This window comes from Hemiscyllium ocellatum, unplaced genomic scaffold, assembly GCF_020745735.1.
Source record: "Hemiscyllium ocellatum isolate sHemOce1 unplaced genomic scaffold, sHemOce1.pat.X.cur. scaffold_734_pat_ctg1, whole genome shotgun sequence".
Taxonomy (NCBI): Eukaryota; Metazoa; Chordata; class Chondrichthyes; order Orectolobiformes; family Hemiscylliidae; genus Hemiscyllium; species Hemiscyllium ocellatum.
In genome coordinates, this window is record NW_026869204.1 from 1 (window position 1) to 71,961 (window position 71,961).

The 71,961-nt window shown below is 51.1% G+C and overlaps 1 protein-coding gene across 3 annotated transcripts; it reads right to left on the minus strand.

Annotated features, from left to right (window-relative positions):
- Positions 1–12,126: 12,126 nt before the first annotated feature.
- On the minus strand, positions 12,127–44,222 carry LOC132814199 (eukaryotic translation initiation factor 4H-like). 3 transcript variants are annotated; one of them, XM_060823411.1, is made up of 7 exons: positions 44,116–44,222; positions 37,286–37,476; positions 33,664–33,728; positions 16,076–16,160; positions 14,341–14,394; positions 12,906–13,073; positions 12,127–12,340 (listed from the first exon to the last, which is right to left on the minus strand). In XM_060823411.1, exons 1-7 carry the CDS (start codon positions 44,169–44,171, stop codon positions 12,192–12,194), a joined length of 768 nt encoding a protein of 255 aa, XP_060679394.1. In that variant the 5' UTR covers positions 44,172–44,222; the 3' UTR covers positions 12,127–12,191. The 3 variants fall into 3 exon arrangements, with proteins under 3 accessions (XP_060679394.1, XP_060679395.1, XP_060679397.1); XM_060823412.1 differs by lacking the exon at positions 14,341–14,394; XM_060823414.1 differs by lacking the exon at positions 12,906–13,073.
- Between the last annotated feature and the right edge of the window lie 27,739 nt (positions 44,223–71,961).

The window sequence follows — 71,961 nt, forward strand, 5'->3', positions numbered from 1 at the left end:
GGTTAGAGAGAGAGATACACCATGGGGTTGGAAAGAGAGGTACACCATGGGGTTAGAGAGAGATTCACCATGGGGTTAGAGGGAGATACACCATGGGGTTAGAGTGAGATAAACGATGGGGTTAGAGAGAGATAAACCGTGGGGTTAGAGAGAGAGGTACACCGTGGGTTAGAGAGAGATAAAACGTGGGGTTAGATCGTGATACACCATGGGGTTGGAGAGAGATACACCGTTGGGTTAGAGAGAGATACACCATGGGGTTAGGGAGAGATACACCCTGGGGTTAGAGAGAGATACACCATGCAGTTAGAGTGAGATACACCATGGGGTTAGGGAGAGATACACCATGGGGTTAGAGAGAGATACACCGTGGGGTTGGAGAGAGATACACTATGGGGTTGGAGAGAGATACACCATGGGGTTAGAGAGAGATACACCATGGGGTTAGGGAGAGAAACACCGTGGGGTTAGAGAGAGATACGCAGTGGGGTTAGAGAGAGATACACCATGGGGTGAAAGAGAGATATATGATGGGGATAGAGAGAGACATACCATAGGGTTAGAGAAAGATACAGCTTGGGGTTAGGGAGAGATACACCGTGGTGTTAGAGAGAGAGATACACCATGTGGTTAGAGAGAGATATACCGTGGTGTTAGAGAGAGAGATACACCGTGTGGTTAGAGAGATATACATCATGGGGTTAGAGGGAGATACACCGTGGGGTTAGAGAGAGATGCACCGTGGGGTTAGAGAGAGATACACCATGGGGTTAGAGAGAGATACACCACGGGGTTAGAGAGAGATACACCATGGGGTTAGAAAGAGATACACCATGGGGTTAGAGAGAGATACACCATGGGATTAGAGAGAGATACACCATGGGGTTAGGGAGAGATACACCATGGGGTTAGAGAGAGATACACCATGGGTTTAGGGAGAGATACACCATGGGGTTAGAGAGAGATACACCGTGGGGTTAGAGAGATATACACCATGGGGTTAGAGAGAGATACACCACGGGGTTAGAGAGAGATACACCATGGGGTTAGAGAGAGATACACCATGGGGTTAGAGAGAGATACACCATGGGGTTAGAGAGAGATAAACCATGGGGTTAGAGAGAGATACACCATGGGGTTAGAGTGAGATAAACCGTGGGGTTAGAGAGAGATACATCGTGGGGTTAGTGTGAGATACACCATGGGGTTAGAGAGAGATACACCACGGGGTTAGAGTGAGATAAACCGTGGGGTTAGAGAGAGAGATACACCATGGGGATAGAGAGAGACACACCATAGGTTTAGAGAGAGATACACCGTGGAGTTAGAGAGAGATACACCGTGGGGTCAGAGAGAGGTACACTGTGGGGTTAGAGAGAGATACACCATGGGGTTAGAGTGAGATACACCGTGGGGTTGGTGAGAGATACACCATAGAGTTAGAGAGAGATACACCATGGGGTTAGAGAGAGATACACCGTGGGGTGAGAGAGAGATACACCATGGGGTTAGAGAGAGATACGCCATGGGTTTAGAGAGAGATACACCATGGGGTTAGAGAGAGATACACTGTGGGGTTAGAGAGAGAGATACACCATGGGGTTAGAGAGAGATACACCACGGGGTTAGAGAGAGATACACCGTGGGGTTAGAGAGAGAGATACACCATGGGGTTAGAGAGAGATACACCGTGGGGTTAGAGAGAGATACACCATGGGGTTAGAGAGAGATACACCATGGGGTAGAGAGAGATACACCATGGGGTTAGAGAGAGATACACCGTGGGGTTAGAGAGAGATGCACCGTGTGGTGAGAGAGAGATACACCATGGGGTAAGAGAGAGATACACCATGGTGTTAGAGAGAGATATACCATGGGGTTAGAGATAGATACACCGTGGGGTTAGAGTGATACACCATGGGGTTAGAGAGAGACACACATCCTGGGGCTAGAGAGAGATACACCGTGGGGTTAGAGAGAGATACACCATGGTGTTACAAAGAGAGTTACACCGTGGGGTGAGAGAGAGATATACGATGGGGATAGAGAGAGACACACCATAGGTTTAGAGAGAGATACACTGTGGGGTTAGAGAGAGATACACTGTGGGGTTAGAGAGAGATACACCGTGGGGTTAGAGAGAGAGATACACCATGGGGTTAGAGTGAGATACTCCATGGGGTTACAAAGAGAGTTACACCATGGGGTTAGAGAGAGATACACCATGGGGTGAGAGAGAGATATACGATGGGGATAGAGAGAGACACACCATAGGTTTAGAGAGAGATACACTGTGGGGTTAGAGAGAGATACACTGTGGGTTTAGAGAGAGATACACCGTGGGGTTAGAGAGAGAGATACACCATGGGGTTAGAGTGAGATACACCATGGGGTTACAAAGAGAGTTACACCATGGGGTTAGAGAGAGATACACCATGGGGTGAGAGAGATATATACGATGGGGATAGAGAGAGACACACCATAGGTTTAGAGAGAGATACACTGTAGGGTTAGAGAGAGATACACCGTGGGGTTAGAGAGAGATACACCATGGGGTTAGAGAGAGATACACCATGGGGTTGGAGAGAGATACACCGTGGGGTTAGAGAGAGATACACCGTGGGGTTAGAGAGAGATATACCATGGGGTTAGAGAGAGATACACCGTGGGGTTAGAGAGAGATATACCATGGGTTTAGAGAGAGATACACCATGGGGTTAGAGAGAGATACACCATGGGGTTAGAGAGAGATACACCGTGGGGTTAGAGAGAGATACACCGTGGGGTTAGAGAGAGATACACCATGGGGTTAGAGAGAGATACACCATGGAGTTAGAGAGAGATACACCGTGGGGTTAGTGAGAGATATACCATGGGGTTAGAGAGAGATACACCATGGTGTTAGAGAGAGATACACCATGGAGTTAGAGAGAGATACACCGTGGGGTCAGAGAGAGATACACTGTGGGGTTAGAGAGAGATACACGGTGGGGTGAGAGAGAGATACACCATGGGGTTAGAGAGAGATACACCATGGGTTTAGAGAGAGATACACCATGGGGTTAGAGAGAGATACACCGTGGGGTTAGAGAGAGATACACCATGGGGTTAGAGAGAGATACACCATGTGGTTAGAGAGAGATACACCGTGGGGTTAGAGAGAGATACACCATGGGGTTAGAGAGAGATACACCATGGGTTTAGAGAGAGATACACCATGGGGTTAGAGAGAGATACACCGTGGGGTTAGAGAGAGATACACCATGGGGTTAGAGAGAGATACACCATGTGGTTAGAGAGAGATACACCATGGGGTTAGAGAGAGACACACCATGGGGTTAGAGAGAGATACACCATGGGGTTAGAGAGAGATGCACCGTGTGGTTAGAGAGAGATACACCATGGGGTTAGAGAGAGATACACCGTTGGGTTAGAGAGAGATACACCGTTGGGTTAGAGAGAGAGATATACCCTGGCGTTAGAGAGATATATACCGTGGTGTTTGAGAGAGATACATGGTGGGGTTAGAGAGAGATACACCATGGGGTTGGAGAGAGATACACCATGGGGTTAGAGAGAGATACACCATGGGGTTAGAGAGAGATACACCACGGGGTTAGAGAGAGATACACCACGGGGTTAGAGAGAGTGACACCGTGGGGTTAGAGAGAGATATACCATGGGTTCCGAGAGAGATACACCGTGGGGTTAGAGAGAGATACACCATGGGGTTAGAGAGAGATACACCATGGGGTTAGAGAGAGATACACCATGGGGTTAGAGAGAGATACACCATGGGGTTAGAGAGAGATACACCATGGGGTTAGAGTGAGATAAACCGTGGGGTTTGAGAGAGATACACCATGGGGTTAGAGAGAGATACACCATGGGGTTAGAGAGAGATACACCATGGGGTTAGAGAGAGATGCACCATGGGGTTAGAGAGAGATACACCGTGGGGTTAGAGTGAGATAAACCATGGGGTTAGAGAGAGATACACCATGGGGTTAGAGAGAGATACACCATGGGGTTAGGGAGAGATACACCATGGGGTTAGAGAGAGATACACCATGAGGTTAGAGTGAGATAAACCATGGGGTTAGAGAGAGATACACCATGGGGTTAGAGAGAGATACACCATGGGGTTAGAGAGAGATAAACCATGGGGTTAGAGTGAGATAAACCATGGGGTTAGAGAGAGATACACCATGGGGTTAGAGTGAGATAAACCGTGGGGATAGAGAGGTACATCGTGGGGTTAGTGTGAGATACACCATGGGGTTAGAGAGAGATACACCATGGGGTTAGAGTGAGATACACCATGGGGTTAGAGAGAGATACATCGTGGGGTTAGAGAGAGATACACCATGGGGTTAGAGAGAGATACACCATGGGGTTAGAGAGAGATACACCATGGGTTTAGAGAGAGATACACCATGGGGTTAGAGAGAGATACACCGTGGGGTTAGAGAGAGATACACCGTGGGGTTAGAGAGAGATACACCGTGGGTTAGAGAGAGATACACCATGGGGTTAGAGAGAGATACACCATGGGGTTAGAGAGAGATACACAGTGGGGTTAGAGAGAGATACACCATGGGGTTAGAGAGAGATACACCATGGGGTTAGAGAGAGATACACCATGGGTTAGAGAGAGATACACCATGGGGTTAGAGAGAGATACACCATGGGGTTAGAGAGAGATACACCATGGGGTTAGAGTGAGATACACCATGGGGTTAGAGAGAGATACATCGTGGGGTTAGAGAGAGATACACCATGGGGTTAGAGAGAGATACACCATGGGGTTAGAGAGAGATACACCATGGGTTTAGAGAGAGATACACCATGGGGTTAGAGAGAGATACACCGTGGGGTTAGAGAGAGATACACCGTGGGGTTAGAGAGAGATACACCGTGGGGTTAGAGAGAGATACACCATGGGGTTAGAGAGAGATACACCATGGGGTAAGAGAGAGATACACAGTGGGGTTAGAGAGAGATGCACCATGGGGTTAGAGAGAGATACACCATGGGGTTAGAGAGAGATGCACCATGAGTTTAGAGAGAGATGCACCATGGGGTTAGAGAGAGATACACCATGGGGTTAGAGAGAGATACACAGTGGGGTTAGAGAGAGATGCACCATGGGGTTAGAGAGAGATACACCATGGGGTTAGAGAGAGATACACAGTGGGGTTAGAGAGAGATACACCGCGGGGTTAGAGAGAGATACACTGAGGGGTTAGAGAGAGATACACCATGGGGTTAGAGAGAGATACACCGTGGGGTTAGAGAGAGAGAAATACCGTGCGGTTATAGAGAGATACACCGTGGGGTTAGAGGGAGAGATACACAGTGCGGTTATAGAGAGATACACCGTGGGGTTAGATAGAGATGCACCATGGGGTTAGAGAGAGTTACACCATGGGGTTAGAGAGAGAGAAACACCATGGTGTTAGAGAGAGATACTCCATTGGGTTAGAGAGAGAGATACACGATGGAGTTAGAGAGAGATACACCACGGGGTTAGAGAGTGATACACCGTGGGGTTACGGATAGATACACCGTGGGGTTAAAGAGAGATGTATCATGGGGTGAGAGATATATACACCAAAGGTTTTAGAGAGGGATATACCATGGGGTTAGAGTGAGATACAGCGTGGGGTTAGAGTGAGATACATCATGGGGTTAGAGAGAGATACTCCACGGGGTTAGAGCGAGGTACACCATGGGGTTAGAGAGAGATACACCATGGGGTGACAGCGAGATACACCATGGGGTTAGAACAAGATACATCATGGGGTTAGAGAGAGATACACCGTGGGGTTAGAGCGAGATACACCATGGGGTTAGAGAGAGATACACCATGGAGTTAGAGAGAGATACATCATGGGGTTAGAGAGAGATACACCATGGGGTTGGAGAGAGATACACCGTGGGGTTAGAGAGAGATACACTGTGCGGTTCAAGAGAGATACACTGCGGGGTTAGAGAGAGATACATGATGGGGTTCATTGCGATCTCTCTCTCTCCACCAATCTGTAGTGGATACATTATGATCTCTCTCCCTCTCTCTGTGGTCAGTACATTGCGATCTCTCTCTCTCTCTCTCTCTTTCTCTCCCTCTCTCTGAGCTGGGTTCATTGTAATCTCTCTCTCTCTCTCTTTCTCTCTGAGGTGTGTTCACTGTGATCTCTCTCTCTCTATCTCTCTCTCTGCGGTGGGTTCATTGTGATCTCTCTATCTCTCTCTCTCTCTCTCTCTCTGAGGTGGGTTCACTGTGATCTCTCTCTCTCCCTCTCTCTGCGGTGGGTTCACTGTGATCTCTCTCTCTTTCTCTCTCTGCTGAGGGTTCATTGTGATCTCTCTCTCTCTCTCTTTCTCTCTGAGGTGGATTCATTGCGATCTCTCTCTCTCTCTCTGCAGTGAGTTCATTGCGATCTCTCTTTCCCTCCCTCTCTCTGCAGTAGGTTCATTACGATCTCTCTCTCTCTCCCTCTCTCTGCAAAGAGTTCATTGCAATCTCTATCTCCCCCTCTCTGCAAACGGATCATTGCGATCTCTCTCTCTCTCCCTCTCTCTGCAGTGGGTTCACTGTGATCTCTCTCTCTCTCTCTGTGGTGTGTTCACTGTGATCTCTCTCTCTCCCTCTCTCTGTGGTGTGTTCACTGTGATCTCTCTCTCTCTCTGCGGTGGGTTCGCTGTGATATCTCTCTCTCCCTCTCTCTCTGCGATGGCTTCATTTCGATCTCTCTTCCTCTCTCTGCGATGGCTTCAATGCGATCTCTCTCTGCGGTGGGTTCACTGTGCTCTCTCTCTCTCTCAGCGGTGTGGTCATTGTGATCTCTCTCTCTCTCCCTCTCTCTGCGGTGGGTTCACTGTGATCTGTCTCTCTCCCTCTCTCTGTGGTGTGTTCACTACGATCTCTTTCTCTCTCTCTCTCTGTCTCTCTCTGTGGTGAGTTCATTGCCATCTCTCTCTCTCTGTCTCTCTCTGCAGTGGGTTCATTGTGATCTCTCTCTCTCTCTCCCCCTCTCTGTGGTGTGTTCACTACGATCTCTTTCTCTCTCTCTCTCTCAGCGGTGTGTTCATTGTGATCTCTCTCTCTCTCTCTCTCCCTCTCTCTCTGTGGTGTGTTCACTACGATCTCTCTCTCTCTCTCTCTCTCTGTGTGGTGTGTTCACTGTGATCTCTCTCTCTGCGATGGCTTCATTGCGATCTCTCTCTTCCTCTTTCTGCGATGGCTTCATTGCGATCTTTGTCTCCCTCTCTCTGCGGTGGGTTCATTGCGATCTCTCTCTCGCTCTCTCTCTCTCTGTGCGATGGGTTCATTATGTTCTTTCTTTCCTTCCCTGTCTCTGCGGTGGGTTCATTGCGATCTCTCTCTCGCTCTCCCTCTCTGCAGTGGGTTAATTGTGATCTCTCTCTCTCTCTCCCTCTCTCTGTGGTGTGTTCACTGTGATCTCTCCCTCTCTCTGCAGTGGGTTCATTGTGATCTCTCTCTCTCTCTGTGGTGTGTTCACTACGATCTCTTTCTCTCTCTCCCTCTCTCTGTGGTGTGTTCACTGTGATCTCTCTCTCATTCTCCCTCTCTCTGCGGTGTGTTCACTGTGATCTCTCTCTCTCTCTCTCTGGTGTGTTCACTGTGATCTCTCTCTCTCTCTCTGTGGTGTGTTCACCGTGATCTCTCTCTCTCCCTCTCTCTGCGGTGAGTTCATTGCGGTCTCCCTCTCCCTCTCTCTGTGGTGTGTTCACTGTGATCTCTCTCTCTCTCTCTCTGGTGTGTTCACTGTGATCTCTCTCTCATTCTCCCTCTCTCTGCGGTGTGTTCACTGTGATCTCTCTCTCTCTCTCTCTGGTGTGTTCACTGTGATCTCTCTCTCTCTCTCTGTGGTGTGTTCACTGTGATCTCTCTCTCTCCCTCTCTCTGCAGTGAGTTCATTGCGGTCTCCCTCTCCCTGCGGTGGGTTCATTGTGATTGTGCCCTCCTTCTCTCTGTGGTGTGTTCATTGCAATCTCTTGCTCCCTCTCCCTGCAGTGGACTCATTGCGATCTCTCTTTCTCTCTCTGTCTGTCTCTCTCTCTGTGATGGCTTCATTATGATCTCTCCATCCTTCCCACTCTCTGTGGTGTGTTCATTGTGATCTCTCTCTCTCTCTGCAGTGGGTTCATTGTGATCTCTCTCTCTCTATGGTGTGTTCACTACGATCTCTTTCTCTCTCTCTGTGGTGTGTTCACTGTGATCTCTCTCTCTCTCTCTCCCTGCAGTGAGTTCATTGCGGTCTCTCTCTCTCTCTCCCCCTCTCTCTGTAAAGGTTTTATTGTGACCTCTCTCTGCAAAGGGGTCATTACAATCTCTATCTCCCCCTCTCTGCAAATGGATCATTGTGATCTCTCTCTTTCTCCCTCTCTCTCTCAGCGGTGGCTTCACTGTGCTCTCTCTCTCTCTGCGGTGGGTTCACTGTGATCTCTCTCTCTCTGAGGTGGGTTCACTGTGATCGCTCTCCCTCTCTCTTTCTGTGGTGTGTTCACTATGATCTCTCTCTCTGTGGTGTGTTCACTACGATCTCTCTCTCTGTGGTCTGTTCACTGTGATCTCTCTCTCCCTCTCCCTGCGGTGGGTTCACTGTGATCTCCTTCTCTCTCCCTGCGGTGGGTTCACTGTGATCTCCTTCTCTCTCTCTGCGGTGGGTCCACTGTGATCTCTCTCTCTATGCGGTGGGTTCACTGTGATCTCCCTCTCTCTGCAGTGGATTTATTGTGATCTCCCTTTCTCTGCGCTGGGTTTGCTGATGAAGAGCTTTTGCCCAAAACGTGGATTTCTCTGCACTTTGGATGCTGCCTGAACTGCTGTGCTCTTCCAGCACTACTGATCCAGAATCATTGTGATTGCTCTCTCTCTCTCTCTCTGTGGTGGGTTCATTGAGATTTCTCTCTGCGGAGGGTTCATTGCAAACTCTATCTCTCCCTCCCACTCTCGGCAGTGAGTCCAATGCGATATCTGTAACACTGACTGGTGTCTCTCAGTCCCCTCTCTCTCTCTCAAGGAGATATCTGTACACTGACAGGTGTGTCTCATTCTCCCTGCTCTCTCAGGGGTGACACAGAGACACCAGTCAGTGTACAGATATCTCCCTGAGAGAGAGAGAGGACTGGGAGACACCAGTCAGTGCACAGATACCTCCCTGAGAGTGGGGACTGAGAAACACCAGTCAGTGTACAGATATCTCCCTGAGAGAGAGAGAGGACTGGGAGACACCAGTCAGTGCACAGATATCTCCCTGATAGAGATGGGACTGATAGACACTAGTGTACAGATATCTCCCTGAGAGAGAGTGGGGACTGAGAGACACCAGTCAGTGTACAGATATCTCCCTGATAGAGATGGGACTGATAGACACCAGTGTACAGATATCTCCCTGAGAGAGAGTGGGGACTGAGAGACACCAGTGTACAGATATCTGCCTGAGAGAGATGGGACTGAGACACCAGCGTACAGATATCTCACTGAGAGAGTGAGGACTGAGAGACACAAGTCAGTGTACAGATATCACCCTGAGAGAGGGGACTGAGAGACACCAGTCAGTGTACAGATATCTCCCTGAGAGAGAGAGAGAGACGGGACTGAGAGACACTAGTCAGTGTACAGATATCTCCCTGAGAGAGAGGGGAATGAGAGACAGCAGCCAGTGTACAGATACCTTCCTGAGAGAGAGAGAGAGAGACGGGACTGAGAGACACCAGAGTGTACAGATATCTCCCTGAGAGAGAGGGGACTGAAACACCAGTCAGTGTACAGGTATCTCCCTGAGAGAGAGAGGGGGGACTGAGACACACCAGTCAGCGCACAGATATCTCCCTGACAGAGAGAGGGGACTGAGAGACACCTATCAGTGTACAGATATCTCCCTGAGAGAGAGGGGACAGAGAGACACCAGTCAGTGTACAGATATCTCCCTGAGAGAGAGAGGGGACAGAGAGAGACCAGTCAGTGTACAGATATCTCCCTGAGAGAGAGAGGGGACTTGGACACACCAGTCAGTGTACAGATATCTCCCTGAGAGAGATGGGACAGAGAGAGACCAGTCAGTGTACAGATATCTCCCTGAGAGAGATGGGACTGATAGACACCAGTGTACAGATATCTCCCTGAGAGAGAGAGAGGGGACTGAGAGACACCAGTCAGTGTACAGATATCTCCCTGAGATGGGGCCTGAGACACACCAGTCAGTGTACAGATATCTTGCTGAGAGGAGTGAGAGACACCAGTCAGTGTACAGATATCTCCCTGAGAGAGAGAGGGGGGACTGAGGGACACCAGTCTGTGTACAGATATCTCCCTGAGAGAGAGAGAGGACTGAGAAATATCAGTCAGTGTACAGATATGTCCCTGAGAGAGAGGGGACTGAGAGACACCAGTGTACAGATATCTGAGAATCGTGTGTGTGTGTGAGAGAGAGAAGGAAGGTGCAAGTAACATTTTACTTGTTATATCTTTATTGAAATACCAATACACAATGCAGATATTACCCACTGCCCCCTTTCCCCCCCCCCCCAATCTCTGGGACCCTGTGCACACCAGACTCACCAGAAACCTCCCCTCCCCACCCCCTATCCCCACTGTCACTCCGAAAGCAAAGACCCCCCCTTCTCACTCAGAGGAGCATCACACACGTAACCCAGACCCTCGCTGGCACACCTCAAACCCACGGCTACCCACTCCCGAACACCAGGACACTACCGCCTCCGCGTTTAAAGTAACCAACATTCCCCGACCCACCCACCCACCCATAAAAATCCCCGCTTTCACCCAGGTCAGCTCACTCCTCCCCCTCTCGGGGAGCAGATCGACCCAGGAAGCCATCACGTGGCACTGCAGCAGGGTGTGGAACAGGGACTGAGGACAGAGAGAGAGAGAGAGAGAGAGAGAGAGAGGGGAAGAGAGAGATTTGGTGGGGAGTTATTACGTGTGGGGTGGGGGCGACAGTTGAGGGGGAGAGGGGAGGGAGTCACTTAACACAGCAATGGGGCAAGGCGTGTGCCAGAACACACACAAACACACACACTCTGTCTCTCTCTCTGTCTCTGAGGAACAGAGCCTCAGACACACATGACCATCCGCACTCAAGCACACTCCAACCTCACAAAGCAAGCGGCTCACTCAGCGTAAAAACGGTGACCCCACGCAGGGAAACACAGGGGAGAGAGAGAGAGAGAGAGAGAGAGACACCAGTCAGTGTACAGATATCTCCCTGAGAGACACCAGTCAGTGTACAGATATCTCCCTGAGAGACATCAGTCAGTGTACAGATATCTCCCTGAGAGAGAGAGAGGACTGAGAGACATCAGTCAGTGTACAGATATCTCCCTGAGAGAGGGGACTGAGAGACACCAGTCAGTGTACAGATATCTCCCTGAGAGAGAGAGAGGGGACTGAGAGACACCAGTCAGAGTACAGATATCTCCCTGAGAGAGAGGGGACTGAGACACACCAGTCAGTGTAGATATCTCCCTGAGAGACACCAGTCAGTGTACAGATATCTCCCTGAGAGAGAGAGGGGACTGAGAGACATCAGTCAGTGTACAGATATCTCCGAGAGACACCTGTCAGTGTACAGATATCTCCGAGAGACAGGGAGAGAGAGAGAAGTGGGGGTGAAGCTGAGCTGTCTCTTCAGGTCAATCCTGCAGTGGGTCATCCGTTGCAGAGTGCGACACTCGCTCGATCGCTCCTGTCGGCAGGCTGGCGGTGGGGAGGGGTGATGGGGAAATAGGGCACGTCCGAGACAGAAGCGAGTGGGAGGAGGAGGGGCGAGCGGCCAAGGGACCCACCCTCCCGAACGGCTCTCCCATCGCCCAGCGGCGTGAGGGAACGGGCTGGCGTGGACGAGAGCAGGGGGCGAGGATGGGGAACGGCCCCGACCTCGACGCCACCCACCCTCCAATCCTCCACCCCCACCCCCCACACACACAGCCCCACCTCCATCGTCAGCCAGTGTGCAGCGAGTCCCGGATAAAACCTCCCACCCTCTTCCCCATTCCCAGACGCCTCCTCCTCCTCCTCCCCCATCCAACCCCAGCGTTTCCCGAAGACGTTACCCTCCCCTCCCCCCCCCCACCCACCCCCATCGGTCTCCGTCTCCCCCCAGGCGGTTCCCGAGGGGAGAGAGAACCGTCCGAACGCAGCACTAGGAGTTGTCGTGGCTATCGGGTTTGTCCCGCTCCTGACGCGGCCGGGCGCCGCCAAAGATGGCCGAGTTGGGGTTGGCGACTTGGTTCAGGGGCGCCGAGACTGTGCGGGGCTTCAGCTGCAGACGGGGTCGCTGGGCGCGCTCCTCTGTGAATGGAGAGGAGGAGGGAGGGGGGTGGGGGGAGAGACACAAGGAGAGAGACAGTCGGCAACAACACATGGCGAGACACAGTTCCTTCAATCCCCACCACGCACCCGCTCAGCGCTGACCCTCCCACAGTGCGGGGCTCCCTCGGCGCTGACCCTCCCACAGCGCGGGGCTCCCTCGGCGCTGACCCTCCCACAGCGCGGGGCTCCCTCGGCGCTGACCCTCCCACAGCGCGGGGCTCCCTCGGCGCTGACCCTCCCACAGCGCGGGGCTCCCTCGGCGCTGACCCTCCCACAGCGCGGGGCTCCCTCGGCGCTGACCCTCCCACAGCGCGGGGCTCCCTCGGCGCTGACCCTCCCTCAGTGCGGGGCTCCCTCGGCGCTGACCCTCCCACAGTGTGGGGCTCCCTCGGCGCTGACCCTCCCACAGTGCGGGGCTCCCTCGGCGCTGACCCTCCCACAGTGCGGGGCTCCCTCGGCGCTGACCCTCCCACAGTGCGGGGCCCCCTCAGTGCCCACTCCCTAAGCGCTGACCCTCCCTCGGCGCCTGTTCACAGACACTCACCGTCGGACGGTTCCCGGAAATCGAAGGAGGGTCCCGAACGCGGGGGTCCGTCCCTGAAACGCCCACTGCCCCCGCTCATCATGCCTCGCCTGTCCCCCATCAACCGTCCCTCTGAATAACCCCGGCTCCCGAACCCACTCGAACGTCCGTAATCGGAATCACGGAAACCTGACAGGGTGGATGGGGGGGTGGAAGAGAGGGAGGGGGAGGGAGGGGAAGGGTGGGGGGGGGTGGGAGAAGGAGGAGAGTGGGTGGGGGAGGGAGGAAAGAGAGGGGGTGAGGCAGGAAAGGGGGGAGGGAGGAGAGGCGGGAGGGAGGAAAGAGAGGGAGGGAGGAGGGGGTGAGGGAGGAGAGGGGGAGATGGGAAGGAGGAAAGGGGGGAGGGAAGGGGGGGAGGGAGGAGAAGGGAGGGAGGAGAGGGAGGGGAGGGAGGGAGGAGAGGGAGGACGGAGGGGTGGAGGCAAAGGGTGAGGAAAGAGAGAGAGAGAGAGAGAGAGTGAGTGAAAGACGAAGTGAGAAGCTATAGCCGTGATGTTGGTGAGGGAGTGGGGGAGTGTTGTGGGAGATCCTGCTGATGGCTGCCTTGGTGTTTTCCACAATCCGGCACGGTCTCCTGACAGCCAGGGCTCACCGTCTCAGCGTGTTAGGGAGGGACACTCTCTCCCCCAGTCTCTCCCTCTCTCTCTCCCCCCCAAGTCTCTCCCTCTCTCTACCCCCTCTCTCTACCCCCTCAGTCTCTCCCTCTCTCTCTCTCCCCCTCCCCAGTCTCTCCCTCTCTCTCTCCCCCTCCTAGTCTCTCCCCCTCCTAGTCTCTCCCCCTCCTAGTCTCTCCCCCTCCTAGTCTCTCTCTCTCTCCCTCCTAGTCTCTCCCCCTCTCTCTCTCTCCTCCCTAGTCTCTCCCCTCTCTCTCTCTCCCCCTAACTCTCCCCTCTCTCTCTCCCCCCTAGTCTCTCGCCCTCTCTCTCTCCCCCCTAGTCTCTCGCCCTCTCTCTCTCCCCCCTAGTCTCTCCCCTCTCTCTTCCCTCCCAGTCTCTCCCCCTCTCTCTTCCCCCTCCCAGTCTCTCCCTCTCTCTCTCTCCCTCCCCCCATTCTCTCCCCCCTCTCTCTCCACTCCAGGTCTGTCTCTATACCTCCGCTCATTCGCTTTCTCCCTCCCTATCTCACTCTCTCTCAAATCACACTCACACGCTTTGCCCCCTCCTCTGCACGGCTCTCCCCGCCTTACCCCCACCCCTCCCCTCCCCTCCATTCCTCTCTGCAAGAGCCCTCACCCTAAACAGCACTGTCCTGCTTACTTCCTCTCTCTCTCTCTCTCTCTGAGAGCGATGCACGCGAGCGCGCGCGCACACACCCACACACACACCCACAGGCACATCGCCTGCGGCCCCTGGGGAAACTCCTGGATGGAACGGAGGGCATCAGTCAGGCCCCTCACCTCCTTGAAAGTCATCCTCACGACCACCACGTAACGGCCCTCGCGTACCACGGCCTAGACGGAGAGGGTGGGGGGGGGAGAGAGAGAGAGAGAGAGAGAGCGAGAGAGAGAGAGAGAGCGCGAGCGCGAGCGAGAAAGAGAAGGAACACCCAGACCACACGAGAGACCGTCACCATAGGCAAGAAGAGAGTGCGATCGGAGGCAAGAAGAGAGAGAGAGAGAGAGAGCGCGCGCGCGATTGGAAGCAGGGAGAGAGAAGGGGAGGGCGCGCGATCAGAGACGGGGGGGAAGAGAGAGAGAGAGAGAGGCGGGGGATAGCATGGGATCGATTGGAGGCAGGGAGAGAGAGAGAGGGAGGGGGCACGATCGGAGACGGGGGGGGGGGGGGGAGAGGGAGAGAGAGAGAGAGAGGGCGCGCGATTGGAGGCAGGGAGAGAGAGAGAGGGAGGGTGCACGATCGGATACGGGGGGAAAGAGAGAGAGAGGGAGAGAGAGAGGGAGGACCCGAGGCCGGGAGGGGGCCACCCGAGAGGGAGTAAACAATAGATAGAAAGAGAGAAAGAGAGAGACAAAATCAATTAAGACACTCTGGGAAAGGGGATGGACAATGACAATCCCTCGGGAATGACACTTCCAACACCTGTTCCTTGCACTGTCCAAATGTTGAACAATATTTGGCATGACCAAACACGAGGGAAAAACTACTAATTCCAATACTCCCATCCGCACTCAGACAACATATCACATGGCAAACCACAGACGATGTTCCCTCAGTCAGACCCACACCGGGAGCACCGTGCACAGTTCCTGCCCCTGTATCCCTCAGTCAGACCCACACCGGGAGCACCGTGCACAGTTCCCGTCTCTGTATCCCTCAGTCAGACCCACACCGGGAGCACCGTGCACAGTTCCCCGTCTCTGTATCCCTCAGTCAGACCCACACCGGGAGCACCGTGCACAGTTCCCCGTCTCTGTATCCCTCAGTCAGACCCACACCGGGAGCACCGTGCACAGTTCCCCGTCTCTGTATCCCTCAGTCAGACCCACACCGGGAGCACCGTGCACAGTTCCCCGTCTCTGTATCCCTCAGTCAGACCCACACCGGGAGCACCGTGCACAGTTCCCCGTCTCTGTATCCCTCAGTCAGACCCACACCGGGAGCACCGTGCATAGTTCCCGTCTCTGTATCCCTCAGTCAGACCCACACCGGGAGCACCGTGCACAGTTCCCGTCTCTGTATCCCTCAGTCAGACCCACACCGGGAGCACCGTGCACAGTACCCCGTCTCTGTATCCCTCAGTCAGACCCACACCGGGAACACCGTGCACAGTTCCCCGTCTCTGTATCCCTCAGTCAGACCCACACCGGGAGCAACCTGCACAGTTCCCCGTCTCTGTATCCCTCAGTCAGACCCACACCGGGAGCACCGTGCACAGTTCCCCGTCTCTGTATCCCTCAGTCAGACCCACACCGGGAGCACCGTGCACAGTTCCCGTCTCTGTATCCCTCAGTCAGACCCACACCGGGAGCACCGTGCACAGTTCCCGTCTCTGTATCCCTCAGCCAGACCCACACCGGGAGCACCGTGCACAGTTCCCCGTCTCTGTATCCCTCAGTCAGACCCACACCGGGAGCACCGTGCACAGTTCCCCGTCTCTGTATCCCTCAGTCAGACACACACCGGGAGCACCGTGCACAGTTCCCATCTCTGTGAAGCTACAATTGTCTGACTCACCTCGATCGCCTCCTCGGCCAAAGCCACCTCGTTCTTGTCTCCGCCCTTCTGCGATGTCAACGCGTAGTGTCCTGTCCCCGTAGAGCTGCGGGATAAGGAGTAGGATGAGGCACAGAGAGAAAGGTGGGGCGGGGTAGGGGGGGGGGGGGGGGGGGGGGGGAGAAGAGAGAGAGAGAGAGAGAGAGAGAGGGAGAGAGAGAGAAAGGAAGGAACACACCAACATGATTACGGAGGGAGTGAGATACAGAGATGGGGGCAGGATGGAGAAATACAGAGCGGGTGTGGGGGGTGTTACAGAGTGAAAGAGAGAGAGAGAGAGAGAGAGAGAGAGAGAGAGGGAGAGAAAGACATACAGCAAGAGTGGGAGGGGGGCGACAGAGAGAGTGAAAGTGAAGAGAGCCACAGAGTGAGGGGAGGAGAGAGACAGAATGAAGGACATGTGGATCAAAGGGACAGAGAATGAGGTTGCCGCAGGAAGACAGTCGGATGGGGAAGTGTGAGATACAGGGCGACAGAACGAAGAAACGAGAGAGAGAAATGAAAGTGCAAAACCATCAGGTGACACAAACCCACAACTTCATGTCGAATCATCCACAAATTACAGCGACAACCAAACATCATTCCGCACTTGGACTCCAGTCTGTAACTCCCTCCCGGGTATCTGTTATTCTGTATATAAACCCCCCTGAACCCCTCGATTACATTCCAGTCAGTAACTCCCTGCCGGGATCTATTATTGTGTACATAAACCACCCCGAACCCCTCGATTAGATTCCTGTTTGTAACGCCCTCCTGGGTATCTGTTATTCTGTATATAAACCACCCTGAACCCATCGATTATTTTCAAGTCTGTAACTCCCTCCCGGGTATCTGTTATTCTGTATATAAACCCCCCTGAACCCCTCGATTACATTCCAGTCAGTAACTCCCTGCCGGGATCTATTATTGTGTACATAAACCACCCGAACCCCTCGATTAGATTCCTGTTTGTAACGCCCTCCTGGGTATCTGTTATTCTGTATATAAACCACCCTGAACCCATCGATTATTTTCAAGTCTGTAACTCCCTCCCGGGTATCTGTTATTCTGTATATAAACAACCCCAAAATCCTCGATTAGATTCCAGTCCGTCACTCCCTCCCGGGGAGCTGTTATTCTGTACATAAACCACCCCGAAACCCTCGGTTAGATTCCAGCCTGTAACTCCCTCCCGGGAATCTGTTATTCTGTATATAAACCTCCCTGTACCCCTCGATTAGATTCCAGTCTGTAACTCCCTCCCGGGTACATGTTATTCTGTATATAAACCACCCTGAACCCTCGATTAGATTCCAGTCTGTAACTCCCTCCCGGGTATCTGTTATTCTGTATATTAACCACCCTGAACCCCTCGATTAGATTCCGGTCTGTCACTCCCTCCTGCGTATCTGTTATTCTGTACATAAACCTCCCTGTATCCTTCGATTAGATTCCAGTCTGTAACTCCACCACGGGTATCTGTTATTCTGTATATAAAACACCCTGAACCCCTCATTTAGATTCCAGTCTGTAACTCTCTCGCGGGTATCTGTTATTCTGTGTATAAACCTCCCTGTACCCTTCGATTAGACTCGAGTCAGTAACTCTCTACCGGGTATCTGTTATTCTGTATATAAACCACCCTGAACCCCTCGATTAGCTTCCAGACAATAACTCATTCCTGGGATTCCGTTATTCTGTATAAAAACCACCCTGAACCCCTCGATTAGATTCTAGTCTGTAACTCCCTCCCGGGTATCTGTTATTCTGTATATAAACCTCCCTGTACCATTCGATTAGATTCCAGTCTGTAACTCCCTCCCGGGTATATGTTATTCTGTATATAAACCTCCCTGTACCCCTCGATTAGATTCCAGTCTGTAACTCCCTCCTGGGTAATCTTATATTCTGTATATAAACCACCCTGAACCCCTCGATTAGATTCCAGTCTGTAATTCCCTACCGGGTATCTGTTATTCTGTATATAAACCTCCCTGTACCCTGCAATTAGATTCCAGTCGGTAACTCCCTCCCGGGTATATGTTAGTCTGTATATAAACCTCCCTGCACCCCTCGATTAGATTCCAGACTGTAACCCCCTCCCGGGTATCTGTTATTTTGAATATAAACCACCCTGAACCCCTCGATTATTTTCAAGTCTGTAACTCCCTCCGGGTATCTGTTATTCTGTATATAAACCTCCCTGTACCATTCGATTAGATTCCAGTCTGTAACTCCCTCCCGGGTATATGTTATTCTGTATAAAAACCTCCCTGTACCCCTCGATTAGATTCCAGTCTGTAACTCCCTCCCGGGTATCTGTTATTCTGTATATAAACCACCCGAAACCCTCGATTAGATTCCAGTCTGTAATTCCCTCCCGGATAATCTTATATTCTGTACATAAACCACCCCGAACCTCGATTAGATTCCAGTCTGTAACTCCCTCCTGGATATCTGTTATTCTGTATATATACCACCCCAAACCCCATGATTAGATTCCAGTCTGTAACACCCTCCCGGGATCTATTATTGTGTACATAAACTACCCCGAACCCCTCGATTAGATTCCAGTTTGTAACTCCCTCCCGGGAATCTGTTATTCTGCATATAAACCACCCTGAAACCCTCGATTAGATTCTCGTCTGTAACTCCATTCAGGGTATCTGTTATTCTGTATATAAACCTCCCTGTACCCCTCGATTAGATTCTAGCCTGTAACTCCCTCCCGGGTATCTGTTATTCTGTATATAAACAACCCCAAAATCCTCGATTAGATTCCAGTCTGTCACTCCCTCCCGGGTACATGTTATTCTGTATATAAACCACCCTGAACCCCTCATTTAGATTCCAGTCTGTAACTCCATCCCGGGTATCTGTTATTCTGTGTATTAACGACCCTGAACCCCTCGATTAGATTCCTGTCTGTAACTCCGTCCCGGGTATCTGTTATTCAGCACATAAACCACCCTGAAACCGTGATTAGATTCCAGTCTGTGCCTCCCACTCGGGAAACTGTTATTCTGCATATAAACCACCCTGAACCCCTCGATTAGATTCCAGTCTGTAACTCCCTCCCGGGTATGTGTTATTCTGTATATAAACCAGCCTGAACCCCGCGATTAGATTCCAGTCTGTAATTCTCTCCTGGGTATCTGTTATTCTGTATATAAACCACCCTGAACCCCTCATTCAGATTCCAGTCTGTAACTCCATCCCGGGTATCTGTTATTCTGTATATAAACCACCCTGAACCCCTCGATTAGATTCCAGTCTGTAACTCCCTCCGGGTATCTGTTATTCTGCACATAAACCACCCTGAAACTGTGATTAGATTCCAGTCTGTGACTCCCACTCGGGTATCTGTTATCCTGCGTATAAACCAGCCTGAACCCCTCGATGAGATTCCAGTCTGTAACTCCATTCAGGGTATGTGTTATTCTGTACATAAACCACCCTGAACCCCTCGAATAGATTCCAGTCTGTAACTCAATCCCGGATATCTGTTATTCTGCATATAAACCACCCTGAACCCCTCGATTAGATTCCAGTCTGTAACTCCATTCAAGGTATCTGTTATTCTGTATATAAACCAGCCTGAACCCCGCGATTAGATTCCAGTCTGTAATTCTCTCCTGGGCATCTGTTATTCTGTATATAAACCACCCTGAACCCCTCGAACAGATTCCAGTCTGTAACTCAATCCCGGATATCTTTTATTTTGTATATAAACCACCCCGAAACCCTCGATTAGATTCCAGTCTGTCACTCCCTCCCGGGTATCTGTTATTCAGTATATAAACCACCCTGAACGCCACATTTAGATTCCAGCCTGTAACTCCGTCCCGGGTATCTGTTATTCTGTGTACAAACGACACCGAACCTCATGATTAGATTCCAGTCTGTAACTCCCTACCGGGTATCTGTTATTCTGTATATAAACCATCCCGAACCCCTCGATTAGATTCCAGTCTGTAACTCCTTCCCGGATAATCTTATATTCTGTATATAAACCACCCCGAACCCCTTGATTAGATTCCAGTCTGTAACTCCCTCCCGGATCTTATATTCTGTATATAAACCACCCTGAACCCCTCGAATAGATTCCAGTCTGTAACTCAATCCCGGATATCTTTTATTTTGTATATAAACCACCCCGAAATCCTTGATTAGATTCCAGTCTGTAACTCCCTCCCGGATCTTATATTCTGTATATAAACCACCACGACCCCTCGATTAGATTCCAGTCTGTAACTCCATTCCGGGTATCTGTTATTCTGTATATAAACCTCCCTGTACCCCTCGATTAGATTCCAGACTGTAAACCCCTCCTGGGTATCTGTTATTTTGTATATAAACCACCCTGAACCCCTCGATTATTTTCAAGTCTGTAACTCCCTCCAGGGTATCTGTTATTCTGTATATAAACCACCCCAAAATCCTCGATTAGATTCCAGTCTGTCACTCCCTCCCGGGTATCTGTTATTCTGTATATAAACCTCCCTGTACCATTCGATTCGATTCCAGTCTGTAACTCCCACTCGGGAATCTGTTATTCTGCATATAAACCACCCCGAACCCTCGATTAGATTCCAGTCTGTAACTCCCTCCCGGGTACCTGTTATTCTGTATTTAAACCACCCTGAATCCCTCATTCAGATTCCAGTCTGTAACTCCATCCCGGGTATCTGTTATTCTGTGTATTAACGACCCTGAACCCCTCGATTAGATTCCAGTCTGTAACTCCGTCCCGGGTGTCTGTTATTCTGCACATAAACCACCCTGAAACCGTGATTAGATTCCAGTCTGTGACTCCCACTCGGGAATCTGTTATCCTGCATATAAACCAGCCTGAACCCCTCGATGAGATTCCAGTCTGTAACTCCATTCAGGGTATGTGTTATTCTGTATATAAACCATCCCGAAACCCTCGATTAGATTCCAGTCTGTAACTCCCTCCCGGGTATCTGTTATTCTCTATATAAACCACCCCGAAATCCTCGATTAGATTCCAGTCTGTAACTCCCTCCCGGGTATCTGTTATTCTGTATATAAACCTCCCTGTACCCTTCGATTAGATTCGAATCAGTAACTCTCTACCGGGTATCTGTTATTCTGTATATAAACCACCCCGAAACCCTCGATGAGATTCCAGTCTGTCACTCCCTCCCGGGTATATGTTATTCCGTATATAAACCACCCTGAACCCCTCGATTAGCTTCCAGTCAATAACTCACTCCCGGGGATCTGTTATTCTGTATATAAACCACCCGAACCCCTCGATTAGATTCCAGTCTGTAACTCCCTCCCAGGTATCTCATATTCTGCATATAAACCACCCTGAAACCCTCGATTAGATTCTGTAACTCCATTCAGGGTATCTGTTATTCTGTATAAAAACCACCCAGAACCACTGGATTCGATTCCAGTCTGTACCTCCCTCCCGGGTATCTGTTATTCTGTATATAAACCACTCTGAAACCCTCGATTAGATTCCAGTCTGTAACTCAATCCCGGATATCTGTTATTCTGTATATAAACCATCCCGAACCCTCGATTAGATTCCAATCTGTAATTCCCTACCGGGTATCTGTTATTCTGTATATAATACACCCTGAACCCATCGATTAGATTCCAGTCTGTAACTCCATTCCGGGTATCTGTTATTCTGTATATAAACCTCCCTGTACCCCGTAATTAGATTCCAGTCTGTAACCCCCTCCTGGGTATCTGTTATTCTGTATATAAACCTCCCTGAACCCCTCATTTAGATTCCAGTCTGTAACTCCATCCCGGGTATCTGTTATTCTGTATATAAACCACCCTGAACCCCTCGATTAGATTCCAGTCTGTAACTCCCTCCCGGGTATCTGTTATTCTGCACATAAACCACCCTGAAACTGTGATTAGATTCCAGTCTGTGACTCCCACTCGGGAATCTGTTATCCTGCGTATAAACCAGCCTGAACCCCTCGATGAGATTCCAGTCTGTAACTCCATTCAGGGTATGTGTTATTCTGTATATAAACCACCCTGAACCCCTCGAATAGATTCCAGTCTGTAACTCAATCCCGGATATCTGTTATTTTGTATATAAACCACACTGACTCCCTCGATGAGATTCCAGTCGGTAACTCCCTCCCGGATATCTGTTACTCTGTATATAAACCACCCCGAAATCCTCGATTAGATTCTAGTCTGTCACTCCCTCCCGGGTATCTGTTATTCTGTATATAAACCACCCTGAACCCCTCATTCAGATTCCAGTCTCTAACTCCCTCCCGGGGTTCTGTTATTCTGTGTATTAACGACCCTGAACCCCTCGATTAGATTCCAGTCTGTAACTCCGTCCCGGGTATCTGTTATTCTGCACATAAACCACCATGAAACCGTGATAAGATTCCAGTCTGTGACTCCCACTCGGGAATCTGTTATCCTGCATATAAACCACCCTGAACCCCTCGATGAGATTCCAGTCTGTAACTCCATTCAGGGTATCTGTTATTCTGTATATAAACCACCCCGAACCCCTTGATTAGATTCCAGTCTGTAACCCCCTACCGGGTATCTGTTATTCTGTATATCATACACCCTGAACCCCTCGATTAGATTCCGGTCTGTAACTCCATTCCGGGTATCTGTTATTCTGTATATAAATCGAGGGGTTCAGGGAGGTTTATATACAGAATAACAGATACCTGGGAGGGAGTGACAGACTGGAATCTATTCGAGGGGTTCTGGGTGGTTTATATACAAAATAACAGATACCCGGGAGGGGGTTACAGACTGGAATCCAAACGAGGGGTACAGGGAGGTTTATATACAGAATAACAGATACCCGGGAGGGAGTTACAGGCTGGAATCTAATCGAGGGGTTCAGGGTAGTTTTTATACAGAATAACAGATACCCGGGAGGGAGTTACAGACTGGAATCTAATCGAATGGTACAGGGAGGTTTATATACAGAATAACAGCTCCCCGGGAGGGAGTGACAGACTGGAATCTAATCGAGGGTTTCGGGGTGGTTTATGTACAGAATAACAGATACCTGGGAGGGAGTTACAGACTTGAATCTAATCGATGGGTTCAGGGTGGTTTATATACAAAATAACAGATACCCGGGTGGGAGTTAGAGACTGGAATCTAATCGAGGGGTTCGGGGTGGTTTATATACAGAATAACAGATACCTGGGAGGGAGTTACAGACTAGAATCTAAATGAGGGCTTCAGGGTGGTTTATATACAGAATAACATACCCGGGAGGGAGTTACAGGCTGGAATCTAATCGAGGGGTTCAGGGTGGTTTATATACAGAATAACAGCTCCCCGGGAGGGAGTTACAGACTGGAATCTAATCCAGTGGTTCGGGGTGGTTTATATGCAGAATATCAGATACCTGGGAGGGAGTTACAGACTGGAATCTAATCGAGGGGTTCAGTGTGGTTTTTATACAGAATAACAGATCCCCAGGAATGAGTTATTGACTGGAAGCTAATCGAAGGGTTCAGGGTGGTTTATATACGGAATAACATATACCCAGGAGGGAGTGACAGACTGGAATCTAATCGAGGGTTTCGGGGTGGTTTATATACAGAATAACAGATACCCGGTAGAGAGTTACTGACTCGAATCTAATCGAAGGGTACAGGGAGGTTTATATACAGAATAACAGATACCCGGGAGGGAGTGACAGACCGGAATCTAATCGAGGATTTCGGGGTGGTTTATATACAGAATAACAGATACCCGGGATGGAGTTACAGACTGGAATCTAAATGAGCGGTTCAGGGTGGTTTATATACAGAATACCACCCTGAACCCCTCGATTAGATTCCAGTCAGTAACTCATTCCTGGGGATCTGTTATTCTGTATATAAACCACCCTGAACCCCTCGATTAGATTCCAGTCTGTAACTCCCTCCCAGGTATCTGTTATTCTGTACATAAACCACCCTGAAAACCTCGAATACATTCCAGTCTGTAACCCTGTCCCAGGGTATCTGTTATTGTGCATGTAAACTTCCCTGTACCCCTCGATTAGATTCCAGACTGTAACTCCCTCCTGGGTATCTGTTATTCTGTACATAAACCACCCCAAAACCCTCGATTATATTCCAGTCTGTAACTCCCTCCCAGGTATCTGTTATTCTGCATATAAACCTCCCTGTACCCCTCGATTAGATTCTAGTCTGTAACTCCATTCAGGGTATCTGTTATTCTGTATATCAACCACCCTGAACCCCTCGATTAGATTCCAGTCTGTAACTCCATCCCGGGTATCTGTTTTTCTGTATATAAACCACCCCGATCTCTTCGATTAGATTCCCGTCTGTCACTCCCTCCCGGGGAGCTGTTATTCTGTATATAAACCTCCCTGTACCCTTCAATTAGATTCGAGTCAGTAACTCTCTACCGGGTATCTGTTATTCTGTATATAAACCACCCCGAAACCCTCGATTAGATTCCAGTCTGTCACTCCCTCCTGGGTATATGTTATTCCGTATATAAACCACCCTGAACCCTTCGATTAGCTTCCAGTCAATAACTCATTCCTGGGGATCTGTTATTCTGTATAAAAACCACACTGAACCCCTCGATTAGATTCCAGTCTGTAACTCCCTCCCAGGTATCTGATATTCTGCATATAAACCACCCCGAACCACTGGATTAGATTCCAGTCTGTAACTCCCTCCCGGGGAGCTGTTATTCTGTATATAAACCACCCTGAACCCCTCGATTAGATTCCAGCCTGTAACTCCCTCCCGGGTATCTGTTATTCTGTATAAAAACCACCCCGAACCCCTGGATTAGATTCCAGTCTGTACCTCCCTCCCGGGTATCTGTTATTCTGTATATAAACCACCCGAACCCCTCGATTAGATTCCAGTCTCTAACTCCCACCCGGGTATCTGTTATTTTGTATATAAACCACCCTGAACCCATCGATTAGATTCAAGTCTGTAACTCCCTCCCAGGTATCTGTTATTCTGTACATAAACCACCCCGAAACCCTCGATTAGATTCCAGTCTGTCACTCCCTCCCGGGGAGCTGTTATTCTGTATATAAACCTGCCCGAGCCCCTCGATTAGATTCCAGTCTGTAACATCCTCCTGGGCAATCTGATATTCTGCATATAAACCACCCTGAAAACCTCGATTAGATTCTGTAACTCCATTCAGGGTATCTGTTATTCTGTATAAAAACCACCCAGAACCACTGGATTAGATTCCAGTCTGTACCTCCCTCCCGGGTATCTGTTATTCTGTATATAAACCTCCCTGTACCATTCGATTCGATTCCAGTCTGTAACTCCCTCCTGGGTATCTGTTATTCTGTATATAAACCACTCTGAAACCCTCGATTAGATTCCAGTCTGTAACTCAATCCCGGATATCTGTTATTCTGTATATAAACCATCCCGAACCCCTCGATTAGATTCCAGTCTGTAACTCCCTCCCGGATAATCTTATATTCTGTATATAAACCACCCCGAACCCTCGATTAGATTCCAATCTGAAATTCCCTACCGGGTATCTGTTATTCTGTATATAATACACCCTGAACCCATCGATTACATTCCAGTCTGTAACTCCATTCCGGGTATCTGTTATTCTGTATATAAACCTCCCTGTACCCCGTAATTAGATTCCAGTCTGTAACCCCCTCCTGGGTATCTGTTATTTTGTATATAAACCACCCTGAACCCCTCGATTATTTTCAAGTCTGTAACTCCCTCCCGGGTATCTGTTATTCTGTTATATAAACCTCCCTGAACCCCTCATTTAGATTCCAGTCTGTAACTCCCTCCCGGATCTTATATTCTGTATATAAACCACCCCGAACCCCTCGATTAGATTCCAGCCTGTAACTCAATCCCGGATATCTGATTTTTTGTATATAAACCACCCTGAATCCTTCGATTACATTCCAGTCGGTAACTCCCTCCCGGATATCTGTTACTCTGTATATAAACCACCCCGAAATCCTCGATTAGATTCCAGCCTGTAACTCCCTCCCGGGTATCTGTTATTCTGTATATAAACCTCCCTGTACCATTCGATTAGATTCCAATCTGTAACTCCCTCCCGGGTACCTGTTATTCTGTATATAAACCACCCTGAACCCCTCATTCAGATTCCAGTCTCTAACTCCCTCCCGGGGTTCTGTTATTCTGTGTATTAACGACCCTGAACCCCTCGATTAGATTCCAGTATGTAACTCCGTCCCGGGTATCTGTTATTCTGCACATAAACCACCATGAAACCGTGATAAGATTCCAGTCTGTGACTCCCACTCGGGAATCTGTTATCCTGCATATAAACCACCCTGAACCCCTCGATGAGATTCCAGTCTGTAACTCCCTCCTGGGTAATCTGATATTCTGTATATAAACCACCCTGAACCCCTCGATTAGATTCCAGTCTGTAACGTCCTCCTGGGTAATCTGATATTCTGTATATAAACCACCCTGAACCCCTCGATTAGATTCCAGTCTGTAACTCCCTCCTGGGTAATCTGATATTCTGTATATAAACCACCCTGAACCCCTCGATTAGATTCCAGTCTGTAACTCCCTCCTGGGTAATCTGATATTCTGTATATAAACCACCCCGAAACCCTCGATTAGATTGCAGTCTGTAACTCCCTCCCGGGGAGCAGATATTCTGTATATAAACCTGCCCAAGCCCCTCGATTAGATTCCAGTCTGTAACGTCCTCCTGGGTAATCTGATATTCTGTATATAAACCACCCTGAACCCCTCGATTAGATTCCAGTCTGTAACTCCCTCCTGGGTAATCTGATATTCTGTATATAAACCACCCTGAACCCCTCGATTAGATTCCAGTCTGTAACTCCCTCCTGGGTATCTGTTATTCTGTACATAAACCAACCCAAAACCCTCGATTATATTCCAGTCTGTAACTCCCTCCCAGGTATCTGTTATTCTGCATATAAATCTCCCTGTACCCCTCGATTAGATTCTAGTCTGTAACTCCATTCAGGGTATCTGTTATTCTGTATAAAAACCACCCAGAACCACTGGATTAGATTCCAGTCTGTAACTCCCTCCCGTGTATCTGTTATTCTGTATATAAACCACCCTGAACCCCTCGATTAGATTCCAGTCTGTAACTCCATCCCGGGTATCTGTTTTTCTGTATATAAACCACCCCGATCTCTTCGATTAGATTCCCGTCTGTCACTCCCTCCCGGGGAGCTGTTATTCTGTATATAAACCTCCCTGTACCCTTCAATTAGATTCGAGTCAGTAACTCTCTACCGGGTATCTGTTATTCTGTATATAAACCACCCCGAAACCCTCGATTAGATTCCAGTCTGTCACTCCCTCCTGGGTATATGTTATTCCGTATATAAACCACCCTGAACCCTTCGATTAGCTTCCAGTCAATAACTCATTCCTGGGGATCTGTTATTCTGTATAAAAACCACACTGAACCCCTCGATTAGATTCCAGTCTGTAACTCCCTCCCAGGTATCTGATATTCTGCATATAAACCACCCCGAACCACTGGATTAGATTCCAGTCTGTAACTCCCTCCCGGGGAGCTGTTATTCTGTATATAAACCACCCTGAACCCCTCGATTAGATTCCAGCCTGTAACTCCCTCCCGGGTATGTTATTCTGTATATAAACCACCCTGAACCCCTCGATTAGATTCCAGTCTGTAACTCCATCCCGGGTATCTGTTTTTCTGTATATAAACCACCCCGATCTCTTCGATTAGATTCCCGTCTGTCACTCCCTCCCGGGGAGCTGTTATTCTGTATATTAACCTCCCTGTACCCTTCAATTAGATTCGAGTCAGTAACTCTCTACCGGGTATCTGTTATTCTGTATATAAACCACCCCGAACCCCTCGATTAGATTCCAGTCTCTAACTCCCACCCGGGTATCTGTTATTTTGTATATAAACCACCCTGAACCCATCGATTAGATTCAAGTCTGTAACTCCCTCCCAGGTATCTGTTATTCTGTACATAAACCACCCCGAAACCCTCGATTAGATTCCAGTCTGTCACTCCCTCCCGGGGAGCTGTTATTCTGTATATAAACCTGCCCGAGCCCCTCGATTAGATTCCAGTCTGTAACATCCTCCTGGGTAATCTGATATTCTGCATATAAACCACCCTGAAACCCTCGATTAGATTCCAGTCTGTAACTCCCTTCCGGGTATCTGTTATACTGTATATAAACCACACTGAAACCCACGATTAGATTCCAGCCTGTAACTCCCTCCCGGGTATCTGTGATTCTGTGTATAAACCTCCCTGTACCATTCGATTAGATTCCAGTCTGTAACTCCATCCCGGGTATCTGTTATTCTGTATAAAAACTACCCTGAACCCCTCGATTAGATTCCAGCCTGTAACTCCCTCCCGGGTATCTGTTATTCTGTATATAAACCTCCCTGTACCCCTCGTTTGGATTCCAGTCTGTAACCCCCTCCCGGGTATCTGTTATTTTGTATATAAACCACCCAGAACCCCTCGAATAGATTCAAGTCTGTAACTCCCTCCCGGGTATCTGTTATTCTGTATATAAACCACCCCGAAACCCTCGGTTAGATTCCAGTCTGTCACTCCCTCCCAGGTATCTGTTATTCTGTATATAAACCTCCCTGAACCCCTCGATTTATATACAGAATAACAGCTCCCCGGTAGAGAGTTACTGACTCAAATCTAATCGAAGGGTACAGGGAGGTTTATATACAGAATAACAGATACCCGGGAGGGAGTGACAGACCGGAATCTAATCGAGGATTTCGGGGTGGTTTATATACAGAATAACAGATACCCGGGATGGAGTTACAGACTGGAATCTAAATGAGCGGTTCAGGGTGGTTTATATACAGAATACCACCCTGAACCCCTCGATTAGATTCCAGTCAGTAACTCATTCCTGGGGATCTGTTATTCTGTATATAAACCACCCTGAACCCCTCGATTAGATTCCAGTCTGTAACTCCCTCCTGGGTATCTGTTATTCTGTACATAAACCACCCCAAAACCCTCGATTATATTCCAGTCTGTAACTCCCTCCCAGGTATCTGTTATTCTGCATATAAACCACCCTGAACCCCTCGATTAGATTCCAGTCTGTAACTCCCTCCTGGGTAATCTGATATTCTGTATATAAACCACCCTAAACCCCTCGATTAGATTCCAGTCTGTAACTCCCTCCCGGGGAGCAGTTATTTTGTATATAAACCACCCCGAAACCCTCGATTAGATTCCAGTCTGTAACTCCCTCCCAGGTATCTGTTATTCTGTACATAAACCACCCTGAAAACCTCGAATACATTCCAGTCTGTAACCCTGTCCCAGGGTATCTGTTATTGTGCATGTAAACTTCCCTGTACCCCTCGATTAGATTCCAGACTGTAACTCCCTCCTGGGTATCTGTTATTCTGTACATAAACCACCCCAAAACCCTCGATTATATTCCAGTCTGTAACTCCCTCCCAGGTATCTGTTATTCTGCATATAAACCTCCCTGTACCCCTCGATTAGATTCTAGTCTGTAACTCCATTCAGGGTATCTGTTATTCTGTATAAAAACCACCCAGAACCACTGGATTAGATTCCAGTCTGTAACTCCATCCCGGGTATCTGTTTTTCTGTATATAAACCACCCCGATCTCTTCGATTAGATTCCCGTCTGTCACTCCCTCCCGGGGAGCTGTTATTCTGTATATTAACCTCCCTGTACCCTTCAATTAGATTCGAGTCAGTAACTCTCTACCGGGTATCTGTTATTCTGTATATAAACCACCCGAAACCCTCGATTAGATTCCAGTCTGTCACTCCCTCCCGGGGAGCTGTTATTCTGTATATAAACCTGCCCGAGCCCCTCGATTAGATTCCAGTCTGTAACATCCTCCTGGGTAATCTGATATTCTGCATATAAACCACCCTGAAACCCTCGATTAGATTCCAGTCTGTAACTCCCTTCCGGGTATCTGTTATACTGTATATAAACCACACTGAAACCCACGATTAGATTCCAGCCTGTAACTCCCTCCCGGGTATCTGTGATTCTGTGTATAAACCTCCCTGTACCATTCGATTAGATTCCAGTCTGTAACTCCATCCCGGGTATCTGTTATTCTGTATAAAAACTACCCTGAACCCCTCGATTAGATTCCAGCCTGTAACTCCCTCCCGGGTATCTGTTATTCTGTATATAAACCTCCCTGTACCCCTCGTTTGGATTCCAGTCTGTAACCCCCTCCCGGGTATCTGTTATTTTGTATATAAACCACCCAGAACCCCTCGAATAGATTCAAGTCTGTAACTCCCTCCGGGTATCTGTTATTCTGTATATAAACCACCCCGAACCCCTCGGTTAGATTCCAGTCTGTCACTCCCTCCCAGGTATCTGTTATTCTGTATATAAACCTCCCTGAACCCCTCGATTTATATACAGAATAACAGCTCCCCGGTAGAGAGTTACTGACTCAAATCTAATCGAATGGTACAGGGAGGTTTATATACAGAATAACAGATACCCGGGAGGGAGTGACAGACCGGAATCTAATCGAGGATTTCGGGGTGGTTTATATACAGAATAACAGATACCCGGGATGGAGTTACAGACTGGAATCGAAATGAGCGGTTCAGGGTGATTTATATACAGAATACCACCCTGAACCCCTCGATTAGATTCCAGTCAGTAACTCATTCCTGGGGATCTGTTATTCTGTATATAAACCACCCTGAACCCCTCGATTAGATTCCAGTCTGTAACTCCCTCCTGGGTATCTGTTATTCTGTACATAAACCACCCTGAACCCCTCGATTAGATTCCAGTCTGTAACTCCCTCCCGGGTATCTGTTATTCTGTATATAAACCACCCCGAAACCCTCGATTAGATTCCAGTCTGTAACTCCCTCCCGGGGTGTCTGTTATTCTGTATATAAACCACCCCGAACACCTCAATTAGATTCCAGTCTGTAACTCCCTCCCGAGTATGTGTTATTCTGTATATAAACCACCCTGAACCCCTCGATTAGATTTCAGTCTGTAACTCCCTCCCGGGGAGCAGTTATTCTGTATATAAACCTGCCCAAGCCCCTCGATTAGATTCCAGTCTGTAACGTCCTCCTGGGTAATCTGATATTCTGTATATAAACCACCCTGAACCCCTCGATTAGATTCCAGTCTGTAACTCCCTCCCGGGTATCTGTTATTCTGTATATAAACCACCCCGAAACCCTCGATTAGATTCCAGTCTGTCACTCCCTCCCGGGTATCTGTTATTCTGTATATCAACCACCCTGAACCCCTCGATTAGATTCCAGGCTGTAACTCCCTCCCAGGTATGTGTTATTCTGTATATAAACCACCCCGAAATCCTCGAATACATTCCAGTCTGTAACACCCTCCCGGGGTATCTGTTATTCCGTATATAAACCACCCTGAACCCCTCGATTAGATTCCAGTCTGTAACTCCGTCCAGGGTATCTGTTATTCTGTATATAAACCTCCCTGAACCCCTCGATTAGATTCCAGTCTGTAACTCTCTACCGGGGAGCTGTTATTCTGTATATAAACCACCCTGAACCCCTCGATTCGATTCCAGTCTGTAACTCCCTCCCGGGTATCTGTTAATCTGTATATAAACCACCCCGAAACCCTCGATGAGATTCCAGTCTGTAACTCTCTCGCGGGTATCTGTTATTCTGTATATAAACCTCCCTGTACCATTCGATTAGATTCCAGTCTGTAACTCCCTCCCGGGTACATGTTATTCTGTATATAAACCACCCTGAACCCCTCATTTAGATTCCAGTCTGTAACTCCATCCCGGGTATCTGTTATTCTGTGTATTAACGACCCTGAACCCCTCGATTAGATTCCAGTCTGTAACTCCGTCCCGGGTATCTGTTATTCAGCACATAAACCACCCTGAAACCGTGATTAGATTCCAGTCTGTGCCTCCCACTCGGGAATCTGTTATTCAGCACATAAACCACCCTGAACCCCTCATTCAGATTCCAGTCTGTAACTCCCTCCCGAGTATCTGTTATTCTGTATATAAACCACCCTGAACCCCTCGATTAGATTTCAGTCTGTAACTCCCTCCCGGGGAGCAGTTATTCTGTATATAAACCTGCCCAAGCCCCTCGATTAGATTCCAGACTGTAACGTCCTCCTGGGTAATCTGATATTCTGTATATCAACCACCCTGAACCCCTCGATTAGATTCCAGTCTGTAACACCCTCCCGGGGTATCTGTTATTCCGTATATAAACCACCCTGAACCCCTCGATTAGATTCCAGTCTGTAACTCCGTCCAGGGTATCTGTTAATCTGTATGTAAACCACCCTGAACTCCTCGATAAGATTCCAGTCTGTAAGTCTCTCGCGGGTATCTGTTATTCTGTATATAAACCTCCCTGAACCCCTCGATTCGATTCCAGTCTGTAACTCCCTCCCGGGTATCTGTTAATCTGTATATAAACCACCCCGAAACCCTCGATGAGATTCCAGTCTGTAACTCTCTCGCGGGTATCTGTTATTCTGTATATAAACCTCCCTGAACCCCTCGATTAGATTCCAGTCTGTAACTCTCTACCGGGGAGCTGTTATTCTGTATATAAACCACCCCTAACCCCTCGATTAGATTCCAGTCTGTAACTCAATCCCGGGTATCTGTTATTTTGTAGATAAACCACCCTGAACCCCTCGATTAGATTCCAGTCTGTAACTCCCTCCCGGGTATCTGTTATTCTGTATATAAACCACCCTGAAACCCTCGAATAGATTCCAGTCTGTAACTTCCTCCCGGGGAGCTGTTATTCTGTATATAAACCACCCTGAACCCCTCATTTAGATTCCAGTCTCTAACTCCCTCCCGGGTATGTGCTATTCTGTATATAAACCACCCTGAAAACCTCGAATACATTCCAGTCTGTAACTCTGTCCCGGGGTATCTGTTATTGTGTACATAAACCACCCTGAACCCCTCGATTAGATTCCAGTCTGTAACTCCCTCCCGGGGAGCTGTTATTCTGTATATAAACCGGCCCGAGCCCCTCGATTAGATTCCAGTCTGTAACGTCCTCCTGGTTAATCTGTTATTCCGTATATAAACCACCCTGAACCCCTCGATTAGATTCCAGTCTGTAACTCCCTACCGGGTATCTGTTATTCTGTATATAAACCACCCCTAATCCCTCGATTAGATTCCAGTCTGTAACTCCCTCCCTGGTATCTGTTATTCTGTAGATAAACCACCCTGAAAACCTCGAATACATTCCAGTCTGTAACCCTGTCCCAGGGTATCTGTTATTGTGCATGTAAACTTCCCTGTACCCCTCGATTAGATTCCAGACTGTAACTCCCTCCTGGGTATCTGTTATTCTGTACATAAACCACCCCAAAACCCTCGATTATATTCCAGTCTGTAACTCCCTCCCAGGTATCTGTTATTCTGCATATAAACCTCCCTGTACCCCTCGATTAGATTCCAGTCTGTAACTCCCTCCCAACTATCTGTTCTTTCGAGGGAAACGCTACAATATGAAATTGTAAAACACTCACAGCTCCATCAAACGTTAGTGCTTCCTCAAGAGTTTCGACATCGTCAAATTCCACGTAACAAAACCCTGCACATACACAACAAAACGTCCAAGTATTAATTAAAAAAATATGGTTACCGCCACAATTCCCGTCCCTGTATCCCTCAGTCAGACCCACACCGGGAGCACCGTGCACAGTTCCCCGTCTCTGTATCCCTCAGTCAGACCCACACGGGGAGCACCGTGCACGGTTCCCGTCTCTGTATCCCTCAGTCAGACCCACACTGGGAGCACTGTGCACAGTTCCCATCTCTGTATCCCTCAGTCAGACGCACACTGGGAGCACCGTGCACAGTTCCCGTCTCTGTATCCCTCAGTCAGACCCACACTGGGAGCACTGTGCACGGTTCCCGTCTCTGTATCCCTCAGTCAGACCCACACTGGGAGCACTGTGCACAGTTCCCATCTCTGTATCCCTCAGTCAGACGCACACTGGGAGCACCGTGCACAGTTCCCATCTCTGTATCCCTCAGTCAGACCCACACTGGGAGCACTGTGCACAGTTCCCATCTCTGTATCCCTCAGTCAGACACACACTGGGAGCACTGTGCACAGTTCCCGTCTCTGTATCCCTCAGTCAGACCCACACTGGGAGCACCGTGCACAGTTCCCATCTCTGTATCCCTCAGTCAGACCCACACCAGGAGCACCGTGCACAGTTCCCATCTCTGTATCCCTCAGTCAGACCCACACCGGGAGCACCGTGCACAGTTCCCGTCTCTGTATCCCTCAGTCAGACCCACACCGGGAGCACCGTGCACAGTTCCCGTCTCTGTATCCTTCAGTCAGACCCACACCGGGAGCACCGTGCACAGTTCCCGTCTCTGTATCCTTCAGTCAGACCCACACCGGGAGCACCGTGCACAGTTCCCGTCTCTGTATCCCTCAGTGAGACCCACACCGGGAGCACCGTGCACAGTTCCCGTCTCTGTATCCCTCAGTCAGACCCACACCGGGAGCACCGTGCACAGTTCCCATCTCTGTATCCCTCAGTCAGACCCACACCAGGAGCACCGTGCACAGTTCCCGTCTCTGTATCCCTCAGTCAGACCCACACCGGGAGCACCGTGCACAGTTCCCGTCTCTGTATCCTTCAGTCAGACCCACACCGGGAGCACCGTGCACAGTTCCCGTCTCTGTATCCCTCAGTCAGACCCACACCGGGAGCACCGTGCACAGTTCCCGTCTCTGTATCCTTCAGTCAGACCCACACCGGGAGCACTGTGCACAGTTCCCATCTCTGTAAAGAATTCAGGCCCCCCCCCACAAACACACCACGTCTTTTTCTGATGAAAATAATCCCGAGTCTACACCAACTCTGTTTGGAACGAGCCTCTGGATGTGGGTTTGCTCGCTGAGCTGGAAGGTTCGTTTCCAGACGTTTCGTCATCCTACGAGGGAACATCTTCACTGCGTCTCCTGGGCCACCAAAGACGTTACCTAGCAGGGTGACGAAACGTCTGGGAACGAACCTTCCAGCTCAGCGAGCTAACCCATATTCAAAACCTTAGCCTGAGCTACAAATCTTCTCAAAACTCGCCAACAGCGCGCCTCCTTCCTGTACCAGGCAACGTTCTGGTGAGTCACCTCTGCACACTGTCCAACGCCAAGCACCCTTCCCATCCATGGAGCTGTCCCAATGCCTTTCAACTGTAACGGTGGCTCAGTTAGCACTGCAGCCTCATGGCGCCAGGGACCTGGTTTTGATCTCACCCTCAGTGAAGGATGGTCTGTGAGGGACTTGGCACATTCTCCCCGTGACCGCGTGGGTTTCCTCCGGGTGCTCCGGTTTCCTCCCACAGCCCAAAGAGGTACAGGTTAGGGTGGGTTGGCCGTGGGGAAATTGTCCCGTAGTGCCCAGGGATGTGCAGGTTAGGGTGGATTGGCCATGGGGAAATAGTCCCGTAGTGCCCAGGGATGTGCAGGTTAGGGTGGATTGGCCATGGGGAAATAGTCCCGTAGTGCCCAGGGATGTGCAGGTTAGGGTGGATTGGCCGTGGGGAAATTGTCCCGTAGTGCCCAGGGATGTGCGGGTTAGGGTGGATTGGCCGTGGGGAAATTGTCCCGTAGTGCCCAGGGATGTGCAGGTTAGGGTGGGATTGGCCGTGGGAAAATTGTCCCGATGTGCCCAGGGATGTGCAGGTTAGGGTGGATTGGCCGTGGGGAAATTGTCCCGTAGTGCCCAGGGATGTGCAGGTTAGGGTGGATTGGCCGTGGGGAAATTGTCTCATAGTGGCCAGGAATGTGCAGGTTAGGGTGGGCTGGCCGTGGGGAAATTGTCCCGTAGTGCCCAGGGATGTTGTAATTAAGTTGGTGTATTAGTCAGGAGTAAATGTAGAGTAATGGGGAAAGGGTTTGGGTGGGATACTTTTTGGAGGATCGATGGTGACTTGTTGGGCCGGAGGGCTTGTTCCCACATGTGCGAGAGAGAGAGAGAGAGAGACAGACAGAGCATGTGTGGGGTGCGTGTGTGAGAGAGAGAGAGACAGAGAGCGCATGTGTGTGTGCGTGTGTGTGTGAGTGAGAGAGAGAGCGAGAGAGCGAGAGAGAGGCAGACAGACAGAGAGAGAGAGACTTCAAGTTGGCAGCGGTCTAGGCTGCCTCTCTGCAGCGCTCAGGGACCCAGGAGCTGAGTTGCCAATGCTCAGGGGCTGCTCTCTCGCTCTCACACCCACACTGCAGTCCCTGGTCTGGAACAAAATCCCTCTCCTTATTCCCCTAAACACCTTTTTCTCATGCACATACTTTTCCAAAAAATAAGTACTATACTCTATCCCAGCTGCATCTGGGTTTGGTTTAACTGTGAAGGTGTGTAGTCCAGGGCAGAGATGGGTCACGCAGTCACAGAGATGTCCAGCACGGAAACAGACCCTTCGGCCCCACCCCGTCCGTGCTGACCCGGATATCCCTCACCTAACCCAGTCCCCCGTTTGCCAGCACTTGGCCCCTCTCCCTCTAAACCCTTCCTGTTCCCCTCCCCATCCCCCTTTTCAATGTTGGCATTGCCCCCAGCCCCCACCCCTTCCTCTGGCAGCTCCTCCCACACACGCACCACCCTCTGGGGGATAAAAGTTACCCCTTTTCAATCTTTCCCCTCTCCCCCTCTAGTTCTGGACTCTCCCTGACCCACCCCCCTGGGGGGAACAGACCTTGTCTATTTACCCTATCCATGTCCCCCTCATGATGTTATAAACCTCTATAAGGTCACCCCCTCAGTCTCCAACACCCCTGGGAAACAGCCCCAGCCTCTCCCTGGAGCTCAAATCCTTGTAAACGGTTTCCGAGCCCTTTCCCAACATCCTTCCGGGAGACCGGAATCGCGGCCTCACCAACACAGCCGCGACGTGACCTCCCGGCTCTGATATGTCCGGCCCGGGGAGGCTGAGAAGAGAGAGAGAGAGAGAGAGCGAGAGAGAGAGAGCGAGAGAGAGAGGTGCAGGGGACAGGAGCCCGGGGCTGTGGCGTGGGCTCTCGGAGCCGAGGGTGGCGCGCTGGGCGAAGATGCCCCGTGGGGCCCTGGCAGAGCGCAAGGCCCAGGATTTGGTTGCGGGGAGGAGGGGGGTGGGGTAGGGGAAGCGACTGACCTTTGAACTTGTCAGTCTCCTTGTCCCGGACCAGGCGGATGCTGCGAACCTGCAGGTCCTTGAAGATGTGGTCGATGTCCCCCTGGACGGCGTTGAAAGGGAGGTTCCCCACGAAAGCCGTGAACGGGGGCTCGGTCGGCAGCTCCTTCTGACGGCGCGGCCCATCTCCGCCGCCTCCCCCTCGCTGCCTCCTGCCCGGGGAGGAGGGAGGGCAGAGACAGGGGGGTTACGGGAGGGACGACAGGGGAACAGGGAGAGAGACAGGGGGTTGCGGGAGGGGCGACAGGGGAACAGGGAGAGAGACGGGGGTTACAGGAGGGACGACAGGGGAACAGGGAGAGATACGGGGGGTTGCGGGAGGGGCGACAGGGGAACAGGGAGAGAGACGGGGGTTACAGGAGGGACGACAGGGGAACAGGGAGAGAGACGGGGGGTTGCGGGAGGGGCGACAGGGGAACAGGGAGAGAGACGGGGGTTACAGGAGGGACGACAGGGGAACAGGGAGAGAGACGGGGGGTTGCGGGAGGGGCGACAGGGGAACAGGGAGAGAGACGGGGGTTACAGGAGGGACGACAGGGGAACAGGGAGAGAGACGGGGGGGTTACGGGAGGGGCGACAGGGGAACAGGGAGAGAGAGACAGGGGGGAACGGGAGGGGCGACAGGGGAACAGGGAGAGAGACGGGGGGGGTTACGGGAGGGGCGACAGGGGAACAGGGAGAGAGAGACAGGGGGGTTACGGGAGGGGCGACAGGGGAACAGGGAGAGAGACGGGGGGGTTACGGGAGGGGCGACAGGGGAACAGGGAGAGAGAGACAGGGGGGTTACGGGAGGGGCGACAGGGGAACAGGGAGAGAGACAGGGGGGTTACGGGAGGGGCGACAGGGGAACAGGGAGAGAGACGGGGGGGTTACGGGAGGGGCGACAGGGGAACAGGGAGAGAGAGACAGGGGGGAACGGGAGGGGCGACAGGGGAACAGGGAGAGAGACGGGGGGGTTACGGGAGGGGCGACAGGGGAACAGGGAGAGAGACGGGGGGGTTACGGGAGGGGCGACAGGGGAACAGGGAGAGAGAGACAGGGGGGTTACGGGAGGGGCGACAGGGGAACAGGGAGAGAGACAGGGGGGTTACGGGAGGGGCGACAGGGGAACAGGGAGAGAGACAGGGGGGTTACGGGAGGGGCGACAGGGGAACAGGGAGAGAGAGACAGGGGGGTTACGGGAGGGGCGACAGGGGAACAGGGAGAGAGACAGGGGGGTTACGGGAGGGGCGACAGGGGAACAGGGAGAGAGAGACAGGGGGGAACGGGAGGGGCGACAGGGGAACAGGGAGAGAGACAGGGGGGTTACGGGAGGGGCGACAGGGGAACAGGGAGAGAGAGACAGGGGTTTTACGGGAGGGGCGACAGGGGAACAGGGAGAGAGAGACAGGGGGGAACGGGAGGGGCGACAGGGGAACAGGGAGAGAGAGACAGGGGGGAACGGGAGGGGCGACAGGGGAACAGGGAGAGAGACAGGGGGGTTACGGGAGGGGCGACAGGGGAACAGGGAGAGAGACGGGGGGGTTACGGGAGGGGCGACAGGGGAACAGGGAGAGAGAGACAGGGGGGTTACGGGAGGGGCGACAGGGGAACAGGGAGAGAGAGACGGGGGGTTGCGGGAGGGGCGACAGGGGAACAGGGAGAGAGAGACAGGGGGGTTACGGGAGGGGCGACAGGGGAACAGGGAGAGAGAGACAGGGGGGAACGGGAGGGGCGACAGGGGAACAGGGAGAGAGAGACAGGGGGGAACGGGAGGGGCGACAGGGGAACAGGGAGAGAGACGGGGGGGTTACGGGAGGGGCGACAGGGGAACAGGGAGAGAGACGGGGGGGTTACGGGAGGGGCGACAGGGGAACAGGGAGAGAGACGGGGGGGTTACGGGAGGGGCGACAGGGGAACAGGGAGAGAGAGACAGGGGGGTTACGGGAGGGGCGACAGGGGAACAGGGAGAGAGACGGGGGGGTTACGGGAGGGGCGACAGGGGAACAGGGAGAGAGACGGGGGGGTTACGGGAGGGGCGACAGGGGAACAGGGAGAGAGAGACAGGGGGGTTACGGGAGGGGCGACAGGGGAACAGGGAGAGAGACGGGGGGGTTACGGGAGGGGCGACAGGGGAACAGGGAGAGAGACGGGGGGGTTACGGGGGGATGAGGGAGAGGGGAATGGGGGGGTCAACAGGGGAACAGGGAGTGAGGGAGAGGGGAATGGGGGCAACAGGGAGTGAGGGAGAGGGGAACGGGGGACGACGACAGGGGAACAGGGAGTGAGGGAGAGGGGAACGAGAGGGGGGAGACAGAGGAGAATGGGAGGGACGACAGAGGAACAGGGAGTGAGGGAGAGGGGGGAGACAGAGGGGAATGGGGGCGACAGGGGGAACGGGGAGTGAGGGGGGGGAACGGGGGGTCACAGAGGGGAATGGGAGGGGGCGACAGGGGGAACGGGGAGTGAGGAGGGGGGGAACGGGGGGAATGAGGAGACAGAAGGGAACGGGAGGGGGAGGAAGAGGAATGGGAGAGTTGGGGAGACGGAGGGGGTTAAAGGTGGGGGGGGGGGGGGGAGAGAGAGAGAGACAAGACAGGGGTCAGTTCAGGAACATCACAACAGTCATTAACCCCCCCCACCCCCCCCAAACACAGTGACACAGGGCCATGGGAGGGGGAGGAGGAACCGGGGGCTACATCAATTCACCCACCCCCTCTCAGGGTAACGGGGGGTCAGGGTATTGATCAATTCACCCCCCTCCTCTCAGGGTCATAGAGGGGGTCAGGGTATTGATCAATTCACCCACCCCCTCTCACGGTCATAGAGGGGGTCAGGGTATTGATCAATTCACCCACCCCCTCTCAGGGTCATAGGGGGGGGTCAGGGTATTGATCAATTCACCCACCCCCTCTCAGGGTCATAGAGGGGGTCCGGGTATTGATCAATTCACCCACCCCCTCTCAGGGTCATAGAGGGGGGTCAAGGTATTGATCAATTCACCCACCCCCTCTCAGGGTCATAGAGGGGGGGTCAGGGTATTGATCAATTCACCCACCCCCTCTCACGGTCATAGAGGGGGTCAGGGTATTGATCAATTCACCCACCCCCTCTCAGGGTCATAGGGGGGGGTCAGGGTATTGATCAATTCACCCACCCCCTCTCAGGGTCATAGAGGGGGGTCAAGGTATTGATCAATTCACCCACCCCCTCTCAGGGTCATAGAGGGGGGGTCAGGGTATTGATCAATTCACCCACCCCCTCTCAGGGTCATAGAGGGGGTCAGGGTATTGATCAATTCACCCACCCCCTCTCAGGGTCATAGAGGGGGTCAAGGTATTGATCAATTCACCCACCCCCTCTCACGGTCATAGAGGGGGGGTCAGGGTATTGATCAATTCACCCACCCCCTCTCAGGGTCATAGAGGGGGGGTCAGGGTATTGATCAATTCACCCACCCCCTCTCAGGGTAATGGGGGGGGGTCAGGGTATTGATCAATTCACCCACCCCCTCTCAGGGTCATAGAGGGGGTCAGGGTATTGATCAATTCACCCACCCCCTCTCAGGGTAATAGAGGGGGGTCAAGGTATTGATCAATTCACCCACCCCCTCTCAGGGAATTGGGGGGGGGGGGGGTCAGGGTATTGATCAATTCACCCAACCCCTCACAGGGTAATGGGGGGGGGTCAAGGTATTGATCAATTCACCCACCCCCTCTCAGGGTAATGGGGGGGGGTCAAGGTATTGATCAATTCACCCACCCCCTCTCAGGGTAATAGAGGGGGGTCAAGGTATTGATCAATTCACCCACCCCCTCTCAGGGAATTGGGGGGGGGGTCAAGGTATTGATCAATTCACCCACCCCCTCTCAGGGAATTGGGGGGGGGGGTCAGGGTATTGATCAATTCACCCACCCCCTCTCAGGGTCATTGAGGGGGTCAGGGTATTGATCAATTCACCCACCCCCTCTCAGGGTCATAGAGGGGGTCAGGGTATTGATCAATTCACCCACCCCCTCTCAGGGTCATGGGGGGGGGGTCAGGGTATTGATCAATTCACCCACCCCTCTCAGGGTCATAGAGGGGGGGGTCAGGGTATTGATCAATTCACCCACCCCCTCTCAGGGTCATTGGGGGGGGGTTCAGGGTATTGATCAATTCACCCACCCCTCTCAGGGCCATAGAGGGGGGGGTCAGGGTATTGATCAATTCACCTACCCCCTCTCAGGGTCATAGATGGGGGGGTCAGGGTATTGATCAATTCACCCACCCCCTCTCAGGGTCATAGATGGGGGGGTCAGGGTATTGATCAATTCACCCACCCCCTCTCAGGGTCATGGGGGGGGGGGCAGGGTATTGATCAATTCGCCGACCCCCTCTCAGGGTCATAGAGGGGGGTCAGGGTATTGATCAATTCACCCACCCCCTCTCAGGGTCATAGAGGGGGCGGGGGGTCAGGGTATTGATCAATTCACCCACCCCCTCTCAGGGTAACAGGGGGGTCAGGGTATTGATCAATTCACCCACCCCCCTCTCAGGGTCATAGAGGGGGTCAAGGTATTGATCAATTCACCCACCCCCTCTCAGGGTAATAGAGGGGGTCAGGGTATTGATCAATTCACCCACCCCCTCTCAGGGTAATAGAGGGGGGTCAAGGTATTGATCAATTCACCCACCCCCTCTCAGGGTCATAGAGGGGGCGGGGGGTCAGGGTATTGATCAATTCACCCACCCCCTCTCAGGGTAATAGAGGGGGGTCAAGGTATTGATCAATTCACCCACCCCTCTCAGGGTCATAGAGGGGGCGGGGGGTCAGGGTATTGATCAATTCACCCACCCTCTCTCAGGGTAACAGGGGGGTCAGGGTATTGATCAATTCACCCACCCCCTCTCAGGGTAATGGGGGGGGGTCAGGGTATTGATCAATTCACCCACCCCCTCTCAGGGTAACAGGGGGTTCAGGGTATTGATCAATTCACCCACCCCCTCTCAGGGTAATAGGAGGGGGTCAGGGTATTGATCAATTCACCCACCCCCTCTCAGGGTAATAGGAGGGGGTCAGGGTATTGATCAATTCACCCACCCCCTCTCAGGGTAATAGAAGGGGGTCATGGTATTGATCAATTCACCCACCCTCTCTCAGGCTAATGGGGGGTGGGGGTCAGGGTATTGATCAATTCACCCACCCCCTCTCAGGGTCATAGAGGGGGGTCAGGGTATTGATCAATTCACCCACCCCCTCTCAGGGTAATAGAGGGGGGTCAGGGTATTGATCAATTCACCCACCCCCTCTCAGGGTCATAGAGGGGGGTCAGGGTATTGATCAATTCACCCACCCCCTCTCAGGGTCATGGGGGGGGGTTCAGGGTATTGATCAATTCACCCACCCCCTCTCAGGGTCATAGATGGGGGGGTCAGGGTATTGATCAATTCACCCACCCCCTCTCAGGGTCATGGGGGGGGGGTTCAGGGTATTGATCAATTCACCCACCCCCTCTCAGGGTCATAGATGGGGGGGTCAGGGTATTGATCAATTCACCCACCCACTCTCAGGGTCATAGATGTGGGGGTCAGGGTATTGATCAATTCACCCACCCCCTCTCAGGGTCATAGAGGGGGGTCAGGGTATTGATCAATTCACCCACCCCCTCTCAGGGTCATAGAGGGGGGTCAGGGTATTGATCAATTCACCCACCCCCTCTCAGGGTCATAGAGGGGGGTCAGGGTATTGATCAATTCACCCACCCCCTCTCAGGGTCATAGTGGGGGTCAGGGTATTGATCAATTCACCCACCCCTCTCAGGGTCATAGAGGGGGGTCAGGGTATTGATCAATTCACCCACCCCCCTCTCAGGGTAATAGAGGGGGGTCAGGGTATTGATCAATTCACCCACCCCCTCTCAGGGTAATAGAGGGGGGTCAGGGTATTGATCAATTCACCCACCCCCTCTCAGGGTAATGGGGGGGGGGGGGGGGTCAGGGTATTGATCAATTCCCCCACCCCCTCTCAGGGTAATAGAGGGGGGTCAAGGTATTGATCAATTCACCCACCCCCTCTCAGGGTCATAGAGGGGGCGGGGGGGTCAGGGTATTGATCAATTCACCCACCCCCTCTCAGGGTCATTGGGGGGGGGGGGGGGGTCAGGGTATTGATCAATTCACCCACCCCCTCTCAGGGTAATAGAGGGGGGTCAGGGCATTGATCAATTCACCCACCCCCTCTCAGGGTAATGGGGGAGGGGGGGGTCAGGGTATTGATCAATTCACCCACCCCCTCTCAGGGTAATAGAGGGGGTCAGGGTATTGATCAATTCACCCACCCCCTCTCAGGGTAATAGAGGGGGGGTCAGGGTATTGATCAATTCACCCACCCCCTCTCAGGGTAATGGGGGGGGGTCAGGGTATTGATCAATTCACCCACCCCCTCTCAGGGTAATAGAGGGGGTCAGGGTATTGATCAATTCACCCACCCCCTCTCAGGGTAATAGAGGGAATCAGGGTATTGCTCATTACTCCCACCCCCTCCCGGGTGTATTGAGGGTTGAGGGGGTCAGGGTATTGCTCATTACCCCGACCCCCTCCCGGGTGTATTGACGGTGGAGGGGGTCAGGGTATTGCTCATTACCCCGAACCCCCCCCCTCCCTGGCGTTCCGAGGTCTCTCCGCCGCCGCTCGGACAGAGCCTGCGGCCTTCGGGCGCAATCCGCCGCCATCCGTCCCACCCGCGGGCCGCTGGCGGCGGGGGGACGGCCCCGCGCGATCCCTCCCCCCTCCCTTTGCTCGCTTACCAACCCGCCTGGGGCCGCTCTCACCTCCGGCTCCCGAAGCTGCTGTAGGCCCGATCCTCGTAGTCGTCGAAGTCCGCCATCTTGGTCGCTCCTGCCCTCGGAGGGAAGGGGGTGGGACGGGAGAGCTCGGGGAGGGGGCGGGGCAAGGGGCGTGGAAGGGGGCGGGGCCTCCTCCCGCTGGGCGGGGTTTCGCCAGGACCCCCTTCCCTCCTTCCTACCCCAGCAAACAGTGGAGTCCGCCACGAATGCCTGCGACGACCCCTCCGTTTTCCTCCGCCCCCTTCTCCCTTAGCCGCCCCCCGCCCAGACCCTGTTTAAAAACACCCCTCGCCGCTGCGGAGCTGAGCTCTTCTGGGTTCCTTCCTCCTTGAGCAGTCAGGCGCCCGCTTCGGACGCCTAATTCTCCCACCTGGGTCTTGCGGGGTCCTTTGCATCCTGGCCGCCCTCCGCGAGCAGCGCTGTGCCGAATTGAGCACGCGGGCGCGGCCATCTTTGAGCCTGGCGGATATTCCCTTTCTGCACACACATGGACCATGTGGGGACTTTCTGACTTGTGTGTGACAATGATGGGGTATTGAGGCTGGGTTTGGGGTGAATGGTAGAGACAGGCAGAGGGAGTAATTCTTGTCAGCTACTAAGACTGTTTACCATGCAGAGAGAATCCTGAAAGGAAAGGCTGATATAATATAGGGAAATGTGGAAGAAATTGAGGCTCTGTTGAAGAAAATGAAGGAAGCATATGTCAGGTATAGACAGGATAGATCGAGTTAATCCTTGGATGAGGATAAAGGCAGTAGGAGTATACTTAAAGTGGATAGTGAGGAAGGAAGTGGTAGGTTACAGCGGGATATAGATAAGTTGCAGAGCTGGGCAGAAATGTGGCAAATGGAGTTCAATGCAGCTAAGTGTGAAGTCATTCACTTTGGTAGGAGTAACAAGAAGGTGGATTACTGTGCTAATGGTAGGCTACTTGGTAGTTGTGGATGAGCAGAGGGATCTTGGTGTCCATGTACACAGATCTCTGAAAGTTGCCACCCAGGTAAATAGTGCTGTGAGGAAGGCATATGGTGTACTGGGCTTTATTGGTAGAGGAATTGAGTTCCGGAGTTCTGAGGTCATGTTGCAGTTGTATAAGACTCTGGTGCGGCCTCATCTGGAGTATTGTGTGCAGTTTTGGTTGCCATACTGTAGGAAGGATGTGAAGGCACTGGAACGGGTGCAGAGGAGGTTTACCAGGATGTTGCCTGGAATGGTAGGAAAATCTTATGAGGAAAGGCTGAGGCACTTGGGGCTGTTCTCATTGGAGAAGAGAAGGTTTAGGGGAGATTTGATAGAGGTGTATAAGATGATTAGGGGTTTAGATAGGGTCGACACTGAGAACCTTTTACCGCTAATGGAGTCAGGTGTTACTAGGGGACACAGCTTTAAATTAAGGGGTGGTAGGTATAGGACAGATGTTAGGGGTAGATTCTTTACACAGCGGGTTGTGAGTTCATGGAACGCCCTGCCAGTAGCAGTGGTGGACTCTCCCTCTTTATGGTCATTTAAGCAGGCATTGGATAGGCATTCGGAAGTTATTGGGCTAGTGTAGGTTAGGTAGGATTCGGTCGGCGCAACATCGAGGGCCGAAGGGCCTGTACTGCGCTGTATCTTTCTATGTTCTATGTATGTTAAGAGGTAAATCAGGAGGGCAAAAAGGGGACATGAGATGGCTTTGGCAACTAGGATTAAGGAGAATCCGAAAGATATTCACAAATACATTAAGGACAAAAGGGTAACTAGGGAGAGCGTTGGGCCCCTCCAAGACCGCAATTTCCCCCCAGACGTGATCGACGATGCCCTCCACCGCATCTCCTCCACTTCCCACTCCTCTGCCCTTGAGCCCCGCTCCTCCAACCGCCACCAGGACGGAACCCCCACTGGTCCCCACCTACCACCCCACCAACCTCTGTATACAGCGTATCATCCGCCGTCATTTCCGCCACCTCCAAACGGACCCCACCACCAGGGATATATTTCCCTCCCCTCCCCTATCAGCGTTCCGCAAAGACCACTCCCTCCGCGACTCCCGCGTCAGGTCCACACCCCCCTCACTAACCCAACCTCCACTCCCGGCACCTTCCCCTGCAACCGCAAGAAATGCAAAACTTGCACCCACACCTCCCCCCTTACTTCTCTCCAAGGCCCCAAGGGATCCTTCCATATCCACCACAAATTCACCTGCACCTCCACACACATCATCTACTGCATCCGCTGCACCCGATGTGACCTCCTCTATATTGGGGAGACAGGCCGCCTACTTGCGGAACATTTCGGGGAACACCTCTGGGACACCCGGACCAACCAACCCAACCACCCTGCGGTTCAACACTTCAACTCCCCCTCCCACTCCACCAAGGACATGCAGGTCCTTGGACTCCTCCATCGCTAGACCATAACAACACGACGGTTGGAGGAAGAGCGCCTCATCTTCCGCCTAGAAACCCTCCAACCACAAGGGATGGACTCAGATTTCTCCAGTTTCCTCATTTCCCCTCCCCCCACCTTGTCTCAGTCAAATCCGTCGAACTCAGCACCACCTTCCTAACCTGCAATCTTCTTCCTGACCTCTCCGCCCCCACCCCACTCCGGCCTATCACCTTCACCTTGACCTCCTTCCACCTATAGCATTTCCAACGCCCCTCCCCCAAGTCCCTCCTCCCTACCTTTTATCTTAGCCTACCTGGCACCCTCTCCTCATTCCTGATGAAGGGCTTATGCCCGAAACGTCGACTCTCCTGCTCCTTGGATGCTGCCTGACCTGCTGCGCTTTTCCAGCAACACACTTTCAGCCCCTCAAAGATCAGCCAGGCGGCCTTTGTGTGGAGCCGCAGAAAATGGGGGAGATGCTAAATGAGTTTTTTGCGTCAATATGTATTGTGGGAAAGGATATGGAAGATATAGACTGTAGGGAAATAGATGGTGACATCTTGCAAAATGTCCAGATTACAGAGGAGGAGGTGCTGGATGGCTTGAAACGGTTAAAGGTGGATAAATCCCCAGGACCTGATCAGGTGTACCCGGGAACTCTGTGGGAAGCTAGAGAAGTGATTGCTGGGCCTCTTGCTGAGATATTTGTATCGATAGTCACAGGTGAGGTGCCGGAAGACTGGAGGTTGGCTAACATGGTGCCACTGTTTAAGAAGGGCGGTAAGGACTAGCCAGAGAACTATAGACCAGTGAGCCTGACCTCGGTGGTGGACAAGTTGTTGGAGGGAATCCTGAGGGACAGGATGTACATGTATTTGGAAAGGCAAGGACTGATTCAGCATAGTCAACATGGCTTTGTGTTTGGGAAATCATGTCTCACAAACTTGATTGAGTTTTTTGAAGAAGTAACAAAGATGATTGATGAGGGCAGAGCAGTAGATGCGATCTATATGGACTTCAGTAAGGCGTTCGACAAGGTTCCCCATGGGAGACTGGTTAGCAAGGTTAGATCTCATGGAATACAGGGAGAACTAGCCATCTGGATACAGAACTGGCTCAAAGGTAGAAGACAGAGAGTGATGGTTGGGGTTGTATTTCAGACTGGAGGCCTGTGACCAGTGGAGTGCCACAAGGACCGGTGCTGGGCCCTCTACTTTTTGTCATTTACATAAATGATTTGGATGCGAGCATAAGAGGTACAGTTAGTAAGTTTGCAGATGGCACCAAAATTGGAGGGTGTAGTGGACAGCGAAGAGGGTTACCTCAGATTACAACAGGATCTGGACCAGATGGGCCAATGGGCTGAGAAGTGGCAGATGGAGTTGAATTCAGATAAATGCGAGGTGCTGCATTTTGGGAAAGCAAATCTTAGCAGGACTTATACACTTAATGGTAAGGTGTGAGGGAGTGTTGCTGAACAAAGAGACCTTGGAGTGCAGGTTCATAGCTCCTTGAAAGTGGAGTCGCAGGTAGATAGGATAGTGAAGGCAGCGTTTGGTACGCATTCTTTTAATTGTCAGAGTATTGAGTACAGGAGTTGGGAGGTCATGTTGTGGCTGTACAGGACATTGGTGAGGCCACTGTTGGAATATCGCGTGCAATTCTGGTCTCCTTCCTATCAGAAAGATGTTGTGAAACGTGAAAGGGTTCAGAAAAGATCTACAAGGATGTTGCCAGAGTTGGAGGGTTTGAGCTACAGGGAGAGGCTGAACAGGCTGGGACTGTTTTCCCTGGAGCGTCGGAGGCTGAGGGGTGACCTTATAGAGGTTTACAAAATTACGAGGGGCAGGCTTGGATAGGGGGGGCAAAGTCTTTTCCCTGGGGTGGGGGAGTCCAGAAATAGAAGGCATAGGTTTAGGGTGAGAGGGGAAAGATATAAAAAAGACCTAAGGGGCAACTTTTTCCCCCAGAGGGTGGTACGTGTATGGAATGAGCTGCCAGAGGATGTGGTGGAGGCTGGTACAATTGGAACATTTACGAGGAATTTGGATGGGTATATGAATAGGAAGGGTTTGGGGAGAGAGGGGCCGGGTGCTGGCAGGTGGGACTAGATTGGGTTGGGATATCTGGTCGGCATGGACGGGTTGGACCGAAGGGTCTGTTTCCATGCTGTACATCTCTACGAATCTCAGAGCAGGTCAGCGGGGATCCCTCAGCGCTGACCCTCCCACAGTGTGGGGCTCCCTCAGCGCTGACCCTCCCACAGTGCGGGGCTCCCTCGGCGCTGACCCTCCCACAGTGCGGGGCTCCCTCAGCGCTGACCCTGTCCCTGGGAGTGTTTGATGGGGGGAACATGTAGAGGGAGCTTTACTCTGTATCTAACCCCGTGCTGTCTCTGTCCCTGGGAGTGTTTGATGGGGGACAGTGTAGAGGGAGCTTTACTCTGTATCTTACTCCGTGCTGTCCCTGTCCCTGGGAGTGTTTGATGGGGGACAGTGTAGAGGGAGCTTTACTCTGTATCTTACTCCGTGCTGTCCCTGTCCCTGTGAGTGTTTGATGGGGGGGACAGTGTAGAGGGAGCTTTACTCTGTGTCTAACCCCGTGCTGTCCCTGTCGTGGGAGTGTTTGATGGGGGACAGTGTAGAGGGAGCTTTACTCTGTATCTAACCCCGTGCATCCCCTAGACCCCCTCCCTATCTCTGTAACCCCCTACACCCCCTCCCTATCCCTGTAACCCCCTACACCCCTCCCTATCTCTGTAACACCCCAACACCCCCTCCCTATCTCTGTAACCCACTCCACCCCCTCCCTATCTCCGTAACCCCCTGCACCCCCTTCCTATCCCTGTAACCCCCCTACACCCCCTCCCTATCTTGTAACCCCCTTCACCCCCTCTCTATCTCTGTAACCCCCTACACCCCCTCCCTATCTCTGTACCCCCCTACAACCCCTCCCTATCTCTGTAACCCCCTACACCCCCTCTCTATCTCTGTAACCCCCCTACACCCCCTCCCTATCTCTGTAACCCCCTACACCCCCTCTCTATCTCTGTAACCCCCAGCCTATCTCTGTAACCCCCAACACCCCCTCCCTATCTCCGTAACCCCCTGCACCCCCTCCCTATCTCTGTAACACCCTACACCCCCTCCCTATCTCTGTAACCCCCTACACCACCTCTCTATCTCCGTAACCCCCTGCACCCCCTCCCTATCTCCGTAACCCCCTGCACCCCCTCCCTATCTCTGTAACCCCCTACACCACCTCCCTATCTCCGTAACCCCCTCCACTCCCTCCCTATCTCTGTAACCCCTTACACCCCCCTCCCTATCTCTGTAACTCCCTACACCCCCTCCCTATCTCTGTAACCCCCTACACTCCCTCCCTATCTCTGTTAACCCCCTACACCCCCTCGCTATCTCTGTAACACCCTAAATCCCCTCCCTATCTCTGTAACCCCCCTACACCCCCTCCCTATCTCTGTAACCCCCGACATCCCCTCCCTATCTCTGTTAACCCCCTACACCCCCTCGCTATCTCTGTAACCCCCTACACCCCCTCCCTATCTCTGTAACCCCCAACACCCCTCCCTATCTCTGTAACACCCTACACTTCCTCCCTATCTCTGTAACCCCCGACACCCACTCCCTATCTCTGTAACCCCCAACACCCCCACCCTATCTCTGTAAACCCCAACACCCCCTATCTGTCTCTGTAACCGCCTACACCCCCTCCTTATCTCCGTAACCCCCTATACCCCCTCTCTATCTCTGTAACACCCTACACACCCTCCCTATCGCTGTAACCCCCTGCACCCCACCCTATATCTGTAACCCCCTACACTCTATCTTTGTAACCCTTTACACCCACTCCCTATCTCTGTAACCCCCTACACCCCCTCCCTATCTCTGTTAACCCCCTACACCCCCTCCCTATCTCTGTAACCCCCTACACCCCCTCCCTATCTCTGTAACTTCCTACACCCCCTCCCTATCTCTGTAACCCCCTACTCCCCCTCCCTATCTCTGTAACCCCCCACACCCCCTCTCTATCTCTGAAACCCCCTACAGCCCCTCCCTATTTCTGTAACCGCGTACACCCCCTCCCTTTCTCTGTAACCCCCTACACCCCTACACTGGTGTCTCTCAGTGCCCTCTCCCTCTCTCTCTCAGGGAGATATCTGTACACTGAGAGAGAGAGGGGGGACTGAGAGACACCAGTCAGTGTACAGATATCTCCCTGAGAGAGAGGGTTGACTGAGAGACCCCAGTCAGTGTACAGATATCTCCCTGAGAGAGAGAGGGGACTGAGAGACCCCAGTCAGTGTACAGATATCTCCCTGAGAGAGAGTGGAGACTGCAGCGGTTTGAGATTGTTTCTCACCCCCACCTTTTCATGTGGGGCAACTCGGGATGGCGAAAGAAATACTGAGCCCTGGCACCGACCGCCCCCCACATGGACACAATCAAACCCCACTTCTATACCCAGATTGGGAGTGGGGGTGAATATGGGATGGTTTGGGTCCATTCGGATAGTGTTGTGGGAGTGAACGGAAAGGGGTTTGGTGTCCATTGGGACGGTATAGACGGGAGTGAACAGGAAAGGGTTTGGGGACCATTGGGGCGGTGTAGAGTGGGAGTGAATGGGAAGATTTTGGGATTGGGAATGGTGTTGAGTGGGAGTGAACGAGAAGGAATTTGGGATTGGGGACGGTGTGGAGTGGGAGTGAACGGGAAGGGGTTTGGGGAACATTGGGATGGTGTAGAGCGGGAGTGAACGGGAAGAGGTGAAGGGAAAAATTGGGAAGGTGTAGAACAGGAGTGAACAGGAAGGGATCTGGGTCCATTAGGATGGTGTAGAGCGGGAGTGAACGGGAAGGGGTTTGGGTCCATTGGGGCGGTGTAGAGCGGGAGGGAATGCAAGGGGTTTAGGTCCATTTGGACGGTGTAGAGTGGGAGTGAACGGGAAGGGGTTTGGGGTCCATCAAGACATTGTAGAGTGGGAGTGAATGGGAAGGGGTTTGGGGTCCATTGGGACGATGCAGAGTGGGAGTGAACAGTAAGGGGTCTGGGGAACGTTGGGATGGTGTAGAGCAGGATTGAATGAGAAGGGATTTGGATCCATTTGGGATTGTGTTGAGCGGCAGTGAACAGGAAGTGGTTTGGGTCCATTGTGACAGTGTAGAGCGGGAGTGAACGGGAAGGGGTTTGGGGAACATTGTGACAGTGTAGAGCGGGAGTGAACGGGAAGGGGTTTGGGTCCATTGTGACAGTGTAGAGCAGGAGTGAACGGGAAGGTGTTTGGGTCCATTGTGACAGTATAGAGTGGGAGTGAACGGGAAGGTGTTTGGGTCCATTGTGACGGTGTAGAGTGGGAGTGAATGGGAAGGTGTTTGGGGTCCATTGGGACGGTGTAGAGTGGGAGTGAATGGGAAGGTGTTTGGGGTCCATTGGGACGGTGTAGAGTGGGAGTGAACGGGAAGGTGTTTGGGGTCCATTGGGACGGTGTAGAGTGGGAGTGAATGGGAAGGGGTTTGGGGGAACATTGGGACGGTGTAGAGTGGGAGTGAATGGGAAGGGGTTTGGGGTCCATTGGGACGGTGTAGAGTGGGAGTGAATGGGAAGGGGTTTGGGTCCATTGTGACAGTGTAGAGCAGGAGTGAATGGGAAGGGGTTTGGGGAACATTGGGACGGTGTAGAGTGGGAGTGAACGGGAAGGTGTTTGGGGTCCATTGGGACGGTGTAGAGTGGGAGTGAACGGGAAGGTGTTTGGGGTCCATTGGGACGGTGTAGAGTGGGAGTGAATGGGAAGGGGTTTGGGGGAACATTGGGACGGTGTAGAGTGGGAGTGAACGGGAAGAGGTTTGGGGAACATTGGGACGGTGTGGAGCGGGAGTGAACAGGAAGGGGTTTGGGGCCTATTGGGATGGTGGATTGCGGGAGTGAACAGTAAGGGGTTTTTGTCCATGGGGTGATGTAGATTGGGAGTGAACGGGAATCGTTTTGGATCCAATGAGATGGCTGTTCTCCAACTAAGACAACAATCCCTCCCATCGTCGCAGTTCCAGCGAGCTCTCCCTTGACTCCCCACACACCTCTGCCCCCTATCTTTAGCGGACGGCAGTACGATCCAGTGGGCACAGTTTGGGAGATGAAAGGTGAGAAGCGGCTAGATTAATGTAGTTGGAGAGTTGAACAAGCCTTGTGTTGGTCAGTGTGCTGAGAGTCAGTGACACTCTGCTGTCCAGCAGACCTCATCCTGTGGAGATATGACACTCGCTGTCAGGCCAGGCCAACGTGACAGCGCTCAGGCATGAGGTTTATCCTGCGGCCCAGTGGGCCGGGTCAGACAACATAAAACACAGGCCTCCCTGTCCTCCGCACTCTCTCAGTCACGGCTGGTGTCGGGTCGGAGGGGATCGGCAGGAAACACTGCACTGAGGTACGCGCAAACAGAGCACTTTACTAAACTGGGACAGTGTCGGGGTACCACACTGAGGGCAAAGTTATCAGCAGCTCAGGGCAGGTTTCAAGTTACAGAGAGAGAAAGCACAGCTTTTCGGCTGGTCTATACAGAATAACAGCTCCCCGGGAGGGAGTTACAGACTGGAATCGAATCGAGGGGTTCGGGGTGGTTTATATACAGAATAACAGATACCCGGGAGGGAGTTAGACATTGTAATCTGACCGGGGGTTCGGGGTGGTTTATATACAGAATAACAGATACCCGGGAGGGAGTTACAGACTGGAATCTAATCGAGGAGTTCAGGCTGGTTTATAAACAGAATAACAGATCCCCGGGAGGGAGTTACACATTGTAATCTGACCGGGGGTTCGGGGTGGTTTATATACAGAATAACAGATACTTGGGAGGGAGTTACAGACTGGAATCTAATCGAGAGGTTCAGGGTGGTTTATATACAGAATAACAGATACCCGGAAGGGAGTTACAGACTGGAATCTAATCGAGGGGTTCAGGGGTGGTTTATATACAGAATAACGGATCCGGGAGGGAGTTACAGACTGGAATCTAATCGAGGAGTTCAGGGTGGTTTATATACAGAATAACAGATACCCGGGAGGGAGTTACAGACTGGAATCTAATCGAGGGGTTCAGGGGTGGTTTATATACAGAATAACAGATACCCGGAAGGGAGTTACAGACTGGAATCTAATCGAGGGGTTCAGGGGTGGTTTATATACAGAATAACAGATACCTGGGAGGGAGTTACAGACTGGACTCTAATCGAGGGGTTCAGGGTGGTTTATATACAGAATAACAGATACCCGGAAGGGAGTTACAGAATGGAATCTAATCGAGGGGTTCAGGGTGGTTTATATACAGAATAACAGATACCCGGGAGGGAGTTACAGACTGGAATCTAATCGAGGGGTTCAGGGTGGTTTATGTACAGAATAACAGATACCTGGGAGGGAGTTACAGACTGGAATTTAATCGAGGGGTTCAGGGTGGTTTATATACAGAATAACAGATACCCGGGAGGGAGTTACAGACTGGAATCTAATCGAGGGGTTCAGGGGTGGTTTATATACAGAATAACAGATACCTGGGAGGGAGTTACAGACTGGAATCTAATCGAGAGGTTCAGGGTGGTTTATATACAGAATAACAGATACCCGGAAGGGAGTTACAGACTGGAATCTAATCGAGGGGTTCAGGGTGGTTTATATACAGAATAACAGATACCTGGGAGGGAGTTACAGACTGGAATTTAATCGAGGGGTTCAGGGTGGTTTATATACAGAATAACAGATACCCGGGAGGGAGTTACAGACTGGAATCTAATCGAGGGGTTCAGGGGTGGTTTATATACAGAATAACAGATACCTGGGAGGGAGTTACAGACTGGAATCTAATCGAGGGGTTCAGGGTGGTTTATATACAGAATAACAGATACCCGGAAGGGAGTTACAGAATGGAATCTAATCGAGGGGTTCAGGGTGGTTTATATACAGAATAACAGATACCCGGGAGGGAGTTACAGACTGGAATTTAATCGAGGGGTTCAGGGTGGTTTATGTACAGAATAACGGATCCGGGAGGGAGTTACAGACTGGAATCTAATCGAGGAGTTCAGGGTGGTTTATATACAGAATAACAGATACCCGGGAGGGAGTTACAGACTGGAATCTAATTGAGGGGTTCGGAGTGGTCTATATACAGAATAACAGATACCCGGGAGGGAGTTACAGACTGGAATCTAATTGAGGGGTTCTGGGTGGTTTATATACGGAATAACAGATTCCCGGGAGGGAATTACAGACTGAAATCTAAGCGAGGGGTTCGGGGTGGTTTATATACAGAATAACAGCCACCCAGGAATGTGTGATAGACAGAGATGTAATTGAGGGGTTCAGGGTAGTTTATATAATAACAGATATCCAGGAGTGCGTTGCAAAGAGGAATCTAATCGAGGTGTTCAGGGTGATCTACAAAGAGAATGACAGATACCAGGGAATGAATTACAGAGTGGAATCTCATCAAAGTGTTCAGGGTGGTATATACATTGGATAACTGATACCCTAGAGTGGTTTAATTGAGAGGTTCCAGATGGGTTGTATGTAGAATAACACACATCAAGGTATTCTCCATATAGAATACGCTAAGAGCCAAAATATATCAAATTGAATGATTTGTCCACCAGCACTAACTGAAAGTTAATATTCTGCCCATAATACCGTGTAAACCTGTCAGATTTAACAAACCAGGTCTTCGAATGAGACTTAAAAGGCCATAGCACTCCGAACGGCTCATAAATCTGTCAAACTGAGCAAAACTGGCTTTCAACACGCAGTGAGTGCCAACATCAGAAACAGAACCCTTCTGTCTCCACGTCCATGCCTAGCAGATATCCTAATAAATCTAGTCCCATTGACCAGCATTTGACCGACATCCCTCCAAACCTCTCCTATTCAGATGCCTTTTGAATGTTGGAATTAGACCCGCCTCCACCACTTCCTCAATGCACACGTCTGTGTGAAAAAGTTGTGCCTTAGACCCTTCTTAAGTTTTTTTCCACACACTCACCTTAAACCTTTGTCTATTTACCCTAGTCATGACCCTCGTGATTTTTATAAACCTCTATAAGGGCAGCCCTCAGATGTTCCAGGGAAAATAGCCCCGGCCTATTCAGCGTGTACCAAGACCTTAGGAACTATGCTCCCCTTAGAAGATCATAAATCCGTCATGGTTAGCACAAATATCATCAACACTCACTTAGGATAAGATGACGCCCTTAACAGCTGAGTAATATGTCATATTAAAACAGATTAGATTGCATTCCCTACAGTGTGGAAACAGGCCCAACAAGCCCACACCGACCCTCTGCAGAGCAATCCACCCAGATACATCTACAGGCAATTTTGTATGGAGTCAGCTATTACGAGGGGGCATAGCTTTAAATTGAGGGGTGGTAGGTATAGGGCAGATGTTAGGGGTAGATTCTTTACTCAGCGAGTCGTGAGTTCATGGAATGCCCTGCCAGTAGCAGTGGTGGACTCTCCCTCTTTATGGTACATATGGTACTATAAGGCTGGTACAATTGCAACATTTAAGAGGCATTTGGATGGGTATATGAATAGGAAGGGTTTGGGGGGATATGGGCCGGGTGCTGGCAGGTGGGACTAGATTGGGTTGGGAATATCTGGGTCGGCATGGACGGGTTGGGCCGAAGGGTCTGTTTCCGTGCTGTACATCTCTATGACTTATTCCCCAATTTCACCGTATGATTCAGATTCCAATTTCTCCTCGCTGCCCTCTCTCTGTACCTCTCGCTCTGTCCTTCTGTCGGTCGGTCTGACTTTCTCCTCACCTCTCTCTCTCTCTCTGTACCTTCGCCTCTCTCCCTCTGTCTCACGTTTTCTGTCTATCTCTGTGTGTGTGTCTCTCTGTTATCCTACATGACGTTGGGACTGACAGACTGCGCTGTGTGAAGCTCATATCTGAACACTGTGGGACATGTTCCTTATTTCTCCGTGGACATGCTGGTGAGGTGACTGTCACTTACAAATGGTTACACAGCAGCCTCCTGTGTGGCACAATGTCAAAGGCCTTCTGGAAATCCCAATAGATCACGTCTAACTCTCAAGAATCTCAACACTGTCCAGGACAAAGCAGCCACCTCCATCGACATGCTCACACGTCCCTTCATCACTCACTCCAAAACCATTATCGTTGAGTAATGTTTACCATCTGTGAGGAACAATGCAGAGGTTTACTGAGAGTCTTGAGACAGCACTTTCTAAACTGATGAGATGTCAACCTTTAAATGCAAGGTACATGGGAACACCAGCCTCTGCAAATTCCCTTCCAATTCACATGTCATCATGACTTGGAAATAGCTCGGTTCTGACTTCAGTGTCACTTGGTCAAAATCCTGCAGCTCCCTTCCTAACAGCACTGAGTGGCTCGCCTCTCCATTCATAGGGCACTGCAGTGTTTGGAGAACTCCCACTATCCTTGGAGGGTTAATGCTTCGGGCACTCTGCATCGTTGGACTGTCTGCACTGATTGGCTCAGCACTGTGGGAGGGTCAGTGCTGAGGGAGCCCCGCACTGTCTGTGGGTCAGTGCTGAGGGAGCCCCGCACTGTGGGAGGGTCAGCGCCGAGGGAGCCCCGCACTGTGGGAGGGTCAGCGCCGAGGGAACCCCGCACTGTGGGAGGGTCAGCGCCGAGGGAGCCCCGCACTGTGGGAGGGTCAGCGCCGAGGGAGCCCCGCACTGTGGGAGGGTCAGCACTGAGGGTGCCCCGCACTGTGGGAGGGTCAGTGTTGAGGGAGCCCCGCACTGTGGGAGGGTCAGTGCTGAGGGAGCTCTGTACTGTTAGAGGGTCAGTGCTGAGGGAGCCCCGCACTGTGGGAGGGTCAGTGCTGAGGGAGCCCCGCACTGTGGGAGGGTCAGCGTTGAGGGAGCCCCGCACTGTGGGAGGGTCAGCGCTGAGGGAGCCCCGCACTGTGGGAGGGTCAGTGCTGAGGGAGCCCCGCACTGTGGGAGGGTCAGCGCCGAGGGAGCTCTGTGCTGTTAGAGGGTCAGTGCTGAGGGAGCTCTGTACTGTGGGAGGGTCAGCGCTGAGGGAGCCCCGCACTGTGGGAGGGTCAGCGCCGAGGGAGCCCCGCACTGTGGGAGGGTCAGTGCTGAGGGAGTCCCGCACTGTGGGAGGGTCAGCGCTGAAGGAGCCCCGCACTGTGGGAGGGTCAGCGCTGAGGGAGCCCCGCACTGTGGGAGGGTCAGCACTGAGGGTGCCCCGCACTGTGGGAGGGTCAGTGTTGAGGGAGCCCCGCACTGTGGGAGGGTCAGTGCTGAGGGAGCTCTGTACTGTTAGAGGGTCAGTGCTGAGGGAGCCCCGCACTGTGGGAGGGTCAGTGCTGAGGGAGCCCCGCACTGTGGGAGGGTCAGCGTTGAGGGAGCCCCGCACTGTGGGAGGGTCAGCGCTGAGGGAGCCCCGCACTGTGGGAGGGTCAGTGCTGAGGGAGCCCCGCACTGTGGGAGGGTCAGCGCCGAGGGAGCTCTGTGCTGTTAGAGGGTCAGTGCTGAGGGAGCTCTGTACTGTGGGAGGGTCAGTGCTGAGGGAGCTCTGTACTGTGGGAGGGTCAGCACTGAGGGAGCCCCGCACTGTGGGAGGGTCAGCGCCGAGGGAGCCCCGCACTGTGGGAGGGTCAGCGCTGAGGGAGCCCCGCACTGTGGGAGGGTCAGCGCCGAGGGAGCCCCGCACTGTGGGAGGGTCAGTGCTGAGGGAGTCCCGCACTGTGGGAGGGTCAGCGCTGAAGGAGCCCCGCACTGTGGGAGGGTCAGCGCTGAGGGAGCCCCGCACTGTGGGAGGGTCAGCGCTGAGGGAGCCCCGCACTGTCAAACTCGGATTTTTGAGAACACCACGTAGTGTGGGAGGTTTAGGAATGAGGGGTATCTGGACTAGCACTGAGTTAATGGTGAGGGAGCACCAAAGTGTTGGAGGATCAGTGCTGATGGAGGGAGAGAGGGATGGAGAGAATGGAGGGGAAGCGATAGAGAGACAGATAGAGAAGGAGCGAGGGTAGCACAGAGAAAGAGGGAGAGAGAGACAGAAAGGGAGAAAAAGAGAGATTTCAGAAAAGAATAGACAGAGATAAGTATACAGAGGGAGGGAGGGTCAGAGAGAGAGAGAGACACACAGAGAAGTGGAGAGACCGAGGGATAGACAAAGAGACACCCAACTTGTGAGAGGCAGAGACAGTCAGTGACCGAAACAGAACTGGGTGCATTGTCCCATTACATTTATTTTATGAGTTTGAAAATAGTTTACTGCCCTGGAAATCCCGCTTGAGGATATCCAGTGCAGGGAACTCCAAAGCATTCATCCGGAGCGTCTCCTGGAGACCCGCGTTCTTCCCCTCCTCTGAATAGGATGCGATCCGTAAATCGCCCTTTTCCATCTGTGCCACCTCTTGGCCTTCATGGCCCGATCATCTTCTCAAGAAGGTTTCATGGTCCTCACTCTGAATTTTCGCAGGGCGTTTCACCGTCCAATGTTCATCCAGATGGCTAGATTCATACACACACACACACACACACACACACACCTTTGGTCCATCCAATTCTATTGTGAGCGAAAATCCTGTTCCCATTCGAAAATCCACGATTGACCTCCTGCCCCTCTCGGATGCCCCACTTGAAGTTGCCCCTCCACCATGTGCCCAGGTCAAATCAATTCACGTCCCTACTAACTATCTGCATGACCATGCCTATTCTCTATCTCTCTGTCTTTTATGTCTCTCATTTCCTCCCCTTGAGTAAGTGCCCGACGCAACAAGTGGATTTTTTTTCCAGGCGTGAACTTTATAGTCATCCCCGTCAGGTAAAATGATGAGAGGAATCGCTGGGCAAGACGGGAATAATCATTTCCCTTCGTCGGTTTGATTTGATTTGTTATGGTCACCTGTACTGAGGTACAGTGAAAAGTATTACTCTGCATGCTATCCAGGAATTGGATTGAATTAAACTTATTGGCACGTGTCCTGAGGTACATTGAAAAGCTTTGTTTTGTGAGTAATACAGTCGGAACACATTGTTAAGTGGCACAGATAAGAAAATAATAGGTAAACATTGGCAAAAATATAAAAAAAATGTTACCATGCACTTCCAACTAATCTGCAAACTTATCTTTAAGGATGAAATCTGAATTTTTTTTTCAATGGTTAAGGTAGAAAGGCAATAGATTTATGTTTTTTGCCTCCCCTACTTAGAACATAGAACATAGAAAAATACAGCGCAGTACAGGCCCTTCGGCCCTCGATGTTGCACCGATCCAAGCCCACCTAACCTCCACTAGCCCACTATCCTCCATATGCCTATCCAATGCCCATAAAGAGGGAGAGTCCACCACTGCTACTGGCAGGAACTCACGACTCGCTGAGTAAAGAATCTACCCCTAACATCTGTCCTATACCTACCACCCCTTAATTTAAGGCTATGTCCCGTCATAATAGCTGACTCCATCCTCCATACTTCTCAACCTTGGGATTGGCATTTGGCATTTTCCAGTCTTTTCTGACGAGTGATTCCTGTACAGGCATCACCAATTACTCTCCAATCTCCCGAGCTACCTCCTTCCGAACTCCGAGATAAAGTCCGACCGTTCAACGACATACGCCCACCTTCAGCCCTTTCAGCTTCCCCAGCACCTTCTCCTTGGAGGACCGCTATACTCATCTCAGTCCCCTTTCTCTGGAAATTCCGGCATGCTGCTAAATCTCTGAAGACCGGTGCAAAGAGCCGAATAATTCCTTCCACTCTGTCTTTGTTCCCTATTATTAATTCCCCAGCGTCAGGGTCTGGCGTTCAATTGTGAGCTTTTGCTATCTCACTGAAAACTCTTGCAATCATCTTTCCAGGTAGTTTACCCTCATACTTCATCTTCTCTCCCCTTCTGTCTTTTTTCTGGTTAACCTATGCTGATTTTTATCGGCTTCCCAATCTCCTGAACACCCCCTCATCTTCATTGTATGCTGTTTTCTTTTGTTTCTATGCTGTTCCAGACTTCCCTTGCCATCTGTGGCTGCTTCACCCTTGGTATGTCTTTCTTTCCTTCCTTGTGATGATATTTTCTTGCAAATCCCGCAATACACCCAGAAGTTCCTGCCATTGCTACCTCACCACCTTCCAGTCGACTGCGGCCAGCACCTCCCTCAATTTTTTGCTGTAGCCTTCAGGCAACCGCTGTGCCCTTACACCTGGTTCCATCCTCTCCTTCTCAAACGGCAGGGTGAATTCTTGCATCGCTTGGTCGCTGCTTCCTTGAGTTGAGAAAATCGAGGGCTGTGAGACCAAAACGCACAAGGGCAGGAGTGAGGCGATGGAGCCCAGAGAGTCTGCACTGCCATTCAACCATGGCTGATGCGTTTCTCAACTCCAATCTCCTGCTTCTGTCCTGTAATCCGAGACACCTTTGACCACCAAGAACCGACGTATCTCCTTCGTAAATATACTCAATGACCTGGCCTCCACAGAATTCTGTGGCAGTGATCTCCACAGATCCACCACTCCCTGGCTGAAGGTGTTTCAGCTTATCTCGATTCTGAAGTGTCTTTCTTTTAACCTTCTGCTTATAGACTAGTCTCTACGGACCAGACGGAAAGTACCTGCACCAGGACCTCACAGTGCCAAGACCCGTGTTCGATTCCAACCTCGGGGGAGACGTCTGGCAAGGTGAGTTGGCCGTGCTAAATTGCCCATCGGATGATGTTTTGCTAACTCAGTCAGAGTTAAGCATATGATGTTCGGGGAGTGGAATGGTTCGAGTGGATTACTGTTGGTGGGGTCACTGTGGACTTGTTGGGCGAAGGTCATCTTTCCACACTGTTGGGAGTCTATCCATCTCCTGCAATGTCGCGGTATGCTTCATTTTGTCAGTACATGGCAGTCAATGTGTACTGGCCGCTAGTGTTCCCCCAGGGGGCTCCACACCGATAGATACAAACCCACCACCCAGGAAATGGCTGAAAGGAAGTGAGCATCACTGACCTGAGGGAGGTCAGTTTCACCATTCAGGATCATGTAAAAGGTAGATTTCGGCTCTTACCTGGCCCTAAGTAATTCAGGTCTCTTGGCAATTTTAAGGATGGCATCCTGCATATGTTATAGCACAGTCATGCTCTCTGCACCTCGTCTGAGTCACAACATAAATCCCAGTGTGGGTGCAGCAACTCAGGAGCTGGAGGGTGAAGCTCAATGCCATTAGAAAATCATCAAGGACTACAGTTCAACCAAGACATTCGTATCCAAACAGGGAAAAACATTAATAAAGGCCACAACAGAATGTTATTGGCCATTAACGATGGATTTCCTTCAACTCTCGTTCTTTCTCTCTCTCTCTCTCTCCCCCCTCTCCCTCTCTGTCTTTCTCTCTCTGGGGTTCTATAGTCTCCCGGCTACTCGGGGCTCAGAGTTTGTGTCTGACGATGAAAATGGTATTGGCCGTAAACGATGGATTTCCTTCAACTCTCGTTCTCTCTCTCTCTCTCTCTCTCTCTCTCTCTCCCTCCCTCTCTCTCTCTCTCACACACACTCTCTCCCTCTCTGTCTTTCTCTCTCTGGGGTTCTATAGTCTCCCGGCTACTCGGGGCTCAGAGTTTGTATCTGATGATGAAAATGGTATTGGCCAAAAACGATGGATTTCCTTCAACTCTCGTTTTCTCTCTCTCTCTTTCTCTCTCTCTCCCTCTCTCTCTCTCTCTCTCTCACACACACACACTCTCTCCCTCTCTGTCTTTCTCTCTCTGGGGTTCTATAGTGTCCCAGCTACTCGGGGCTCAGAGTTTGTGTCTGACGATGAAAATGGTATTGGCCAAAAACGATGGATTTCCTTCAACTCTCGTTTTCTCTCTCTCTCTTTCTCTCTATCTCTCTCTCTCTCCCTCACACACACACTCTCTCCCTCTCTGTCTTTCTCTCTCTGGGGTTCTATAGTGTCCCAGCTACTCGGGGCTCAGAGTTTGTGTCTGACGATGAAAATGGTATTGGCCGTAAACGATGGATTTCCTTCAACTCTCGTTCTCTCTTTCTCTTTCTCTCTCTCTCTCTCTCTCTCTCTCTGAAGATCACGAGAAATGGCACACCTGGGGTCAGAACGCTGGACACAAACCCCATTGCTTCCCAGGAAAAGTGTGCTGTCAGCATACTCTCTGACCAGACAAAACCAGGGTTGGTTGACCAACACATATCATTCGCATGAAATGCCAGAAAAAGATTTCTTTTAACACCTGCGATGTGGAGGTGGTGGAGTTGGACTAGGTTGGGTAAGGTCAGAAGTCCCAGCTCCACCAGGTGATAGTGCATCAAGTTGGTTTGAAATCAGAAAACTTCCTTAACACTGGAAGGAGAGATAATTGCAAGTGAATGCCTGGTGACTGAGAGTGTCAGAAGATCACACCAAATGGTGTGAGTGGAGAATCGTTCGGCTTCGTAACAAGTCTCTGCAGGTGACCAAACGTAGCAGAGAGTGCGAGAACAGTGTCAACAGCTGACGAGTGAAGGGAAGACCTACATCCGCCAGGTAAGCATCCTCAAAGGCGGCCTTGGAGATACATGACAATGCAGACTCGCCAAGCAGAAACCGATTGCCCAGGTCGGTCACCATGTGGGCGGTTATGATCTTGGGTTCATGTTGCAATACATGAGCTCCAACAGAGTTGGTAACATCTCCCATGCTATTTTGACAACATCAAATCGATAACTTGTTATTAACTCTCTATCTTAATTAATGTGCACAGTTCTGGATTACTTGTGACTGTGGTTAGACTCTCAGCATGCGACTCTGATACCTACTCGTTATTGCAGCCATTTGGTTAGTCTCCAGCACCATCTTATTTATTATTACCTCTCTACCTTAATTAATCGAATCATGGTTTCATAGATCACATTATTCGTGCTTAACTGTTGGCACCATTAATTTACTGAAAGTATCTTGCCATGATCTCTCCACTCATAAATTCGATGCACTTGCCTCTCCTTCACCTGACCAAGGAGCAGCGCTGCCAAAGCTTATGCTTTCAAATAAGCTAGTTGGATTATAACTGAGTTGTATGACTTATGACTTCAAACAGAGCTGAAAATGTGTTGCTGGAAAAGCGCAGCAGGTCAGGCAGCATCCAAGGAGCAGGAGAATCGACCTTTCGGGTATGTGCCCTTCTTCAGAGAATGAGCCCTTCTTAATTCCTGAAGAAGGGATCATGCATGAAATATCGATTCTCCTGCTCCTTGGATGCTGCCTGACCTGCTGCGCTTTTCCAGCACCACATTTTTCAGCCCTGATCTCCAGCATCTGCAGTCCTCATTTGCTCCCATGATTTTAAACAGCTCAGCACACACTCAACGTCCACCGAACCAGTGTCTCGGTGCAACTTCAGTTTTCAGGTTCAGACAACAATTCGGTCTAAAATGTGAGAGCGCCAGTGAACCAGACCGAGCTGTCAGGAGGAGAATAGAGCAGGGCTTTTTCCATGAGATGGGGGCATAACGTTATCGTGACAGGGTGAAGATTTAAAAAGGGGATCTGAGGAGTTATTTTTCACGCATAGGCTGTTGCATTATGGAATGAGCTGGCAGATAAATACGTGGATGGGACGCTGGATATAGGAAGCGCTGAGAGGGCCATGGCTAACATTTGGTCATTGGGACTAGATTAGGTTAGGCAAGGCCGAGTTGGACCAAAGGCTCTGTTTCCATTCTGTGCATCCCTTTGGTTCTATGACAAGGTGGACATTACAAATGGGGATGTATTACAGGAAGTGAGATGTCCTGGGTATTACAAGTGAGAGACAACCTGACCCTTCCTCCTCGACATTCAATTGTGCTGCCATCGCTGACTTCTGCCCCATCCCTTATTAAAATACTCTAGGGGGTCGCCTTTCTGCACTGACTGCACTGTGTGCATCGATGATACATCAGTGAGTGCAAGAGCCGGTCAGAGGCCGGGACAACTGCAGCTAGTAACGCCCCTCCTAACAGCCCCACCCGGGCCTGTCGCACAATCTACAACGCACAAGGGAGATGGAATGCACCCTGGACGGGTGGGGTGGACCTCCAAAACCACTCAAGAACCTCGACACTGTCCAGGAACAAGCAGCCCCCTTCCCGCTCTATTGACATGTTGGTGGGTCAGTGCTGAGGGAGCCCTGTACTGATCGAGAGTCAGTGCTGAGTGAGTTCTGCACTGTTGGAGGGTCAGTGCTGAGGGAGCCCTGTACTGATCGAGAGTCAGTGCTGAGTGAGTTCTGCACTGTCGGAGGGTCAGTGCTGAGGGAGCCCTGTACTGATCGAGAGTCAGTGCTGAGTGAGTTCTGCACTGTTGGAGGGTCAGTGCTGAGGGAGCCCTGTACTGATCGAGAGTCAGTGGGTGAGTGAGTTCTGCACTGTTGGAGGGTCAGTGCTGAGGGAGCCCTGTACTGATCGAGAGTCAGTGCTGAGTGAGTTCTGCACTGTCGGAGGGTCAGTGCTGAGGGAGCCCTGTACTGATCGAGAGTCAGTGCTGAGTGAGTTCTGCACTGCTGGAGGGTCAGTGCTGAGGGAACCCTGTACTGATCGAGAGTCAGTGCTGAATGAGTTCTGCACTGTTGGAGGGTCAGTGCTGAGGGAGCCCTGTACTGATCGAGAGTCAGTGCTGAGTGAGTTCTGCACTGTTGGAGGGTCAGTGTTGAGGGAGCCCTGTACTGATCGAGAGTCAGTGCTGAGTGAGTTCTGCACTGTTGGAGGGTCAGTGCTGAGGGAGCCCTGTACTGATCGAGAGTCAGTGCTGAGTCAGTTCTGCACTGTTGGAGGGTCAGTGCTGAGGGAGCCCTGTACTGATCGAGAGACAGTGCTGAGTGAGTTCTGCACTGTTGGAGGGTCAGTGCTGAGGGAGCCCTGTACTGATCGAGAGTCAGTGCTGAGTGAGTTCTGCACTGTTGGAGGGTCAGTGTTGAGGGAGCCCTGTACTGATCGAGAGTCAGTGCTGAGTGAGTTCTGCACTGTCGGAGGGTCAGTGCTGAGGGAGCCCTGTACTGATCGAGAGTCAGTGCTGAGTGAGTTCTGCACTGTCGGAGGGTCAGTGCTGAGGGAGCCCTGTACTGATCGAGAGTCAGTGCTGAGTGAGTTCTGCACTGTCGGAGGGTCAGTGCGGAGGGAGCCCTGTACTGATCGAGAGTCAGTGCTGAGTGAGTTCTGCACTGTCGGAGGGTCAGTGCTGAGGGAGCCCTGTACTGATCGAGAGTCAGTGCTGAGTGAGTTCTGCACTGTTGGAGGGTCAGTGTTGAGGGAGCCCTGTACTGATCGAGAGTCAGTGCTGAGTCAGTTCTGCACTGTTGGAGGGTCAGTGCTGAGGGAGCCCTGTACTGATCGAGAGACAGTGCTGAGTGAGTTCTGCACTGTTGGAGGGTCAGTGCTGAGGGAGCCCTGTACTGATCGAGAGTCAGTGCTGAGTGAGTTCTGCACTGTTGGAGGGTCAGTGTTGAGGGAGCCCTGTATTGATCGAGAGTTAGTGGCTGAGTGAACTCTGCTCTGTCTAACCAGGATTGTTGAGGAGGTCCCACAGTGTGGGGACTGCACACCATCAGAATGTTAATATTGAGGTAGAGCCGAAGTGTTGGAGGGTCAGTGCTGAGGAAGGGGAGAGGGACAGAGAGAATGGAGGGAAGCAACAGACAAGACAGATAGAGAGGGAGCGAGATAGGACAGAGAAAGAGAGAGAGAGAGGGAGACAAAGAGACAGAAGGGGGGGAGAAAGACAGATTTTGGAAGAAAGAGAGAGAGGTATACAGAGGGAGGGAGGGTCAGAGAGAGAGATAGAGAGAGGGACAGAGAAGTGGAGAGACAGACACATAGGCGCAGGGACACAGGAACTGAGGGAGACAGAGGCAATACGGGAGCAGAATAGAATTCGGTCCTTTGGCCCATTCCATCTTATATCAGTTTGAAAATAATTTACTGCCCTGGAAATCCCGCCCGAGAGTATCTGTGTTCTCCCTGTCCCAAATGGACTGTCGTGATACAGGCAGTCAGCTCACCATCGCATTCTCGAGAATGATCTGACCAGAAACACAGACATCTCATCCCGGATTAAATGAACAGAAATCAAGCAATGTGGTGTGGGACAGTACTCGGAGGGGATCTTGCAGGGAGTGGTGCTCCCTCTCCTTCGTCTGCTGTCCTTCTAGGGTGTTAGAGAAGTCGCATTTGGAAGGTGTGAACATTTGAAGGGGCCTTGTGGTGTTGTATAGATGGAACACCCTGCTGTTAGTGTGCATTTTGTGGTGGACAGAGCGTGTGTTGAAAGTGGGGGGGGGGTCAGTGTGTCAATCGAGTAGAGGGGAGCGCGTTCTGGTGACACAGAGATTCGCGAGTGTGCAGGAGCTGATGGAAGAGGATATCGAAATATTTCTCCTTCACATTCAGTGGTGATACCCTTATTGTTTCCCCGCACTATCAACATCCTGGTGCTCTCAATTCCATACACCCCCCAACCCCCCCACCCACGATCAGCATCCTGTGGCCTACCATTGAGGGAGAATCCAAACATTACCACTTAATGTAGAATAGTATGACCATCTCTGAATCACATCACGATCAAAAACTTGAAAGCGACCATTCATGACTCCATAGGTACTGTTACAGTGTGCATCCAAATGCAGCTTGACCTAGACCCGATATACATGCTTTGGCTCACAATTGCCAAAGGCAGTGCAACAAATAAACTCTGGAGAATGCTGCATCACTCATTCACAGGGGCATCGCAAGGACAGGATAGTGACCAAGGTGGTAGGATTTCCTTTTGTCGATTGGAGCACCGAGTATAAGAGTTGGGAGGTCATGCCGCGGCTGTACAGGACAATGGTTAGGGCACTTTTAGAAAATCGAATGCAGCTCTGATTTCCCTCCTATAGCAAGGATGTTGTGAAACCTGAAATGGTTCCGAAAGGGTCTCGTAGCATTGGGGAGTGATGAGGTTGTTTGGTCTATATGGGGAGGGTGAATATGCTAGCGTTGTTTTCCCTGGAGTTCTGAGGGGTGAACTTCTAGAGGTTGTAAAATCATGGGGTAATTCGACAAGGCAAGCAGACAAGGTCTGTACACTGGGTTGGGGGCGTCGTGTACTCGAGGGAGAAGATTTCAGTGGGATAGGAAAGGGTGGTGCGTGTATGGAATGAGCTGCCAGACGACGTTGTGGAGACTGTTACATGGGCATCTGTTCGGGCATATGAAGAGGAGGGTTTGGAGTGGTTGGGCCACGTGCTTCACGTGGGAACAATTCACATCAAAGAAAAATAAATAACCTTACTCATTTGACAAAGGCGAATTACGTGAACTCTCGCCATTTGTAAAGTTTTCTTGACGAGAATTTATTGAGGGTGTGGAAAGAGCAGAACCTTTGAAGCTGATGTATTATTCAATGTGGCAAAGAAGAGTTTACACCTGGCCGTCAGGAATTCTCCATCAAATCGGGAATCCTTCTATAACATGGAGAGGGAAAGGAAGTGAGCGCACTGTCAGATTCTCTGTCTCACTTGCCGTGCCTCACTCTGTCTCCATCGCTCTTTGACTTTCTCTTTCCTTTCCTCTCGATCGCCACATCTCTCCGTTTCTCTCTCTGGCTCTCTCTGACTCAATTACACTGTATCTCTAACTCCCCCTACTCTCTCTCTCTCTCTCTAGCTCTCCCCCGCTTCTCTGTCTGTGTACCACCCTCATTCAGCTGCTCTATCTCTGTCTCTCTTTCTATCTGTATTCCAACCTGCCTGGTTCTCCTCCATTCTTTCTTTCTGCCTCTGTCTTCCTCTGAATCCTTTTCTCTTTCTTCCACATTTCTGTAACTCTCTCCCCAATTCACCCTCTGTCTGTCTGTCTCTGCATGCCTCTCTGTCTCTCTTTGCCTCTCTCGCTCTCTCCTGGTCACTATCCCAGGCCCCACCATGTCTCTTCCTTTGGCCATCTCTCGCTCTCTGACCATCTGTCTGCCTTCCTCACTGTACCTGTCATTCTGTGTCCCTCTCGTTTCCTGCAGGCGCACATACCTTTACCAAGGAACAAGTTGTAATGAGTCTCGTTCATTCATAGAACATAGAACATAGAAAAATACAGCGCAGTACAGGCCCTTCGGCCCTCGATGTTGCGCCGACCGAATCCTACCTAACCTACACTAACCCAATAACTTCCATATGCCTATCCAATGCCCGCTTAAATGCCCATAAAGAGGGAGAGTCCACCACTGCTACTGGCAGGGCATTCCATGAACTCACAACCCGCTGTGTAAAGAATCTACCCCTAACATCTGTCCTATACCTACCACCACTTAATTTAAAGCTGTGTCCCCTTGTAACAGCTGACTCCATTAGCAGTAAAAGGTTCTCAGTGTCTACCCTATCTAAACCCCTAACCATCTTATACACCTCTATCAAATCTCCCCTAAACCTTCTTTTCTCCAATGAGAACAGCCCCAAGTGCCTCAGCCTTTCCTCATACCATCTTCCTACCATGCCAGGCAACATCCTGGTAAACCTCCTCTGCACCCGTTCCAGTGCCTTCACATCCTTCCTACAGTATGGCGACCAAAACTGCACACAATACTCCAGATGAGGCTGCACCAGAGTCTTATACAGTTGCAACATGACCTCAGGACTCCGGAACTCAATTCCTCTACCAATAAAGCCCAGTACACCATATGCCTTCCTCACAGCACTATTTACCTGGGTGGCAACTTTCAGAGATCTGTGTACATGGACACCAAGATCCCTCTGCTCATCCACACTACCAAGTAGCCTACCATTCGCCCAGTAATCCATCTTCTTGTTACTCCTACCAAAGTGAATGACTTCACACTTAGCTACATTGAACTCCATTTGCCACCTTTCTGCCCAGCTCTGCAACTTATCTATATCCCGCTGTAACCTGCCACATCCTTCCTCACTATCCACAACTCCACCGACCTTTGTGTCATCTGCAAACTTACTCACCCAGCTTTCAAGCCCCTCCTCTAGATCATTTATAAAGATAACAAAAAGCAATGGTCCCAAAACAGATCCTTGAGGTACACCGCTAGTAACTGCACCCCATCCGGGGGATGTCTATTGACTGTTCAGAATTGGAGAGAAAGATTGACTTCTGATGCTTTTCGAAATCTTCATTTGCATTAAACGAAGAATGATTTCACGGAGCATACCTATGGGATATCTCAAGGCCATTATAAACTGCTCTCTGAACCTAGTCTGAGTCACAGCGTAAATCCCAGTGTTCGTGCAGCAACTCAGTAACTGCAGTATGAAGCTCAACTCCATCACAAAACTGTGTAGGAACAGCGTCTGGTAGCCCAACCATTCCATGCGAATCCATATAGAATAGAACATTAATAATGACCACAAGAGTATGAAATTGGCTGAGATAAACAGCAGTAAAATGATGGATTTTCTTCAGCTCGCCATTTCTGGGTCTCTGGGATTCTCCCCACTGCTGGCTACATGGAGTTTCTTGCGGCCTCTGCTGGTCACGATAATTTGTCTGACGGTGAGAATGTTGCTCAACATGATTAGGACAAATGGTACACCGGGGGTGAGAATGCTGTAGACGAACTCCATTGCTACCCAGAATGGTGAATTGATAGCGTAACATCTAATCAGACAAAACCACGGTTGGTTCACCAACACGTACTGCTCCGTCAACATGAAGTACCAGAACACGTTCTTTAAACAGCTCAGCACAGTCACTGTTCCCAGAACCACAGCCGCCGTTCTCTCAGTGCAGTATTTACTTTTCAGCTTCTGGCAACAAATGGCCACAAATCGGTCAAAGGTGAAAGTGACGGTGAACCAGACAGAACAGTCAGTGGCTGCATAGAGCAGGACAGCGTGGATATTACACAAGGGGATGGACTCCAAGAAACGAAAGTGCTCAGAAAATGTAATTGGGATGTGCCTCAGTATTAGATCGAGAATAGTAACCAGTAGGTCACTAAGTGCCATGGCGACCAGGTAGCGGGTGATGCATTTCGAGAGACCACAATTTCCCTTGAACAGGATCACTATCGTCACTAGGTTAGCTGCGTGGAAGGAAAACATAGAGGAACATCAACATCACAAGTCCGTTCCTACGTAAGATGATATTTTACCTCACCATCAATTCACAGGATTAAAAGTGCCGTTTTGCACTTGTTATTATATTCAACTGATCACACCCATGAATGATTATATGCTGGAAATCGGATTGAACCTGGAAAACATCAGTCGAAGACCAGAAATGCTGCAGAAGTGTGTCAGTGGAAAATGAGCACATATTTGCAGTAAACATAAATGGGACAATAATAGTATCGAAAATTGGATACCATCTAATATGGACAAATAAATATAGAAATTGAATAATAAGATAAGCTGGCAAATGATAGGTCGAAAGATGATTAAGCGAGTGTGGATATAGAACGAAGAAAAAAGGACATTTACAGCGCAGGAACAGGCCCTTCGGCCCTACAAGCCTGAGCCTTTTGAAATCCACTGTCTAAACCTGACACCTAATTACAAAGGATGTGAATCCCTCTGCTCCCCACCTACTCATGCAACCTTCCAGGCGCATCTTCAATGAATTTACTATGCTCTCTCTACTACCTCTGCTGGCAACGCGTTCCAGACACCTACCACCCTCTGAAAACAATCTTAACCGACTCAACCTCTCTTCGTAGCTCGCACCTTCTGTAGCAGGCAACACCCTTGTAAACCCTCTCTGCACCGTCTCCAAATAGTCCACATCCTTTTGGTAATGTGGCAACCAGACCTATACACAGTCAACTAAATGTGGCTGAACCAATGCCTTGTACAAATGCAACATGACCTACCAGCACTTGTACATAATCCCTCATCCGATGAAGTCAAGCATACTATATGCCTTCTTGGCCACTCTATCTGCCGATGCAGCAACCTTTAGGGTACAATGGACCTGAACTCGCAGATCTCTCTGCTCAACAACTGTTCCCAAGGCTCTTCTGTTTACTGTATAATTCACTCGGGAATTAGACTTTCCAAAATGCATCACCTCACGTTTGCCTGGATTGAAAACCAACTGCCACTTGACCACCCGACCCTCCAGTCTATCTATATTTTCCTGTATTCTTTGACAGTCCCCTGTTCATTCTCTACTCCACCAATCTTCATGTCATTTGCTAACTTACTGATAATACCAACAGTGCCCTCTTCCAGTCATTCGTGTTTATCAAAAAAACACACTGACCCCTGTGGAACACCACTGGTCACAGTTCTCCATTTCGAGTACCTCCCCTCAACTACTACTCTATGTGTCATGTTGCTCACCCAGCTCTTATCCACCCAGCTAGAGCGCCATGCACACCATGTGACTTCAGGTTCTCCATTAGTTTACCATGGGGAACCTTATCAAATGCCTTACTAATGTATATGACATCTACTGACCTTCTCTCATCTATCAACTTGATCACTGCCTCAAA

Excerpts from the sequence above, each read along its gene's own strand:
- LOC132814199 (XM_060823411.1), bottom strand. The coding sequence starts at position 44,171 with ATGGCGGACTTCGACGACTACGAGGATCGGGCCTACAGCAGCTTCGGG. Across the intron at positions 37,477-44,115 it reads AGCAGCTTCGGGAGCCGGAG|GAGGCAGCGAGGGGGAGGCG; the intron begins GTGAGAGCGGCC and ends CTCCCCGGGCAG. Across the intron at positions 14,395-16,075 it reads TGGCCGAGGAGGCGATCGAG|GCCGTGGTACGCGAGGGCCG; the intron begins GTGAGTCAGACA and ends CTCTCCGTCTAG.